The 72,089-nt window shown below is 44.8% G+C and overlaps 1 protein-coding gene and 2 long non-coding RNA genes across 13 annotated transcripts; all 3 read left to right on the top strand.

Moving 5' to 3' along the window:
- Window positions 1-36,581: 36,581 nt before the first annotated feature.
- Window positions 36,582-41,550, top strand: LOC123124430 (uncharacterized). 4 transcript variants are annotated; one of them, XR_006461079.1, is made up of 7 exons: window positions 36,582-37,158; window positions 37,321-37,422; window positions 37,629-37,680; window positions 37,987-38,110; window positions 39,360-39,491; window positions 39,736-39,925; window positions 41,091-41,550. It is a non-coding gene; the product is annotated as an uncharacterized lncRNA (long non-coding RNA). The 4 variants fall into 4 exon arrangements; XR_006461078.1 differs by having other exon boundaries at window positions 37,333-37,422; window positions 41,091-41,549; XR_006461080.1 differs by having other exon boundaries at window positions 36,582-37,422; window positions 39,365-39,491.
- Window positions 41,551-58,278: 16,728 nt separating this feature from the next.
- On the top strand, window positions 58,279-62,639 carry LOC123119679 (uncharacterized). 6 transcript variants are annotated; one of them, XR_006458789.1, is made up of 4 exons: window positions 58,279-59,303; window positions 59,736-59,789; window positions 60,465-60,610; window positions 60,765-62,639. It is a non-coding gene; the product is annotated as an uncharacterized lncRNA (long non-coding RNA). The 6 variants fall into 6 exon arrangements; XR_006458791.1 differs by having other exon boundaries at window positions 58,287-59,789; window positions 60,765-60,865; window positions 60,952-62,639; XR_006458788.1 differs by having other exon boundaries at window positions 58,295-58,673; window positions 59,158-59,789.
- A 781-nt stretch (window positions 62,640-63,420) lies between these two features.
- Window positions 63,421-67,683, top strand: LOC123119678 (uncharacterized). Of its 3 annotated transcripts, XM_044539568.1 has the most exons (5): window positions 63,421-64,142; window positions 64,300-64,387; window positions 64,585-64,677; window positions 65,633-65,709; window positions 66,247-67,683. In XM_044539568.1, the coding sequence occupies exons 1-4, from the start codon at window positions 63,882-63,884 to the stop codon at window positions 65,665-65,667; spliced, it is 477 nt and encodes a 158-aa protein (XP_044395503.1). In that variant the 5' UTR covers window positions 63,421-63,881; the 3' UTR covers window positions 65,668-65,709; window positions 66,247-67,683. The 3 variants fall into 3 exon arrangements, with proteins under 3 accessions (XP_044395503.1, XP_044395502.1, XP_044395501.1); XM_044539567.1 differs by having other exon boundaries at window positions 65,633-67,683; XM_044539566.1 differs by lacking the exons at window positions 65,633-65,709; window positions 66,247-67,683 and adding an exon at window positions 64,781-65,073 and having other exon boundaries at window positions 63,432-64,142.
- Window positions 67,684-72,089: the final 4,406 nt, after the last annotated feature.

The raw sequence follows: 72,089 nt of genomic DNA, 5'->3' as shown, positions 1-72,089 counted from the left end.
ATTCCTATATGATTTAGCAACCTCAGAAGGTGAACATGTATGCTGAAAGATGGTATATATAGTGTTTTTCTTGTATCTGGACAACCAAGAATCCAGACATCATATACGTACATAAACAAAATAATTGTAAGTTGAACCAACAAAGTAATGCGCGCGGTTTGTGAGCATACAAATGGAACAATAATTTCTTATGATCAAAAGAAGTAGTATGCAAGGAAAGCAATTAATTACCAGGAGTGGGTTCTCAATAGGCCGGACAAGAAGTCGAATCCTTGGTCTTCTACGTACCCCGCGATCGCAATAACAGAGTAACTGCCATAGTACACAGAGAGATGACCACCAAAAGCATTACATGTCAGGTTACAAAGTAGTGTAGGCATCTCAGCTTGTACTCCCCTGACAAAGCTATTGGGAAAACTGGTCGCACCTAATCAAATTTGTGTTGCCGAGTACAGTATATACAGTAGAAAGCAGTTTCGTAATGATTTGCATGCATGCACATGTACTACGTTTCTGTTCTATTAATTGGGCCTAAATTTCCAAATAAAAATTAGAATATTTTATTTTGAGATAAAATTTAGTAAATATCATATAAGTACAACCGCTGCACCGCATGCATGGCTAGCTATACGTAAGTGATCATGCTGGTGGAGCAGAAGAAATACATGCAATGTTAGCTAGCACTGCACTAGTGTCTTGCCTTAAACATGTTGGTATAAATTACTCGTAGTAAACAACAGATAAAAAATATTTATTAATTAATTAATTAATGCATGTTTGAGTACTAGTACTACTACAACAAACAGCTTAACATGATCCTCTCGTTCCCTGTTCGCAAATTATCTCAAACCCCACTAATTTGTATTCTCTCTAAATCTAGTAAGATGAATAAGCAACCAACAGCCTAGTAGCTACTACGTACCACGGGATGAATCGATCCAGGAGCACTCAAGTGCATGCATGCCTTATAAACCCCTGTTCACAGTGCTATATGAGCACCACTAATAATACTCAAGTGCCGAACTCGCTATATATTTGCGTCGTCAGGTCATACATATAAGTACTCCTTTTCAGACACAATTTTTCAACACAAATCAAAGGGGTCAGACCAATTACACATTAATTTAACATACATGTTCTCGAAAAAAATAAACATGCAAATACAAAGAGGAGGAGCATGTAGGAAAGGTTTGTCCATTTTATTTTCTTCAAGTCGGTCAGGTTGATGTATAAATATACAACAAATGGTAATAATTACGTTCTGGCAACCTGTTTATGAAGAGCCAGCCGGCCTGCAAAACACCACCGTGTTACTAGCTTAGCTTGGTGCAAGTTTTTGAACCCGCCGTGCGTACAGCCCTGTTCATCAAGAAAAAAAAATCTTAGACGCAGCAAAGGTATAGATCAAGTGTCAAGCAAAAAAAATCCTCAAGAAAAGTGGCAAGCAAAAATCCTGAAAAAAAAGTGGCACGTAAAGCACGTAAAATTAAAATTAGCAAGCCGATTGCCACCATGCATGCTAGCTAGTACTCCTACTGGTTCACAGGTGCGTCATACACACACATGCCTGCTAAACCCACCGACCAGTGTTTCCATTAATATTTGCCATCATTTGTCAAAAAGTAACCTGTATGTGCACAATATATCTGCAACGCACAACGATGCATGTGCATGTATCCTTGAACGAGTGATGGCGATATGCTTGCTACCTGCATGTATGTACGTACGTATACAGTGTCATGCATGGCTAGATAGCTACGTACGTGTACGTACTTAGTGTAGTGATCATGCTGGTGGAAAGAAATACAAAGTTAGCTAGTAGCACTGCACTAGTGCCTCACCTTAAACATGCATGTTGGTCTAAATTACTCGTAGTTCACAACAGATAAAACTAATTAATTAATTCACGTTTGAGTACTACTACTAGTACAACAAACAGCTTAACAGCCTCTCGTTCCCTGTCCGCGAACAATCTCAAACTCCACTGATTTTTATTCTCTCTAAATCTAGTAAGTTCGAAAGCAACCACCAGCTTAGCTAGCTACAGTACTACTCCCTCCGTTCCTAAATACTTGTCTTTCTAGGCATTTCAACAAGTGACTACATACGGAGTAAAATGAGTGAATCTACACTTTAAAATATGTCTACATGCATCCGTATGTGATAGTCATTTGAAATGCCTAGAAAGACAAGTATTTAGGAACGGAGGAAGTACGTACTACGGGATGAGTCGATCCAGGAGCACTCAAGTGCATGCATGCCTTAAACCCCTGTTCACACTGCTACATATGAGCACAACACATATATACTACTCAAGTGTCGAACTCACTATATATATGCGTGGTCATTGATCATACATATAACTCCTTTTTCCGACACAATTTTTCAACACAAATTAAAGGGGTCAGAATTAAAGCACCTACAAGCACGTTAGTCTAACACATACATGTGCTCGAAAAAAATGCAAATATAAAGAGCAGGAGCATGCATATGTAGGAAAGGTTTGTCCATTTTACTTTCTTCAAGTCGGTTAGGTTGATGTGTAAATACACAACAAATGATCATAATGACGTTCTGGCGACCTGTTTGCGATGAGCCGGCCGGCCTGCACTAGCGATACAGTAGCACACCACAAGAGAGCAAGTCGCAAACCAGAGCCCGCTGTACGTACAGCCCTGTTCATCAAGAGAAGATCTTAACGCAGCAAAGGTATAGAGCAAGTGTTTTTTTTTCGAGAGTACGCCTAGGCGTACCTTAACTTTATAGAAGGCAGAATTGTAAGTACAAGAATACTGCCGCTCATTGCGAACAATGAGCATAGCATGAACAAACACACTCCGATAAGACCAATACAACCACCAACAGCTAAACAAAACTACAAAGCAAAAGAGTCTGTCCTAACTGAAAACAACACCGCGTCTCGACCAACGCTTGGCACCTCCGAAGACCACGATCTCTCACTGAACTTCACTTGTCAACGCACCATCCATTCTGTATGCCTAAGAGGAGATGGCAAGTGAATGGCAGAACTTGATCAGCTCCGAGAAAGACACCGTCTTGGACACACCTGTGACGGTCGTACATAGCGCCGGTGGCGGCGGGGACTCTCCTCAGCGCGGCGAGGGGGAGGAGAGGGACGGGGGGAGGCCAGCGGCGGAGTTCTAGGGTTCCCCCTGTGTCGCCTCTAGGAGCGACGCGGGGGTCAGGGTGGGGTGGGGTGCACGGTGCCGGGTGCGAATACGAGAGCGAGAGGATTTGCGTCGGTATAGAGCAAGTGTCAAGTAAAGAAAGATCATCAAGAAAAGTGGCAGGCAAAAATCCTGAAACAAAGAAGTGGCACGTAAAAACGTAGCAAGCTGATCGCCACCATGCATGCATGCAGCATCCGTATGATGGATGCATGTTCCCCCGACCCTCTGCGCGCGCCGGCTGCAGAGAACGAGAACACCAAGAACTGACAAAAAGAAGAAAAGAAAAAACTTCTCCTCAAGCGACCGTATGAACTAGCAGTAGTAGGCCACCGTAAGTGTACTATCTTGGTACAAGCTCGATCTGCTCATCAAGAAAAGTTCATCGATGCAGCAGGGTACAGATCAAAAAGAGTTGGCAAGCAAAATCCTCAAACAAGAAAGTAGCTCGTCAAAACTCCGTATGAACTAGCAGTAGTAGGCCATGCATGCAACCATCCATATGCATGATACTGCCAAAGGAGAGCACACATACGTTCAACTTCCGCAGGGAACGATCGACTGTGAAACTGGGTAGTGATGACTAGCAAAACGAAGAAACTTGCCCGCGGCAGAGTCACAGGAGGCCGAAAGAATATGCAGGGACGAAGAGCAAAACGGAAAAGAACGCAAGTGAGAGGAAGAGGAAAACCAAGAAGGAGAAAAGAGAGACCACCACCTGCCGGCGCTCCCTTCAGCCGCTCGCCGTGCAAGCTCAGCCGGTGATCTCCGGCTCTCTCCCTCTTTCTTTCCTCGACCTTCACCTCACACCCCCTCTTTCTTCTTCACTTTAGGGCCGAGGAGACGAGAGTGAAGGGCGTCTAGTGGTATATATGCTGTTGCTCTCTCTCGCCTCACCTCCCTCTCTCACCAGCAGCGTGTGCTCTTTCCCATAATTCCTGAGCAGGTGCCCTTGTCAGTTGTTCGTACGGTGCATGGCAGGAGCAGAAACCGACTAGCTATGACGGAGGAAGCATCCTTTTTTTCCAAAGATTCCACGTCGTTTTCAGAGGATTAGAGACTGGATGCACAGCTTTTAATTAAGCAGGACGTACGTAGAATGCATGCACAAGTATCGTATATACTGGAGTACGTACTAGTAGCCTATATATAGGTGGGTATACTAATAGTTCGAAGATCGATAGAGAGATACTAGATTTTAGTAGACGTAAGAGTATCTCCAATAGCAGCCCCGAACTGGACACCGTATCCGTCCACAGATCAGTGGGAATCAATCAGGAGCCGGCCATCTAAAGCTAGCCACGAATGTTCGGTCACATTCCGAACGGTATTTAGTGAAAACAAAACTTGATGCAAATTAAACAAACCGGACGATATTAATTCAAACTTGGATAATTTTTACATAAAAATGGATGATTTTCATCTAAACTGTAGCACATCCATTACATTATCGACATAATTCAACTAAAACTTATTCTAGCCTAGTCTAATTGATCGCCGGCGCCCGCTTCCCATGCCATGTCTTTCCCATGCCTAGCAGCAAAGCTCATCGGACAGCCGCGGGCCCTGGAAAGTGAAGCTTCAACGGGAGGAGGAGAGTAGCCTCCGCCTCCACGAAGCGGGCAAGCGGCTAATCGGCCGATGATGATGAGACCGACAAAGCTTAGCTCCAACGGGAGGGGAAGAGTAGTGGCCTTCGTCTCCGCGAAGGGGGCAAGTCACCGACTGTGCGACCCGGCAAGACGCTGGCATGGCCTTCATGGGACCCAAGCATCAGCGGCCTCCCATGTTCTACTCTTCCTCACTATCGGCAACGGCCATGAACATGCCGGCCTCATCGCCATTGCGTTGGGGCGCGGCCAGCGTGGAGCGGGCGAAGTCGCCGATGCCATCGTCAAATTCCTCCGTCGTCGTGTCGATCTCCGCGAATATGGCTTCTTTCTCTGCTTGCAGGACGCGGTAGTACCATCGCTCACAACGGATGTCATGTGTGGCATGGTAGAAAAGGAGCAGCGCCTCCGCCACAATGCCAATGCTGGCGAGTTGCTCCTCCACGAGCACCGTGTCGATGTGTTGCTCCTCCACGATCCGGCTGCCGGCGATTTGCTCTTCGCGATCCGGTGCTCGTCGAGGCGGAGGTTGTACCTCTCATTGGCCTGTGCCTGGCAGAACGTGGCCTCCCCCTCTTCCCACACCATGTCGGTGTAGTGTGTCCACGCCTTGATGTCTACTACACAACCTTCTTCTTGTAGACGTTGTTGGGCCTCCAAGTGCAGAGGTTTGTAGGACAGTAGCAAATTTCCCTCAAGTGGATGACCTAAGGTTTATCAATCCGTGGGAGGCGTAGGATGAAGATGGTCTCTCTCAAGCAACCCTGCAACCAAATAATAAAGAGTCTCTTGTGTCCCCAACACACCCAATACAATGGTAAATTGTATAGGTGCACTAGTTTGGCGAAGAGATGGTGATACAAGTGCAATATGGATGGTAGATAAAGGTTTTTGTAATCTGAAAATATAAAAACAGCAAGGTAACTAATGATAAAAGTAAGCACAAACGGTATTGCAATGCGTTGAAACAAGGCCTAGGGTTCATACTTTCACTAGTGCAAGTTCTCTCAACAATAATAACATAATTGGATCATATAACTATCCCTCAACATGCAACAAAGAGTCACTCCAAAGTCACTAACAGCGGAGAACAAATGAAGAGATTATTGTAGGGTACGAAACCACCTCAAAGTTATCCTTTCTGATCGATCTATTCAAGAGTCCGTAGTAAAATAACAAGAAGTTATTCTTTCCGTTCGATCTATCATAGAGCTCGTACTAGAATAACACCTTAAGACACAAATCAACCAAAACCCTAATGTCACCTAGATACTCCAATGTCACCTCAAGTATCCGTGGGTATGATTATACGATATGCATCACACAATCTCAGATTCATCTATTCAACCAACACAAAGAACTTCAAAGAGTGCCCCAAAGTTTCTACCGGAGAGTCAAGACGAAAACGTGTGCCAACCCCTATGCATAAGTTCACAAGGTCACTGAACCCACAAGTTGATCACCAAAACATACATCAAGTGAATCACGTGATATCCCATTGTCACCACAGATAAGCACATGCAAGACATACATCAAGTGTTCTCAAATCCTTAAAGACTCAATCCGATAAGATAACTTCAAAGGGAAAACTCAATCCATTACAAGAGAGTAGAGGGGGAAAACATCATAAGATCCAACTATAATAGCAAAGCTCGCGATACATCAAGACCGTATCACCTCAAGAACACGAGAGAGGGAGGGGGAGAGAGAGAGAGAGAGAGAGATCAAACACATAGCTACTAGTACATACCCTCAGCCCCGAGGGTGAACTACTCCCTCCTCGTCATGGAGAGCGCCGGGATGATGAAGATGGGCACCGGTGAGGGATCCCCCCTCCGGCAGGGTGCCGGAACAGGGTCTCGATTGGTTTTGGTGGCTACAGAGGCTTGCGGCAGCGGAACTCCCGATCTATTCTGCTCCCCGATGTTTTTAGGGTATATGGATATATATAGGTGAAAGAAGTCGGTCAAGGGAGCCACAAGGGGCCCACGAGGGTGGGGGCGCGCCCAGGGGGGCAGGCGCGCCTCCCTGCCTCGTGGCCACCTCGTTGCTTCCCTGACGTACACTCCAAGTCTCCTGGATTGCTTCCGTTCCAAAAATAACTCTCCCGAAGGTTTCATTCCGTTTGGACTCCGTTTGATATTCCTTTTCTGCGAAACACTGAAACAAGGGAAAAACAGAAACTGGCACTGGGCTCTGGGTTAATAGGTTAGTCCCAAAAGTAATATAAAAGTGTTTAATAAATCCCATAAACATCCAAAACAGATAATATAATAGCATGAATACTTCATAAATTATAGATACGTTGGAGACGTATCAGCATCCCCAAACTTAATTCCTGCTCGTGCTCGAGTAGGTAAATGATAAAAGAAAGAATTTATGAATTGTGAATGCTAGCAGGTGCACAAGTTTGATCAATGATAATTTCAATCACCTTTTCTAGCATCATTATATATCGTAACAGTAGCTCAACTCATAAAGCTTCTCATGATCAAGTAACAAGCTATTCACAAATTAAAGTATAGATCATAAACTTTCTTGAAAACTAACAAACCGTGTTATCAGTCATCAAACAATTACAATTCATCTTATTTTCAGGAAGAGTCTATGTCAGAGTTTGATTTAGCAAACTCCACATACTCAACTATCATTTAGTCTTTCACAATTGCTAACACTCACGCGATATTTATGGGTTCAAAGTTTTAATCAGACACAGAGAAAGATAGGGGCTTATAGATTCGCCTCCCAACATTTTACCTCAAGGGTAATGTCAACAATAATAGCTCATGATGCCTTACATCCAATTGGATATATATATCAGAATCTTTCCAACACAATGTGCTTGCCAAAGGATAAAATGTAAAAAGGAAGTGTGAAGATCATCATGACTCTTGCATAAGGTAAAAGACAAGAATAAAAGATAGGCCATTCGCAGAGGGAAGCAGAGGTTGCCATGCACTTTTATAGTTGGATGCACAAAATCTTAATGCGAGGGAACGTCACTTTATATTGCCACTTGTGATAGGGACCTTTATTATGCAGTTCGTCCCTTTTATTGCTTCCATATCACAAGATCATATTGTTGGGGAACGTAGTAATTTCAAAAAAAATCCTACGCACACGCAAGATCATGGTGATGCATAGCAACGAGAGGGGAGAGTGTTGTCTACGTACCCTCGTAGACCGTAAGCGGAAGCGTTATATCAACGCGGTTGATGTAGTCGTACGTCTTCACGATCCGACTGATCCAAGTACCGAAAGCACGGCACCTCCGAGTTATGCACACGTTCGGCTCGGTGACGTCCTCGCCTTCTCGATCCAGCAAGAGGGGCGAAGTAGTAGATGAGTTCCGGCAGCACGACGGCGTGGTGACGGTGTTGGTGAAGAACAATCTTCGCAGGGCTTCGCCTAAGCACTACGAAAACTATGACGGAGGATAAACTAGAGGAGACGGGGTTGCCGGCACACGGCTTGGTGTTTCTTGATGTGTCTTGGGTGCTAGCCCTACCCCTCTATTTATATGTTGAGCCTTGGGGTCGAAACTTGGAGTAAAAGCCTCCACAAAGTCGGTTTCACCCGAAAGGCAAGAGTCCTTCTCGGACTCCAGGGCCAGACGCCAGGGTTTCCGGCGTCTGGACCCAGACGCCAGGGACCCTGGCGTCTGGCCCCTGGACTCCGCAAAACTTCCTTTTGCGCTTTCCAAAAACCTCGTGGGCTTTCCCCTTTGGCCCAGATAAAGTGTTCTTGTGCCCAAACATTTCGGGAAACATCCGGAACCCCTTCCGATGGATTCCGGAACCTTTCTGGAGATCAAACACTACTATCCACATATCAATCTTTACTTCCGGACCATTCCGAAGTTCCTCGTCATATCCGTGATCTCATCCAAAACTCCGAACAACATTCGGTCACCAACATACATAACTCATAGTACTATATCGTCAACGAACTTTAAGCGTGCGGACCCTACGGGTTCGAGAACTATGTAGACATGACCAAGACACCTCTCTTGTCAATAACCAATAGCGGGGCCTGGATGCCCATATTGGCTCCTACATATTCTACGAAGATCTTTATCGGTCAGACCGCATAACAACATACGTTGTTCCCTTTGTCATCGATATGTTACTTGCCCGAGATTCGATCGTAGGTATCTCAATACCTAGTTCAATCTCGTTACCGGCAAGTCTCTTTACTCGTTCCGTAATACATCATCCCGTAACTAACTCATTAGTTGCAATGCTTGCAAGGCTTATAGTGATGTGCATTACCGAGTGGGCCCAGAGATACCTCTCCGAAAATCGGAGTGACAAATCCTAATCTCGAAATACGCCAACCCAACAAGTACCTTTGGAGACACCTGTAGAGCACCTTTATAATCACCCAGTTACGTTGTGACGTTTGGTAGCACACAAAGTGTTCCTCCGGTAAACGGGAGTTGCATAATCTCATAGTCATAGGAACATGTATAATTCATGAAGAAAGCAATAGCAACATACTAAACGATCAAGTGCTAAGCTAACGGAATGGGTCAAGTCAATCACATCATTCTCCTAATGATGTGATCCCGTTAATCAAATGACAACTCTTTGTCTATGGCTAGGAAACATAACCATCTTTGATCAGCGAGCTAGTCAAGTAGAGGCATACTAGTGACACTTTGTTTGTCTATGTATTCACACATGTATCATGTTTCCGGTTAATACAATTCTAGCATGAATAATAAACATTTATCATGATATAAGGAAATAAATAATAACTTTATTATTGCCTCTAGGGCATATTTCCTTCAATCTCCCACTTGCCTCTTGGCAACGAATTTGCCTTCGAATCTGTGATAGAAGGTGTACCTAATTGTCTCCTTTGGGTATCCTATGAAGACACATTTCTTCGATTTGGGTTTGAGCTTATCAGGATGAAACTTTTTCTTATAAGCATCGCAACCCCAAACTTTAAGAAACGACAACTTTGGTTTCTTGCCAAACCACAGTTCATACGGTGTCGTCTCAAACGGATTTAGATGGTGCCCTTTTTTACGTGAATGCAGCTGTCTCTAATGCATAACCCCAAAACTATAGTGGTAAATCGGATCGCATACATCATAGATTGCACTATATCCCATAAAGTACGGTTATGACGTTCGGACACACCATTATGCTGTGGTGTTCCAGGTGGCACAAATTTGTGAAACTATTCCACATTGTTTTAATTGAAGACCAAACTCGTAACTCAAATATTTGTCTCCGCGGTCAGATCGTAGAAACCTTATTTTCTTGTCACGATGATTTTCCACTTCACTCTGAAATTCTTTGAACTTTTCAAATGTTTCAGACTTATGTTTCATCAAGTAGATATACCCATATCTACTCAAATCATCTGTGAAGGTCAGAAAATAACGATACCCGCGCGAGCCTCAACACTCATCGGATCGCATACATCAGTATGTATTATTTCCAATAAGTCAGTTGCTCGCTTCATTGTTCCGGAGAACGGAGTCTTAGTCATCTTGCCCATAAGGCATGGTTCGCAAGCATCAAGTGATTCATAATCAAGTGATTCCAAAAGCCCATCAGCATGGAGTTTCTTCATGCGCTTTACACCAATATGACCTAAACGTCAGTGCCACAAATAAGTTGCACTATCATAATTAACTTTGCATCTTTTGGTTTCAATATTATGAATATGTGTATCACTACGATCGAGATCCAACGAACCATTTTCATTGGGTGTGCAACCATATAAGGTTTTATTCATGTAAACAGAACAACAATTGTTCTCTAACCTAAATGAATAACCGTATTGCAATAAACATGATCAAATCATATTCATGCTTAACGCAAACACCAAAGATGTCATATTTTAATGAGTGCTCACAATTACAAAAGATGTCAAAGATAGTATATTTATATGTGAAATCTCTCCTCCTTCAATATTCTTTCATGAATTGTTTAAGTGACCAATACAACGTTTGCTAACCTTCAATAAATTTACCACCTCTACTTCTTATATGTAAAGTCATTACTCCCCATGGGATAAGCATATGAAACATATATAATTTCAGATTTATGATATTCAATTCATTCAACTCATAGGATATAAGTGAATCACACGAGTAAATGGCAAACTACTCCAAAAAGATATAAGTGAAGATCAATGAGTAGTTAAATAATTATTTAGCTATGTGAGGACTCTCTCTCATTCAATAATTTCAGATCTTGATATTTTATTCAAACAGCAAGCAAAACAAAATAAAATAAATTGACGCTCCAAGCAAAACACATATCATGTGGTGAATAAAAATATAGCTCCAAGTAAAGTTACCGATGAACAAAGACGAAAGAGGGGATGCCTTCCGGGGCATCCCCAAGCTTAGGCTCTTGGTTATCCTTGAATATTACCTTGGGGTGCCTTGGACATCCCCAATCTTAGGCTCTCGCCACTCCTTATTCCATAGTCCATCGAATCTTTACCCAAAACTTGAAAACTTCACAACACAAAACTCAACAAAAAACTCGTAAGCTCCGTTAGCGAAAGAAAAGAAAACACCACTTAAAGGTACTGTAATGAACTCATTATTTGTTTGTATTGGTGTTAAATCTACTGTATTCCAACTTCTCTATGGTTTATAAACTATTTTACAAGCCATAGATTCATCAAAATAAGCAAACAACACACGAAAAACAGAATCTGTCAAAAACAGAACAGTCTGTAGTAATCTGTAACTAACGCAAACTTCTGGAACTCAAAAAATTCTACCAAAATAGGAAGACCTAGATAATTTGATTATTGATCTGCTGCAATTGGAATCAGTATTTTATCACGTTCTGGTGATTTTAAACAATTTTTTTCATGAACAGAAAGTTTCTGGAATTTTCAGCAAGATCAAATAACTATCATCCAAGAAGATCCTATAGGCCTTACTTGGCACAAACACTAATTAAAGCACAAAACCACGTCTTAAAAGAAGCTAGATGGGTTATTTATTACTAAACAGAACCAAAAAGCAAGAGACTAAAATAAAATTGGGTTGCCTCCCAACAAGCGCTAACGTTTAACGCCCCTAGCTAGGCATGATGATTTCAATGATGCTCACATAAAAGATAAGAATTGAAACATAAAGAGAGCATCATGAAGAATATGACTAGCACATTTAAGTCTAACCCACTTCCTATGCATCGGAATTTTGTGAGAAAACAACTTATGGGAATAATAATCAACTAGCATAGGAAGGCAAAACAAGCATAACTTCAAGATTTTCAACACATAGAGAGGAAACTTGATATTATTGCAACTCCTACAAGCATATGTTCCTCCCTCATAATAATTTTCAGTAGAATCATGAATGAATTCAACAATATAACTATCACATAAAGCATTCTTTTCATGATCCACAAGCATAGAAATTTTATTACTCTCCACATAAGCAAATTTATTCTCATCAATAGTAGTGGGAGCAAACTCAACAAAATAACTATCATGTGAAGCATAATCCAATTGAAAATTAAAATCATGATGACAAGTTTCATGGTTATAATTATTCTTAATAGCATACAAGTCATCACAATAATCATCATAGATAGCAACTTTATTCTCGTAATCAATTGGAACCTCTTCCGAAATAGTGGATCCATCACTAAATAAAGTCATGACCTCTCCAAATCCACTTTCATAATTATCACAATAATATTCAACATCCTCCAAAATAGTGGGATCATTACTTCCTAAAGTTGACACTCTTCCAAACCCACTTTCGTCAATATAATAATCATAAATAGGAGGCATGCTTTCATCATAATAAATTTGCTCATCAAAACTTGAGGGACTAAACATATCATCTTCATCAAACATAGCATCCCCAAGCTTGTGGCTTTGCATATCATTAGCATCATGGGTATTCAAAGAATGCATACTAACAACATTGCAATCATGCTCATCATTCACATATTTTATGCCCAGCATTCTATGTAATTCTTCTTCTAGTACTTGAGCACAATTTTCCTTCCCATTATTTTCACGAAAGACGTTAAAAAGATGAAGCGTATGAGACAAACTCAATTCCTTTTTTTTGTAGTTTTCTTTTATAAATTAAACTAGTGATAAAACAAGAAACTAAAAGATTCGATTGCAAGATCTAAAGATATACCTTCAAGCACTCACCTCCCCGGCAACGGCGCCAGAAAAGAGCTTGATGTCTACTACACAACCTTCTTCTTGTAGACATTGTTGGGCCTCCAAGTGCAGAGGTTTGTAGGACAGTAGCAAATTTCCCTCAAGTGGATGACCTAAGGTTTATCAATCCGTGGGAGGCGTAGGATGAAGATGGTCTCTCTCAAGCAACCCTGCAACCAAATAACAAAGAGTCTCTTGTGTCCCCAACACACCCAATACAATGGTAAATTGTATAGGTGCACTAGTTCGGTGAAGAGATGGTGATACAAGTGCAATATGGATGGTAGATAAAGGTTTTTGTAATCTGAAAATATAAAAACAGCAAGGTAACTAATGATAAAAGTGAGCTCAAACGGTATTGCAATGCGTTGAAACAAGGCCTAGGGTTCATAATTTCACTAGTGCATGTTCTCTCAACAATAATAACATAATTGGATCATATAACTATCCCTCAACATGCAACAAAGAGTCACTCCAAAGTCACTAACAGCGGAGAACAAACGAAGAGATTATTGTAGGGTACGAAACCACCTCAAAGTTTTCCTTTCTGATCGATCTATTTAAGAGTCCGTAGTAAAATAACGAGAAGCTATTCTTTCCGTTCGATCTATCATAGAGTTTGTACTAGAATAACACCTTAAGACACAAATCAACCAAAACCCTAATGTCACCTAGATACTCCAATGTCACCTCAAGTATCCATGGGTATGATTATACGATATGCATCACACAATCTCAGATTCATCTATTCAACCAACACAAAGAACTTCAAAGAGTGCCCCAAAGTTTCTACCGGAGAGTCAAGACGAAAACGTGTGCCAACCCCTATGCATAAGTTCACAAGGTCACTGAACCCGCAAGTTGATCACCAAAACATACATCAAGTGAATCACGTGATATCCCATTGTCACCACAGATAAGCACATGCAAGACATACATCAAGTGTTCTCAAATCCTTAAAGACTCAATCCGATAAGATAACTTCAAAGGGAAAACTCAATCCATTACAAGAGAGTAGAGGGGAGAAACATCATAAGATCCAACTATAATATCAAAGCTCGCGATACATCAAGATCGTATCACCTCAAGAACACGAGAGAGAAAGAGAGAGAGAGAGAGAGAGAGAGAGAGAGAGAGAGAGAGAGAGAGAGAGAGATCAAACACATAGCTACTGGTACATACCCTCAGCCCCGAGGGTGAACTACTCCCTCCTCGTCATGGAGAGCGCCGGGATGATGAAGATGGCCACCGGTGAGGGATCCCCCCTCCGGCAGGGTGCCGGAACAGGGTCCCGATTGGTTTTTGGTGGCTACAGAGGCTTGCGGCGGCGGAACTCCCGATATATTCTGTTCCCCGATGTTTTTAGGGTATATGGATATATATAGGCGAAAGAAGTCGGTCAGGGGAGCCACGAGGGGCCCGTGAGGGTGGGGGCGCGCCTCCCTTCCTCGTGGCCACCTCGTTGCTTCCCTGACGTACACTCCAAGTCTCCTGGATTTCTTCTGTTCCAAAAATAACTCTCCCGAAGGTTTCATTCCGTTTGGACTCCGTTTGATATTCCTTTTCTATGAAACACTGAAACAAGGAAAAAAACAGAAACTGGCACTGGGCTCTGGGTTAATAGGTTAGTCCCAAAAGTAATATAAAGTGTTTAATAAAGCCCATAAACATCCAAAACAGATAATATAATAGCATGAATACTTCATAAATTATAGATACGTTGGAGACGTATCACGCCTCGCCCATGGTGATGCCTGCATGGACATGCGAGAACGGTGGCGTCGGCTCGTCGTCGGCCTGCTCTTCCATTGGCTCCTCCGCAATGCTGGTGATGTCCTTCTTCTGTTCATTTGTCGGCAATCTCAAGGCCATGGTGGGTGTAGTGCAGAGAGGGGATACACTAGTAGAAAACAGGGCTTTCGTTCGGGCCTGGCCAGCCCATTAGTCCCGGTTCCGCACGAACCGGGACCCATGGGGTGCATTAGTCCCGGTTCGTGAGCCCAGGGGGCCGGCCGGGCCACGTGGGCCACTGGTCCTGGTTCGTCTGGACCTTTTGGTCCCGGTTCAACGCACGAACCGGGACCAATGCGCCACGCCCCTGGCCCATGACCATTAGTCCCGGTTTGTGCCACAAACCGGGACTAAAGGGTTGGTCCTCGTTGCGGCCAAAGTTTAGTCCCACCTCGCCAACCGAAGGGCGCTCACACCGGTTTATAAGCCCGTCCCTCTCTGCCTTGTTGAGCTCCTCTCAAAATGAAAATTGATGCCCTTATACAGGGAATTTGACCTAAATTCATAGTGAGTTTCTCTAAAATTCATAGAAATTTATTATGAATTTAGGTTGAATTTTCTCTATAGGCGCATCTATGCTCATTTTTTTATGTTGGGGTTGGCGATCTTTACAAACTTTTTGTGTGTTGAATATGCACCATTCAAAATCAGTCTCTGCTTTGAATGGTTCTATTTTGAACACATAAAAAGTCAGGAGTTCAAATAAGTTTAAAAAATGAAATCCCTTTGTAACAGATGAGTTTTCGTCCGAAACCCTGATACTTCGAAAGAGATTGTCCATTTTGTTCACGAAGTGCATCCACCTTTTGCCGGGACCCTCTCAACTTTCTTGCACATGCTATGTGGATGAAATGATGATACCATGCCAACTTTCAACCTTTTCAGAGTTCATTTGAAATGCTTTTCAATTTTATGGTCTTATAGCTCAAAATAATTAGTAAATGCATGAAAAATAACAAATGAAGTCAGAAAGGATTGAAAAATGATGATGTGGCTTTGAATGGTGCATTTTGAACACACAAAAAGTCAGGAGTTCAAATAAGTTTTAAAAAATGAAATCCCTTTGTAACAGACGAGTTTCCGTATGAAATCCTGATACTTTGAAAGAGATTGTCCGTTTTGTACACGAAGTGCATCCAGTTTTTGCCGTAACCCTCTCAACTTTCTTGCACATGCTATGTGGATGAAATGATGATACCATGCCAACTTTCAACCTTTTCAGAGTTCATTTGAAATGCTTTTCAATTTTAGGGTCTTATAGCTCAAAATAATTAGTAAATGCATGAAAAATAACAAATGAAGTCAGAAAGGATTGAAAAATGATGATGTGGCTTTGAATGGTGCATTTTGAACACACAAAAAGTCAGGAGTTCAAATAAGTTTTAAAAAATGAAATCCCTTTGTAACAGACGAGTTTCCGTATGAAATCCTGATACTTTGAAAGAGATTGTCCGTTTTGTACACGAAGTGCATCCAGTTTTTGCCGGGACCCTCTCAACTTTCTTGCACATGCTATGTGGATGAAATGATGATACCATGCCAACTTTCAACCTTTTCAGAGTTCATTTGAAATGCTTTTCAATTTTAGGGTCTTATAGCTCAAAATAATTAGTAAATGCATGAAAAATAACAAATGAAGTCAGAAAGGATTGAAAAATGATGATGTGGCTTTGAATGGTGCATTTTGAACACACAAAAAGTCAGGAGTTCAAATAAGTTTTAAAAAATGAAATCCCTTTGTAACAGACGAGTTTCCGTATGAAATCCTGATACTTTGAAAGAGATTGTCCGTTTTGTACACGAAGTGCATCTAGTTTTTGCCGGGACCCTCTCAACTTTCTTGCACATGCTATGTGGATGAAATGATGATACCATGCCAACTTTCAACCTTTTCAGAGTTCATTTGAAATGCTTTTCAATTTTAGGGTCTTATAGCTCAAAATAATTAGTAAATGCATGAAAAATAACAAATGAAGTCAGAAAGGATTGAAAAATGATGATGTGGCTTTGAATGGTGCATTTTGAACACACAAAAAGTCAGGAGTTCAAATAAGTTTTAAAAAATGAAATCCCTTTGTAACAGACGAGTTTCCGTATGAAATCCTGATACTTTGAAAGAGATTGTCCGTTTTGTACACGAAGTGCATCCAGTTTTTGCCGTAACCCTCTCAACTTTCTTGCACATGCTATGTGGATGAAATGATGATACCATGCCAACTTTCAACCTTTTCAGAGTTCATTTGAAATGCTTTTCAATTTTAGGGTCTTATAGCTCAAAATAATTAGTAAATGCATGAAAATGGGCATGAAAAATAACAAATAAAATAAATAAGTAATTAGAAACAAAATAATATAAACTTTATTAAAATATATAAGTAGAAACAAAATAAAATAAACTTCAATAAAATTTATGAAACTAAAATTAACAAAGTATTTTCTGTTCAAAACATTATAAGAAACCTCTAGTATTATTGAAACTAAAATCATATAAAATTGATGCAACTAAAATTATCGAAGTATTTTCTGTTCAAAATCATTAAAAGCAAAAAGAATTTTCATAAAGAACTTTTTTTGATAGAAACTTTAATAGCAAAAAGAATTATCATAAAGTAAAATAAATAAGTAATTAGAACAAATAAAATAAATAAATAAGTATTTTGTTGTAAGTAGAAACAAAATAAAATAAATAAAGCAAAAAAGAAAACAAAAAACTGGGAAAAAATTAAAAAAATGCCACCTACTGGGCCACCACGGCCTGAATACGACTAGAAACCCATCCATGGGCCAGGATTCAGGCCCGCAGAAGGCCCAGCAGGCCCATGCATAGCAGTGCAAGATTAGGCCCAGAGGCCTACAGTTCAGAGGAGTTCAATGGAGATGGCGGGGCAGGGCTTATAAACAGGTCCTGCCGCTCCTCGGCTAGCGAGGTGGGACTAAACATCCCACCGCACCGCGGCTTTGGCAGGCGCAGGACATTGGTCCCGGTTGGTGCCACGAACCGGGACCAATGCACACCTTTGGTCCCGGTTCGTGGCACCAACCGGAACCAATGCCCCCCTTTAGTCCCGGTTGGTGCCACCAACCGGGACCAAAGGCCGCCGCTTCCCGCCCTTTGGGCTGCTGAAAAGAGGCCTTTGGGCCTTTGGTCCCGGTTGGTGGTACCAACCGGGACCAAAGAGGGGCATTTGTCCCGGTCCGTGACAAGAACCGGGACTAAAGCTTCATGTATATAAGGCACACTTGTGAAAATTTTGGTTTGCATCTTGCAGTTCGCCCCCGACGACGCGCGCGGAGAGGACGCCGCCAGGCTGCCGGACGCCGTCGCCGTCGCCCCCGCCCCGGAGCCCACGCCGACGCCGTCCGCCGCCGTCGCCCCGCCCGGAGCCCCGCCGACGCCGTCCGCCGCCCACGCCGTCGCCGTCCGCCGCCAACGCCGTCGCCGTCGCCCGTGCCCTGCTCCGCGCGCCCACTCGGATCCTCTGCACGCCGACGCCGTCCGCCGCCCCCACCGTCGCCGTCGTAGACGCCGTCGCCGCCCCCGCCGTCGCCCTAGCGGGCCGGCCCCGCTGTGAGCCGCCGCCGCCCCGAATCCTTTTTTTTCAATTTTTTTGTATATGTATTTTTTCCATGTATATATAGTAGTAAGTGTTTAATAAAATTAGTTAGATTAGTTGAATTACATGTTTTTCCATGTATTTTAGATTAGTTGAATTAGATGTTTTTTTGTCAATTTATGTATATATATGTGCATATTTAGAAAAAAAATGTGTTTAACTAGTTAAATATAATAGAACTAGTTAAACAAGTTTATTTTTAGTAAGTGCTTAGTAGTTGAACTAGTTGATTTAATAAAACTACTTTATTTTACTATAGAAGTAGTTTATTTTAGTAAGTACTACTTTATTTTATTTATAGTAAGTGCTTAATTAGTAGTTGAACTAGTTGATTTAATAAAACTACTTTATTTTACTATATATAGAATTAGTTTATTTTTAGTAAGAACTACTTTATTTTATTTATTTATAGTAAGTGCTTAGTAGTTGAACTAGTTGAACTACTTTATTTTAGCAAGAAAATTAATAGAACTAGTTTATTTTTTTAGTTCAAGCAATTAATCCCGCATCGACGTCGACGATGCCTATCCCGCATCCTCGTCGTCGACTCGGCGGAGGAGGCCGGCTTGATCAGAGGGGCCATGTCCGGGACTGGGCTCCGCCGGGCTGGTTTTGGGAGGTGCTACCTTCCGGTGGGCGTAGGTTGGTGAGGAGCCAGCCCGTCGTTGACCCGATCCTTGTTTGGTGGCGGTCGCGTGGGCCAGTGACGGTGCCGAGGCTTCCGGACACCGCGGAGGTGGTACGTCACCGTGTCAGCGAGGAGGACCAGCACGTCCGTCGCTACATGGTTGCGTTGGAGGGCAGGTTCGACAATACCTGGCAGGTTCTTCAGGGATCTCACTGGAGCTATGATCCTGTGATGGTTCCGTCCCTTTGGGTGTCCACCGCCCGCGCCGATACCCGTCGGGCGCTACTGTTCTAGCTGTACTAGCGATGCTATATGTATGATAGTATTCGAGGTGTATTAGTGATAATATTCGACGATGTACGGACGCATGGAGATGATGTAGTTTTGCTTATAATTGAATGCATCCTAATTTGAATACTACTTTATTTTGTGATTTGATTTTGCTTATTGAATGCTCAAAGTGGAAAACTACTCCTACTTTGAATGCTAAAATTGGAGAGCACTATGCAAGGCGTATGCATATGATTAGTTGATAGCTTATAGGGTTTTTGTTTTCGCAGAAATCTAGGAGCCCCCGGCCCCTCCATCATCCCCGCCGTCGTCCCCGTCACCGCCCCCTCCGACATCGAGGTGAGACTAGCCAAATCCTCTTTTAGAAAGATAATTAAACGATATTTCGGGTTGACTGTAAGTCTGTCGAGTCTCCACCATATATGAGAGGACGAAGAATCCCGACTGTTGTCGTGGGGGTAGCTTCTCCTTCGTTCCCGTGTGCTAGACAATTTGGTGTAATGCACTCGAGAACGAAAGGAGGAGCTACCATACCATCACCGACGGTCGCAAATGTCAGAGAGGAATCAGTGAGGGAGAGTTCCACCATATATATATGAGAGGACGAAGAATCCCGACTGTTGTCGTGGGGGTCGCTTCTCCTTTGTTCCCGTGTGCTAGACATTTTGGTGTAATGCACTCGGGGACAAATGGAGGAGCGACCATCACCAACGGTCGAATGTATACACCACGTGAGCTGAGAGTTTTCAAGAAAAGACTCGACAAACCGATAGTCAACCCGTGATGAATAATAATGATCTAACTTAGGTTTTTTAGTACATATATTTAATTGTAGACGTTTAATATTTGAATTATGAACATAGGAAATGTCGTACTCGGACGACGAAAGTCTCCCGGGAGTGCGACTGGTGCCACGACGACCGAGGTCAGTGCGACAGGCCTCACCTGGACGAAGATCGGCGCTTCAGTATTAAGCTGGAGGAGACCTTCGATGTTGAAACGGTACGCAACGACGACAAGTGTTATTTTTTCGTAATTAAGCACGACTTCAACTATTTCAACGTGTACTTTTCATCTTTTACAATTCGGCTAGCTTATCCCATGCCATGCAAGACGCTACGTCTTGGAGAGGATGGGTTTTGAAGACCATGAAAGTATGGAAACAAAGAAAATTCACCTAAGGACCCATCATGATATAGATTTTGAAGTAAATCTGTATAATTCTGAGAGCGTAACCCATTTTGGTTGCAAAAATTGGGAAGCATTTTGCAAGATGTATGGTTTTGATGAGGGTATGCTTGTCACCATGGATCTTGGTGATCCTGACATCGAGCAAGACAATATGGACATTTGGGTCCTTGTTGATACGCCTCCAATTCTACCGCTATGTGAGTTTCTCAAACATAGTTATTAGCTAATTTATATTGTTCATTTCAAAATAGTTGACAGCTTATTTTCATTGACAGCTTATTTTGATTGTTCAAACAATGTGCGGAACATGGTAGACAGAACCTACTACACCGATGGCTCTGAGTTAACTTATAAGGAGAAAACTCATCTGGTCGGATTTTGTACTGATCTTGAGAATTACAATATCTATTGTAAAACTCCTCCACATTATGGTCAATACGTGCCACTAGTGCACGTGTTGAACTACGGTAACTACTATGGAGATACCCTGGTAAGATTTCTTACTATTACGACATCCGTGCATCTTTTGCATACTTCTAAAACTAGTACATCATTGCTAACTATGAAGTTATTACTATGTTTTTCAACAGATAATCCCAGAGGATTGTGTGCCTCATTTGATGTATCAGAATGGTAGGCTTGATGTTTTGAACATACAACCAGGTCATCCTACGAATCTCAACTGTCCATACCGGATTTCTAAAAGAAGTGGAGACATGCAAATCAAAGAATGGAAAAAATGTATGGACAGTCGCAAGGAGGTTCTTGGAAGCAAAAGGAAGCGAAGCGCAAGAATTGGAGACAGGATGATCTCCATTCTCCATAATGGAGAGTCAGGGTCTATATTGTTTTATGCTATTTTACCTTAAAGAGGGTATTTCGGTCCTACCTAATACTGATGATCATGTGCTAAGAACAATTAAGTAGGGTTGGTTCGATGACTATGAGGATGATGATCGTATGACTGGTTATTAATAACGAGTAGAAGTTGTATGATGATGATTAGTAGGACTTGTTATTATATATGATGATGCATGATGCGCGCATGAAGAGTTATTATATATCAGCGGGTGAAATGAACATGGATTGGATTGAAGTGAAGGCAACATGCATGTGGTGCATGTCAGAAGTAGTACAATCCAAACTTGATCAAGTTAGGATTAGTATTACTTTCGACATGCACCACATGTTGCCTTCACTTCAATATAAGCCATGTTTAGGCATAGCAGTACGTAGTGTTGGTAAACCAAGCACGGAGATATAAGAGAGGACACTTCTCTCTAATAGCTACCTAATAACAACCTAAATTAACCCCCAAAACCCCTAAATCAGCCTCTTTAAAAAAACAAAAACCTCAGCTCCAGCCAGATGCTGACGCGTGGATGCCTATTGGTCTCGGTTGGTGTCACCAACCGGGACCAAAGGCCCCCCGGCCTGGGCTGGCCGCAGCAGCCACGTGGAGGCCCATCTATCCCGGTTCGTGTAAGAACCGGGACTAAAGGGTTAGGGCATTACTAACGACCCTTTAGTCCCGGTTCAAAAACCGGGACAAAAAGCCCTTACCAACCGGGACAATACGCCCTTTTTCTACTAGTGATAGGGAGCGAAGGAGGTTGGATGCGGCTGTTGCCGGGTCTTGCGTTTAAATAGCCGACGGATGCCAGACCAAGTGGCGAGGTGTTTAATGGTGGCCGGCAGATGGATGGATGGGTGGCCTTCCCAAGCAGGCACCTGAGTAGGTTCCTCGTCAACCGCGCATGTCCACTAGTAGAAAACTGGGCTTTGGTCACAGGGCAATATTCACATTAGACCCGGTTCAGTCACGAACCGGGACTAATGTGAGCATTGGTCCCAGTTCGTGCGGCCAGGGGCCTGTCGGGCCTCGTGTGGGCATTGGTCCCGGTTCGTCTGGACCCTTTGGTCCCGGTTGGTGGGACAAACCGGGACCAATGGGCCACGCTCCTGGCCCACCACCCTTTAGTCTCGGTTCATACCACAAACCGGGACTAAAGGGCTGGTCCTAGTTGCGGCCAGTGTTAGTCCCACCTCTCCAACCGAAGGGCGCTCACACCAGTTTATAAGCCCGTCCCTCTCTGCCTTGTTGAGCTCCTCTTAAAGTGAAAATAGATGCTCTTATACAGGGAATTTGACCTAAATTCACAGTAAATTTCATAGAAATTTATTATGAATTTAGGTTGAATTTCCTCTATAAGCGCATCTATGTTCATTTTTTATAGTAAATAAAATAAATAAACCTTAATAAAATAAACTATAGTAACTAAAATAAATAGACCTTAATAAATTAAATAAAAATAGCAGCAGTAAAATAAATAAAAATAGCAGTAGTAAAATAAATAAAAATAAAATAATTAAAGTAAAATACATAAGTAATTAGAAATAAAATAAATAAGTTTTTTGTGGTAAGTAGAAACAAAACAAAACAAATAAAGCAAAAGAGAAAACAAAAAACAGAGAAAAAAATTATGCCACCTACTGGGCCACCACGGCCTGAATACGACTTGAAACCCATCCGTGGGCCAGGATTCAGGCCCGCAGAAGGCCCAGTAGGCCCCACAGGCAAAGAGAACGGTTAGGCCCGAAAGCCTGCAGTTGAGAGGAGCTCGAGAGGGTGGGCGCAGCAGCGCTTATAAACCACTCTCGAGCCCTCTCAACTAGCGAGGTGGGACTAAACTTTTGACGCGGGGCAGCACAAGGCCTTTGGTCCCGGTTGGTGCCACCAACCGGGACTAAAGGGGGCATTGGTCCCGGTTCGTGGCACCAACCGGGACCAAAGGCCTTTAGTCCCGGTTGGTGCCACGAACCGGGACCAAAGAGTTCCCTATATATACCCCATCGCCACAGCAGAGCACTCCAGAGTGCTCTGTTTTTTCTGGCCGGCGAGGGGAGGGCATTTGGGTGCTCTAGCTCACCTCCTATGCACATGAGGTGTTCGATGAAATGTCTGAGCCACACTAGTTAATCTTTCTCCTCTCGAAACTCGACCTCCGAGCTCCATTTTCCCCGAGATTTGTCTAGGTTTAGCGGTCCGTCACGTCCCGTCCCCGTCTTCACCGCCGTCGATCGCCCGCGCCGATCTCGTCGCCAGCACCACCGTGGTGAGCCTCTTGTTCTTATCTTCTTTCTGAAAGGAAAAAAATTCTTACTTTAGATAGTTACTTGTCTAATTTTGTTACTTTTATTATTCCTTCTTATTACATAGTGCGATGGTTTTGGTATCCGCCCCCGTCGGCCCTCGTCCTGTCTATGATTCGGATGTGGTATATATTATCTTTTTATAACTATTTGGTTCATTTATTGTTTATGACAAATATACCGACCAACGTGACATAGATTTTATTTATCTAGGAGGTGGTTGAACCGGAAATTCTAACCGACCCTATTGTCGAGAGGTTAAATTTAGTTGAAGAAGAAAACAATTACTTGAAGGAAAAAATAAAAAAAATTGAGGAGGAGAAGATGATATTGGAGTTGCATGTTGCGGATGTCGTCGATGATCACAAGATCAAGATGGATGCAATGCGCTTGAAGATTAGAAAGATTAGAAAATATGCCATTCATACCGAGGCTTGGTATCATTATGCCGTTGGATCAATTGTTACCTTGGTTGCGATTATGATCGCATTTGTTTTCGCATTGAAATGTTTTACATAGTTTCAATGTATGGTTTAATTAATTAGATGCTCTGGAGAGCTATATATATGTTGTTAGATGAGAACTATGTATGTACTTTGGTTTTAATGTGATGATGAACTTCTATTAATTTGGTCACTTAATTATCTATTCATGATGTTCTGTAATGGTTTTTGACACACTTAATTATATATAATGCACGCAGATGAACCGGCAATGGATGTACGGTGACAGACACACCTCCGAGTACATTAAGGGCGTGCATGATTTTCTCGAAGTGGCTGAGGCAAACAAGCAGAATGGTTTTATGTGTTGTCCATGCCCTATATGTGGGAATACGAAGTCTTACTCTGACCGGAAAATCCTTCACACCCACCTGCTTTACAAGGGTTTCATGCCACACTATAATGTTTGGACGAGGCACGGAGAAATAGGTGTTATGATGGAAGACGGCGAAGAAGAAGAGGACGATGACAACTATGTGCCCCCTGAATACGGTGATGCTGCAACGGGGGAAGCTGCTGAAGATCAAGAGGAACCAGACGATGTGCCCAATGATGCTGCAAGGGGGGAAGCTGCTGAAGATCAAGAGGAACCAGTGCCCGATGATGATGATCTCCGCCGGGTCATTGTCGATGCAAGGACGCAATGCGAAAGTCAAAAGGAGAAGCTGAAGTTCGATCGCATGTTAGAGGATCACAAAAAAGGGTTGTACCCCAATTGCGAAGATGGCAACACAAAGCTCGGTACCGTACTGGAATTGCTGCAGTGGAAGGCAGAGAATGTTGTGCCTGACAAAGGATTTGAGAAGCTATTGAAAATATTGAAGAAGAAGCTTCCAAAGGATAACGAATTGCCCGACAGTACATACGCAGCAAAGAAGGTCGTATGCCCTCTAGGATTGGAGGTGCAGAAGATACATGCATGCCCTAATGACTGCATCCTCTACCGCGGTGCGTACAAGGATCTGAACGCATGCCCGGTATGCGGTGCATTGCGGTATAAGATCAGACGAGATGACCCTGGTGATGTTGACGGCGAGCCCCCCAGGAAGAGGGTTCCTGCGAAGGTGATGTGGTATGCTCCTATAATACCACGGTTGAAACGTCTGTTCAGAAACGAAGAGCATGCCAAGTTGATGCGATGGCACAGTGAGGACCGTAAGAAAGACGGGAAGTTGAGAGCACCCGCTGACGGGTCGCAGTGGAGAAAAATCGAGAGAAAGTACTGGGCTGAGTTTGCAGCTGACCCAAGGAACGTATGGTTTGGTTTAAGCGCGGATGGCATTAATCCTTTCGGGGAGCAGAGCAGCAATCACAGCACCTGGCCCGTGACTCTATGTATGTATAACCTTCCTCCTTGGATGTGCATGAAGCGGAAGTTCATTATGATGCCAGTTCTCATCCAAGGCCCTAAGCAACCCGGCAACGACATTGATGTGTACCTAAGGCCATTAGTTGAAGAACTTTTACAGCTGTGGAATGGAAACGGTGTACGTACGTGGGATGAGCACAAACAGGAGGAATTTAACCTGCACGCGTTGCTGTTTGTAACCATCAACGATTGGCCCGCTCTCAGTAACCTTTCAGGACAGACAAACAAGGGATACCACGCATGCACGCACTGTTTAGATGACACTGAAAGTATATACCTGGACAAATGCAGGAAGAATGTGTACCTGGGCCATCGTCGATTTCTTCCGACCAACCATCAATGTCGAAAGAAAGGCAAGCATTTCAAAGGCGAGGCAGATCACCGGAAGAAGCCCGCCATGCGTACCGGTGATCACGTACTTGCTATGGTCAATGATTTACACGTAATCTTTGGAAAGGGTCCCGGCGGACTAGCTGTTCCGAATGACGCTGAGGGACACGCACCCATGTGGAAGAAGAAATCTATATTTTGGGACCTACCCTACTGGAAAGAGCTAGAGGTCCGCTCTTCAATCGACGTGATGCACGTGACGAAGAACCTTTGCGTGAACCTGCTAGGCTTCTTGGGCGTGTATGGGAAGACAAAAGATACACCTGAGGCACGGGAGGACCTGCAACGTTTGCACGAAAAAGACGGCATGCCTCCGAAGCAGTATGAAGGTCCTGCCAGCTACGCTCTTACGAAAGAAGAGAAAGAAATCTTCTTTGAATGCCTGCTCAGTATGAAGGTCCCGACTGGCTTCTCGTCGAATATAAAGGGAATAATAAATATGCCAGAGAAAAAGTTCCAGAACCTAAAGTCTCATGACTGCCACGTGATTATGACGCAACTGCTTCCGGTTGCATTGAGGGGGCTTCTACCGGAAAACGTCCGATTAGCCATTGTGAAGCTATGTGCATTCCTCAATGCAATCTCTCAGAAGGTGATTGATCCAGAAATCATACCAAGGCTAAGGAGTGATGTGGCGCAATGTCTTGTCAGTTTCGAGCTGGTGTTCCCACCATCCTTCTTCAATATCATGACGCACGTCCTAGTTCATCTAGTCGACGAGATTGTCATTCTGGGGCCCGTATTTCTACACAATATGTTCCCCTTTGAGAGGTTCATGGGAGTCCTAAAGAAATATGTCCGTAACCGCGCTAGGCCAGAAGGAAGCATCTCCATGGGCCATCAAACAGAGGATGTCATTGGGTTTTGTGTTGACTTCATTCCTGGCCTTAAGAAGATAGGTCTCCCTAAATCGCGGTATGAGGGGAGACTGACTGGAAAAGGCACGCTTGGAGGGGACTCAATAATATGCAGGGACGGATATTCTTGGTCTCAAGCACACTACACAGTTCTACAGAACTCTACCTTGGTGACCCCGTATGTCGATGAACACAAGAACAGTCTGCGCTCCAAACACCCGGAGCAGTGTGACGACTGGATTACATGTGAACACATCAGGACTTTCAGCAGTTGGTTGGAAACACGTCTCAGAGGTGACAGCACTGTTTGTGATGAGTTGTACTCGTTGTCCAGGGGACCATCTTCGACTGTATTGACTTACAAAGGATACGAGATAAATGGGAATACATTTTACACGATCGCCCAAGATCAAAAGAGCACCAACCAAAACAGCGGTGTCCGCTTTGATGCAGCAACCGAGAGGGGAAAGGACACATATTATGGTTACATAATGGACATATGGGAACTTGACTACGGACATGATTTTAAGGTCCCTTTGTTTAAGTGCAAATGGGTCAATCTGTCAGGAGGCGGGGTACAGGTAGACCCACAGTACGGAATGACAACAGTGGATCTGAACAATCTTGGGTACACTGACGAACCGTTCGTCCTAGCCAATGATGTGGCACAGGTTATCTATGTGAAGGACATGTCTACCAGACCGAGGAAAAGAAAAGATAAGGAAGCGAATACATCATACGATGAGCCAAAGCGCCACATAGTTCTTTCAGGAAAAAGGGACATTGTGGGAGTGGAGGGCAAGACAGACATGTCTGAAGATTATGAAAAGTTTCATGAAATTCCTCCCTTCAAAGTCAAGGCTGACCCAAGCATCCTGATAAACGATGAAGATTATCCATGGTTACGGCGCAATAAGCAAATGACACAAGCGAAGAAAAAGTGAAGACTTTCTCCCGCAACTATTATGATGATACCATGCCAACTTTGTAACAGACGAGTATGATACCATTGTCCGTTTTGTACAAGAAGTGCATCTAGCTTTTGCCGTAACCCTCTCAACTTTCTTGCACATGCTATGTGGATGAAATGATGATACCATGCCAACTTTCAACTTTTTCAGAGTTCATTTGAAATGCTTTTCAATTTTAGGGTCTTATAGCTCAAAATAATTAGTAAATGCATGAAAAATAACAGGCCAAAAATTAAAAATTATGCCACCTACTGGGCCACCACGGCCTGAATACGATTAGAAACCCATCCATGGGCCAGGATTCAGGCCCGCAGAAGGCCCAGTAGGCCCACAGGCATGTACAGAGAGGTTAGGTCCGTAAGCCTGCTTTAGAGAGGAGCTCGACAGCTCAGGCGCACCGCACCTTATAAACAGGTGCGGCTCTCTCTCAGCTAGCGAGGTGGGACTAAACTCACCACCACGCCGCTGTGCAAGGCCATTGGTCTCGGTTGGTGGCACGAACCGGGACCAATTCCACTCTTTGGTCCCTGTTGGTGCCACGAACCGGTACTAATGAGGCTGTGGCCCCACGAGCACCTTTAGTACCGGTTCGTGGCACGAACCGGTACTAGAGTTTCTTACTAAGAAGTTTTTTAGTCCCACCTCGCTAGCTGAGAGGCACTGGGAGCGGTTTATAAGCCCTGAGTGCAGAGATGATGAAGAAGAGGCACAATGCTCACGTTGCTTAGCTTCAAGCCTTGAGGAATAAGGTAGACTGCATGGAGCTATGTGCAGTGCAGTCTACACTATTCCGAAAGGCTTGAAGCAAATCAACGAGCATTGCCCCTCTTTTTTATTTTTAATAACTTATTACAACTCCGGACTTCTTGTGTTCCGACAAAATAAAATAAACTTTAATGAAATTTATGAAACTAAAATTAACAAAGTATTTTCTGTTCAAAACATTATAAGAAACCTCTATTATTATTGAAACTAAAATCATATAAAATTGATGCAACTAAAATTATCGAAGTATTTTCTGTTCAAAATCATTAAAAGCAAAAAGATTTTTCATAAAGAACTTTTTTTGATAGAAACTTTAATAGCAAAAGGAATTATCATAAAGTAAAATAAATAAGTAATTAGCAACAAAATAAAATAAAATAAATAAGTTTTTTGTTGTAAGTAGAAACAAAACAAAATAAATAAAGCAAAAAAGAAAACAAAAAACTAAATACAGCAAAAAGAATTTTCATAAAGAACTTTTTTTGATAGAAACTTTAATAGCAAAAAGAATTATCATAAAGTAAAATAAATAAGTAATTAGAAACAAAATAAAATAAAATAAAATAAATAAGTTTTTTGTTGTAAGTAGAAACAAAACAAAATAAATAAAGCAAAAAAGAAAACAAAAAGACAGGCAAAAAATAAAAATTATGCCACCTACTGGGCCACCACGGCCTGAATACGACTAGAAACCCATCCATGGGCCAGGATTCAGGCCCGCAGAAGGCCCAGTAGGCCCACAGGCATGTACAGAGAGGTTAGGCCCGTAAGCCTGCTTTAGAGAGGAGCTCGATAGCTCAGGCGCACCGCACCTTATAAACAGGTGCGGCTCTCTCTCAGCTAGCGAGGTGGGACTAAACTCCCACCACCACGCTGCTGTGCAAGGCCATTGGTCCCGGTTGGTGCCACCAACCGGGACTAAAGGGTGGCATTGGTCCCGGTTGGTGCCACCAACCGGGACCAAAGGCCGCCGCTTCCCGCCCTTTGCGCTGCTGAAAAGAGGCCTTTGGTCCCGGTTGGTGGCACCAACCGGGACTAATGCCTACCTTTAGTCCCGGTTGGTGCCACGAACCGGGACTAAAGGCTTTGCTATATAAGCAAACACTTAGGAAATTTTTCAGAGTTCATCTGCAGTTTGCCCCGACGACGCCGACGCCGCCAGGCTGCCCCGACGCCGCCCGCCGCCCCCGCCGTCGCCCACGCCCTCGCCGTCAGCCGCGCGCCGTCCCGGCCCGTCCCCGTCGTCGCCGTCGCCCTGCCCCGCCCTTCGCCGCCGTCGCCCCCTACCCCGAGCGCGCGCCCATTGCCCCGTCGCCATCCTCGCCGCCGACCCCGCGGTCCTCCTCACCTTGGTCCGGCCGGCGCCCTTTTTTTCATATATATGCTTGTTTTTTCATATATATGATGATATGTTCATGTATGAGTATATGTATGTATATATGTTCTCTGTGTATATATATATGTTCATGTATATATGCAAAAGATAGATTTTTAGAAAAGTTAGGATTTTTTTCTGTTCATAGATTTTTTTGGTGATATTAATTATTGTAGAATATGCAAATGTTTGTATATTCATATGAACAATGCATTAGGCAAAACCTTTACTTTTTTCGAAATTTTCTATTTGAACATTTTTTTATGAATGAGAGGAAAAAGGAAAATAAGAAGAGGAAGAAAGGAGAAGAAGAGGAGAGGAAGAAGAGGAGAAATTAATAAGAAGAGGAAAAAGGAAGAAAAAGAAGAGGAGAAGAAGAAAGGAATAGAAGAGAAGAAGAAAAAATAGAAAAAATCTCCTCTATTCCTTTCTTCTTCTCCTTTTTTTTTCTTCTTTTTTTTCTTCGATCTTCTCCTCTATTCCTTTTCTTCTTCTCCTCTTTTTATTTCTTCTTCGTTTTCTTATGTTTTATCGGGTCTGTCGTCGTCGATATACCCCTCTCCCGATAACTTCAACACGAGGGGGGGTCGATATACCCCCTCCCCGATAATATTATTTTCCCATGTACGTATGTCGTCGTTGTCGATATAACCCCCTCCCGATAACTTCAACACGTGGGGGGGTCGATATACCCCCTCCCCGATAACATTATTTTCCCATGTATGTATGTCGTCGTTGTCGATATATATAACTCCCTCCCAGATAACTTCGACATGATGGACGGTCGATATTTATACCCCCTCTCGACCGTGATAACTTATACCACGGGAGCACCCAAACCCTAGAAAAAAATGATGTCGGTCTCCTACCCCCTCCCGCCGCGCCCCTACCCTTGAAGCGTTGCCGAGGCCACCCCAAACCCGGAATAAGCTAGGTCTACGTTTGCACTAATATATCCACCTGCTGTCATGTTTGTGTAATAATTGCCATGTTGTAATATTTGCAGAAACAATGGAGCACGGACGAGACGAGCAAGCAGAAGAGGTGTTGGGGGACATAATCTTAGCCGGAGGTGATATCTTGTCGTATCTTAACGACAATGATGGTCTGGAAGAACAGGGTGAAGAAGCAGGCTACGGTGATCGAAGAGTGGAGGAGGAAAGACATGATTATGATGGCTCCGGTGACCCAATGCTGGTGCAATAAGGAGCCCGTGGTGACGGCTCCGGTGACCGAACAGAGTCCGACCAGGTAAATATATTAGTTAAGCCTGTGCTGACTAGCTAATTGATGCATTCATTGTTTTGGTATGTACACATATTAATTAACACTCGTCTTTCTTCTTTTTTCTAGCCCTCCGGATCGAGCACAACTGCGGTAAAGAGACGAGGCCCGAAGAGAAAGTTGCGCTCGGATGAAAGGTTTGAGATCACAGCAATCGCGCGCGACGGCCAACCGATTGAACCCATCCGGACAAAGGATGCATTTGCTGCTCAGTGCGGGGTTCTAGTTAGGGACAAGATCCCGATCAGCATCCACCAATGGTATAAGCCTAAGAAGGAAGACCCTGAGGTGTCTTATGTCAATGATATGCAGAAAGATGATCTTTGGACTGAGCTGAAGGCAAATTTCACCCTACCGCCAGAGGAGGATCCGGAGAAGCCAGTTAAAGAGCAATTAATCAAGTCTCATGCTCTTAAGAAGATGGCAGACATATTCAGGAGGTGGAAGAATGAGCTGAAAACGTTTGTCGACAAAGAAGAGACACCAGAATTCATCGGCCGGTATGAGAAGATCAGAGATCACTGGCCCGCATTTGTGGCCCACAAGACATCGGAAAAGAGTAAGAAGATGTCAGCGACAAACAAGAAGAATGCTGCGAAGAAGAAGCTTCACCATCGCACGGGGTCAGGTGGCTACCTCAAAGCCCGACCTAAGTGGGCCAGGGTTGAGAATGATCTGCTTGAAAAAGGGATCGAACCACAGACAATGAACTGGACAGACCGTTGCCGGACTTGGTTCTTCGGGGCTGGCGGAACCTTGGACCCTGTATCAGGGAGGTGCATTTGGACAAATGAGCTTTTGAGAATATCAGTCAAGAAGATTCAGCAATATATCGATGCAGCGCAGGAAGGGACGTTCGTTCCAGACAGAGAGAATGACGAGCTCACAATGGCCCTCGGGAATCCTGAGCACCCTTGACGGACATGAGGCACGCCAGGCTCCGTTCCGTGGAAGGATGGTTTTCCGGACGCGGGCGGTTACAAAAGCCAGGAGAGGAGGAAAAAAGTGGAGCAGATCCAAATTCAGAAGCTGCACGAAAGGGTTCAAGCGCTAGAGGAACGAGACGGCAATCGACATGCCGAAACTGGCCCCGAAGCTACACCGCCATCTCAGCAGAGAAGCAGCGTGACTTCCACCGAGCTGCTTCAGCTGGAGCATGCGGCTCTTGCTAGCTACCCCGTGGATGCTATCACGGAGTCTCAACATTGCCACCTTATGGCGGAATGGCAGAACTTCAAAGTCAAGGCGGCTGTTGGCTCTGTTTTACCTCCTGAACCCGGCGCAACCTACCACTGCCGGCCGATTCCAGAAGGATATGCTAGGGTGATGGTGGATGAAATAACGGAGGGATTTGAGGAGCTCCAGCTTGACCACCCTACCGGTGAAGGGGAGACTCGGCTGGGTTCTGCTCTGAAGACTCCATGCCTATGGCGGAAGGAGCTCATAAAGCTTCCGAACTGGACGGCTCCGGCGAGTAAGGGCACTCCGCCTCCTCCTCCGCCTCCTCCTCCGGCGAGTGATCAGGGCACTCAGCCTCCTTCTCCGGCGCGTGGCGGCACTCCGCCTCCTCCTCCGCCTCCTCCTCCGGCGAGTGATCAGGGCACTCAGCCTCCTTCTCCGGCGCGTGGCGGCACTCCGCCTCCTTCTCCGCCTGCGCCGGCGCGCCAGAGCAGCCAGCCTCCTCCTTCTCCGCCTCGTCAGCAAGGGCGGAAGAGACCCGCCGCCGCTGCGGCTGCTCCGGCGCGTCGTAGTCCTTCTCCTCCGCCTCGTAAGCAAGGAAAGAAGACAGCCGCAGCCGCTCCGTCTGCTCTGCCGGCGTCTAGCAGTACAGCTGCCAGAGGCGGGAGGCAATACAGATTCGGTCCTTCTTTGAAGACTCCAGAGAAGTTACCATACGAGAGGACCGAGGAGGAAACCAGGAAGATCGTGCGAGCCGAAGTGACAAACTTCTTTGAAGGGGTGAAAGCAAAGAAACATCCACCTCCGGAGGAGAAGGTAGATCCGGTGAAAGCAAAGCGCACTCGGCTGCCCTGACAAAACCACCAAAGTCTCCGCCGAGAGGCTACTATGAGCGCATTCTTGCAAAGACATATGCCGAAGCGGAGCGGTCGGGAAGTACTGTCAGTGATCAAAGGTTAAAAGAACGACGAGCTGGGAAAAAAATTGCCCAGCTCGGCGAACAAGCGAACCAATCATGCCCCCCGCTCAAGGTGTCAAAAGACATTGTCGCTAATGATCCGAGGATGGTGCCCGGTTATAGCAATCTTGGAGATTACCTGCCCGACGATGTACATTATGAAATCATGGAGGTGGACGAACACAAATACCATTATGGGAAGCCTCTCGTCAAAGATGAAAGATCTCTAACAACGATGATGCGAAGATTACATGATTGGTACATGAAAACCTGCAGAGAGTCTGATGGGACGAGTACTTTGATGCTGAGAGTTAAATCGGAGCATGACCTCGTTGGAATTGAACTGCTGAATGTTCCATTTGAGGATTTCTTCCAGTTTTACAATCAAAAGGCCCTCGATAAAACAACGATCACTTGCTACTATCTGTAAGTAGTACTACTTCTGTCATTAAGTCTCTCTATATAGGTCAACTCTTTCATTGCATGTATTTATAATTATCCTCACTATATTATGCAGATTGAAGATCGCCGAATTGAAGAAAAGACAAATCGGTCTCATAGATGCATATATGGTTGAAAAACATCCGAAAGAAGCCGAGGCCAACTTGCTACAATCGTTGGTATTAAATCAAAACAAAGATATAATACTCTTTCCTTACAACTTCAAGTGAGTGTTACTGTCTTGTGCATATTCGGTTTCCCTTATTAGTCCAGGTTATGGTAATGTAATTGATGACTTATGCATGCATGCGCAGCTTCCACTATATTCTCCTAGAGATTAAGCTTGAGCATGGAGTAGTAACCGTCTTAGACTCGAGACGAAAAGATCCCCAGGACTATGCGAACATGACTCAAATGCTCGAGAAGTAAGTTAAATCGATCATTATCCACCATATCAGCAACTTTGTTCATTTCCTGATATCAAGTAATTGTTTTCTTTGTCTGGCAGGGTTTGGAGAAAATTCACCACAAAAGCTCCGGGACTGCCGAAGAAGCTGCAATTTAAACACCCGAAAGTAAGTACTATAGTAGTATGTTCCGCGCATCTCCTAGTGATTCAAGCGCTAGTTTCATCAATACCATTTAGCATGCTTGCTTATCAGTTTGATTGACCTCTATTTCTTGTAAAGTGGTTGTGGCAGGAACCCGGGAATAATTACTGTGGATACTACGTTTGCGAGTCCATCCGCCACACGACCTGTGAGCGGGGCTACACTGAAGAACAATATGAAGTGCGTAAGCAATAATATTCACAATTTTATTTTATTACCATCATTTGTGTTGAGTTTCATGTATTCATATATATATGTATTGACCCCCTTCTTCAAATTAGATGTTTCGGAAGCGGGATGAACTCCTAGCACCAGATCGTATGCGAGGAATTCAAGAGGAATTGGCGGCATTCTTCCTTGACCACGTGATTGCTGAAAACGGAGAATACTATGTGGACCCTGTGTTCTTACAATTTAATTAGGAGATTGTATTGTAAGAGATAATTATTGTATATATGTAGCCGGTAGTGTCGGATAGATATACGAGAACTTGTTGTTCGACCAATCTCTCGGAGAAGGAGAGGTGGTCGATATCACTTCTCTCTGTATGCATATGTTCATGACGATCTTCTGTTTCCTTCATTTGATTACTAGCTAGCATGTCTAGTCCTCTCCATACGTATATAGTACGTAGCGTCGACCAAGCACGGAGATAAGAGAGGACACTTCTCTCTATTAATTAGCTAGCTAACACAATATATGAAACACCTAAATTAACCCCCCAACCCCCCTTTCAAAAAAACAAAAACTCCAGCCCCTGAAATGCTGACGCGTGGATGCCTATTGGTCCCGGTTGGTGACACCAACCGGGACAAAAGGCCCTGCCTATTGGTCCCGGTTGGTGGCACCAACCGGGACCAAAGACCCCCTGCCTGGGCTGGCAGCAGCGGCCACGTGGAGGACCTTCTGTCCCGGTTCGTGTAAGAACCGGGACTAAAGGGTTAGGGCTTTAGTAACGACCCTTTAGTCCCGATTCGAAAACCGGGACAAAAGGCCCTTACAAACCGGGGTAAAAGCCCCTTTTCCTACTAGTGGTCTAATGCAGGGAGGCAGATGGACGGGTGTTGTTCGAATGCGGAGAGAAGTCGTGTGCACCGGGAAATGACACGGTTGGCATTCTCGGTCGATGCGCCGCTTCAATGCCAGTTTCAGTGAAAGGTTGCGTCCACTCTGGACCAACATGAACGCGACGCTCACGCTCTAAAGCGGCGCTGACAGTTTTGGGCAGGAAAAGAAGATAGCGTGGGAGAGGGTTCATGTAAATGAATGTGTAACTCAGTGTAGCTTGTGCCTACTACTCCATGGCGGCCTGCCCGGCTCGGGTCGATCTATCAACGCGCTCTTAGTCGTAGTGCGTGTAGCACTGTAGTCTAATTCTCCATCGCGATAAGCTAGTGGTGCAAGAGAGGGTCGGTTCGACTTGGAGTAGTACACCCGAAACAAAGCACCAAATATCCTATAGCTAAATTTGGTAACTGAGCACTGGTCCGACTCTGGCAGGGCTATCTAGACGCGTAGGACGTCATGCAGCGTGCATGCCCCTGTTGACTAAAAAGCAAAGATAGATATTTAGGGATCCTAACTAGTATTAGTAGATACTAGCATGGTGATCAAATAATCTAGCTTGTCTCTACCATGTATACATGTGTGAAAACTCGGCACCACCGTACGTGTTAAAAAAAAAGTTTCCTTTTCGTTTTTTTGCAGGAACAGAAGAACCTACAATCTTTTTCCTGTGTGATTTTCGTACCTTCTCTTTTTCTATTGGGTTCTTCTGTTCCGTGACAGGGGAGAGCGAGCAGGGAAAGAAAAAGTGCTTCTGTATTTGTAGAGAGCGAGAGAAAGAGATAGATAGAGAGAGAGAGGAGAGTTGCATTGCACACTAGCTAGCTAGTACTGGTTCACAGAGGTGCGTCACACACATGCACGCTAAACCCACCGACCACTGTGCTTCTGTATATGTGCACAATCTTCCTACTATGTTAGTTGGGAGCCCCTGAGGCTTCTCAGAGTTTAGATCATTCTGGCCGTTCGATCGTTTACTTGATGCGTTCTCGGCTGTCGGATCTCGCCCTCGGATGGTCCTGGCCGTCGGATGAGGACCGGACACTGCTACAATGAATAGTCTCTCTCGTTCGTGCCACCGCCTGTAATTAAACTGCCCCGCCAAGGGCATTTCCGTCATTTCATCTTCTGGCGTATAAAACGGAGCGGCTCCACCCAGCGGCCGCCTCGTGTCGCTCCTCTCCTCTTCCTCTCCCTTTCCTCTCGCCTCACCTCTCTCTCTCTCCCTCCAAACCCTAACCCGCGCCCGCCTCCCTTCCCCGCCGCTGGCCGCCGCCACCGACACTCGCCCGGGCACCCATCCTCGACCTCACGCCACCCATCTAGAGAGAAGAAGATGGGGGTTGCGAGCGACGAGGTCGACGTGCCGTCGTCCCGTCTTTTCTGAGGTCGACGAGAGCCAATCCCACGCCGCCGCCATCTCCTTCACCTAGCTGGCCGCCGCCTTGGCCTCCTCCTTCTCTTCCGTAGCGACCTCTCCTCCTCCGCGGTGCTCGGCGGAGGCAGCACGAGCAGACGCCGCACTACGCGAGAGCGTCCTCCTAGGCCGCATCTGAGAGGAACCAGGACCTCGTGGTGAGGTGAGCCACGGCGGCGGTGCCCACGCGCCTATGCCATCCCCCGCGGCTGCCCCGTCCTCGACCATCGCCCACCCCTCCGGGAGGGAGAGGCGTGGTGGCGTTAAGGAGAGCTCTGCCGCCGTGGTGTCGCTCCTTCCTCCGGTGCCACCGCTGCCCTCCGGACCGGCATCCTCGTGTTCGTGCTCTCTCTCTCTCTCTCTAATCCTCATCATAATTTTCTTACTGCTGATCCGGTTTTATGTATGCCCACAAGGTGTTTGACAAAAATCCAAGTAGTCTGCACAGAAGATTAGCCATCACATGTAATACATTACATAGATTAAATACATGTATTTAGAAATATGTGCAGGTCTGGATTTGGCCCAAGGTTGTGCCCTTGCTCTCTGGAAATGAAGTTTTGTTCTCATCCAAGTGCTATAGGAGACGAGCCGGTGGCAAGGTAGTAGGATAAACCTTTCTACATATGCATTTCAATATAAGATTTCTCAAGATTGTTGGTCTGCTTCTTTTGGGCTTACACTGAGTATATGTTTGGCCCGGTCAACTTGGAACAACTTTTCTGTGCCTCTCAGAATCCTACAGCACAAATAATGCCCTTTCCAAGCATTAGTTGTTAGTCTTAATCAATTTGTATAATTTTGGCAGCAACCGCGGGTGGCCTCCTCCGTCGTTCCCTGTTCGATCTGGCGCTTGCAAGGTATTTTGAAGAACTCTTTTAATGGGGCATTGTATGATGTGCTATGGAAGTAAATGATTTTGTTTTAGGCCTCCCTTATATCTAGGGAAAAAATCATTGTTATGCATTATTCTTAGTGGCCATGCTTCTGCATATCAACTTATTCTAGATGCTGGTGTTGTGATGGTGGTTCACCCGTTACATGTTGGATAATTCTATATTTTCTAGAAATAATAAAATGATTTTATGGATCTGTTTAGGTACTATAAATTAATCTTGAGTTTGATGAGGTACTCTCTTAATCTATTTATTGTCTTGCTGGTCTAGAGGAAGCTGCCAAGCCAGGCACAAGCAGAGAGCACCGTATCACCGCTCCATATGAAGCTGGTAATGGAAAATCTCAGTGGTGCACCATTTGAGGCATTATTGACCAACACACATGTCTAACATTGTACGTATCCCCTTTTCTGTAATAAGAAATGGTCTTTCCTTCTGAGAGAGAAACGTGTGCCCATATGTACTTTATCTCTGGTTCTTGGTTTGGTCACCAGGAGAGAGGGTGATCACTCTTTTTGTTTGCTCTGCCATGTGTTTCAGAGAAGCCAATTCTGTAGTAAGATTGTTTATGTATATTTTTTTACCATTGCCCAGAAACAATAAAATTTGGGAAGAACTCTCTTCAAATGTAGTTCCTCTACCTATATTCCATCTTCTGATCTTGCTATATTCGTTAAGTTTCTTATTATGGTTCAGAGATGTCAGCTATGTAATCACATATATCTTTATTTCAGTTGAATAACTTAGAGAAATGTTGAACCGGTTAATGCTGCAAGTTTTGATTTTATTTCCATGGTTTTGCATTGGAGTTTTTTCCTTATTTTCTCGATTACGGTTGTCTATATATTCTTTGGTGTAGTAGAAAGAACCCAATCTTATGCTCTTAACCATTCTTGCATACTAACCTATTTGTTGATTATTATTGGGTGCCCAAGCCATTAGAAAAGAGTGATGCCTCAGTCAAGGTAGACCTGAGGATAGAACCCAGGGTATATTGTACCCTTCTAACGATACATATGTACTTATTAGTGCCTACCAACAAATGCAAGTTCCATATTAGAACATGATTAGTCGTGCTGAAATAAATGGCATGATTAAGGTCAAGTACAGTGGTTCTGCAGTTTTAAAATAAAATGAATATTTTTTATGTTAACTCTTTCCACATTTGAAAGCTTCAACTGGACAGTTTCGGAGAAGTATGAGCAAACAAACAAAATAACACGTATGGTATGTACAATGGCTGCGTTGTCAAAAAGACAGTCGACTAATCCCACGCATAATGATCAGAATAACAAAATAGATTCTTATCCCCTTTCCCAGGACAGAATAAAATTACAATTATCAATATTATCTAGAAGGGGTTAATTGGGGAGTGACGCAACAATATAAATAAAAAGCCCATGCTCATATTGTTGTGGCAATGAATACTAACAAACTGTGGTTCTGTGCTTTTAAATGCGATGTTGGTCTTTCGGACATTGTGAGGCTTCTCAGAGCTTAGCGGCTCTTGGATGTTGGATCATCCTTTTGATGCGTTCCTGGCCATTCGATCACGGGATGGAAAGACCTTGACCATTGGATCAAAAGCTGACCCATTGCGCAGAGCATAAATGTGCACTTACTTAGATCTTCTTTTATTGCAGTGTAGACTGCTAGCGAGCTACATTCCGTAGCAAGAATTGATATGGTGTGCTGATAAGTTCACAATCAAGAAGGATCATCCCTATTCTAAGGTCAATATATGCTTCCTTGGAAATGATCAATCATCTTCTTAGGTTTGTCTTTTTCCTTCTCATGGTAGATGTCTATTTTGCTAGCATATATTCTAAACTAAATTTGGTAGCTAGCTGCACTTTATAGCGCTCTTATCTCGTGTTCTTGCTTATAATATCTTAAAAAAATTATATGACCTAAGATTGCTCTGTTCATCAATGTTTCTCCATATTTATGAAGAAAAGATTTGGGTTCAGAGAACCTTTCTGTGTTGTTTATTTGATTTTGGTGATTTCTGATGTTCAGGTCAAGGAAGACTCGAAGGACTACATGTGGCCACCTTTGTATGGCCAATTGTTTTGTAGACTTTCAGTATCCTTCATCCGCCGTTGGGTTCGTTCCGCCTCAGCCAGGATCTTCTCGGCCCTGCTCTGATGTTGTGAAAACTCATGCATTCCGACAGCCGCCTCCATGCTCCAACTGCTGCAGCCTGCAGGTAGCCTCTCCGTTCTTTTTTCTCTACATTTCTACTTGCACTGCTAAAGTGTTACGTGTGTGCTTGGCTGCTTGCTACTTGCACTGAAATTCTATGAATGTCAGCAAGATTTAGCAACAGCCAACATTAGGCTGGCTTAATCCCAGCAGCAAATCTCCCGATCTTGACAAATAGTAATACTGATATATAACCATGCTGATATGTATAGATAAACCTTTTCCTGTTTGCAAATTCCTAATTTTCTATGTAAACCAAAATGATACTCACGGCTCTACTCACCTCCTCCTGTTTGCAAATTTATGGTTGTACAGTTTTTATAGAGCTGAATGATACAAAAATTGTATCTTCTCTTATAGCAAATTTATATCTTTCATTTTGGATGCAAGATCTTAATGACCTTATTGATTGTGAGGGAAGTGACTACAAAACTTCAGGGCTAACATAGGATTTCCAAATTTGGTACAGCTAAAGATAAAGGATGTTTTCACTTGCCGAGTTGTTCCAATAAGTTACATGATAGATTTCTAAATTTCGTACAACTAAAGATAAAAGGATTACTAAATTGGGTGCATCTAAAGCCAATGCAGCCGTACTACTTGCTTTGTGAGGAAATAATGATATATGTGCAAACATCTATCACATACATGATGGCAATCCTCTTTCTGTTTTGTACTGATTAATCATTAATTAGTTTAAGCATAGTTTGTTTGGAATGAGTTTTCCCATTTACCGATCATGTGATTAGCAAATGGTCCAAGAGACCTGAGTTTTATTTTTGTCGGCAAACTGTTTAGCTGTGAAGCAAGTTCATTTACCAAGCTATTCTCATCTGATGGAAACGAAGGTCTATGTAAACTGTATATGCATCAGTGCAAATCTACAAACTCTTCTTCAACTTTAGTGCCTCATGTTGCTCTGTCTGGATATGTCTGATATTTCCTATACCGATTCATCTGGGAGGTTTAGCATTAGCTCTGTGACTGTTCTCTTATTGATAGATGCAACGCTGCCCCTACCATCTGCGTTGTTTGATGCACGCAGATAAGCTCAGTAACTATGATGCCAGATTTTATGTTTGGAACTAGCTGAAAATTTATAGTTTTAATCTTTATACATGACATAGTAATATGAGCCAGTTTTACTGATTTTATTATTTGCTTCACAGGTACCCAGAGCTATGGCCTCTTGTGTGCACCGATCATGAGAAGAAATTTATTTGACAACAGAATAACTAGGAGAACAAATAATCCTGATTTTACTGGCTGAATACCACTGTGCCAGAATGCTGAGTCGGTTATTCATATAAAGAGAGAAATGAATGAGTGTTGCTGCATTTGTTTGGTCATGCTTGCACCAGAGAAGAACTGCATTTGTTTGGTCATCGTGGCATGACGGCAATATCAAACTCTTTGTTTGGGCATCACACATGTATGTGCCTCCATCTTCACAACACATGCATATTGCCATTGAGAGATGATCTTGATTTATTGTTAGTTTATCACATGGTTCAAGCTGTACTCTTGATTTTGTTCATAAAAGTTGGTTTATTGTTAGTTCATCAAATGGTTTATTCTTTCCCCTGAACCAAAAAATCGGTTGTTGACGTTTTACATGTGGTAAACTTGCTTCCTACTGGTGCATCATGCAGTTTGATCTTTCATCGCTTGGCTATATTGGTTGGACCGGCACCCTCGCGCCAAGGCGCGTTGCCGATCTAGTTTAAAACAACAATGAGGCTGGCCAACTCGCATGGAGAAGGCTCCCCCGATTTCAGCCTTCGTTGGCCGTTTGATCAGGGTCAACGCGGTCTTTTTTTTGCTGCTGTCCGTCGGATCTGGCTGGAAAACGTCTGTTGTTGTTTTGACCGCGCGGTGAAACGTGGACGGGGAATGACCTGTGGGCTCGGGCGATTTCCGATTGGCTGGGTGCCCTTTTTGGGGTGCGCGAGCGGCCTCTTCTGCCGCGCCGCGTGCGCGCGTCGTGGACGCTGCGTTGTTTCTGCTTCCCGCTAGCCCCTCCGTTTCGCCTGTTGTGCGGCTGCAAGTGGGCCTGCCTGTTATTTGGTCTCACAAGTCGGTCTCACTTCTGTGACTTTCTCATGTGAGCATTGCCTCCTGCGTCGCGTCGCGGGTCAAACGCGCGTGGGGGACCGCTCCTCGCACTGCCCGCTGCGTGCGTTATGGGGAGCAGTTGCGCAGGGATAGGACGATGTGTGTGTACCCGGCTTATGCACCCGCGTCTGTCCTATAATGATGACGGGTGGGCTGGTGCTGCTCCTGGTCCCTTTCGTCAGTGGCACTGGCTGCACGTCGCGTTGCAGTCGGGATTCGCCGATCCCAGGCAAATTTGACAATTTTGACCTGGAAACGAAATAAATTCACAGAATGAACTGGGTGCGAAACTATTTCACACCCCTGACCCTTTTGTGTAGCGCCCGCCACGCCGGCGCCACACCCTACGGTGCAGCGCCTAGCTCCGGGGCGTTGCACCTCTGTCCACCGTGGTAGCCCATGGCCCGCACCCAGCAGTGCAACGCCTCCGAGCTAGGCGTCGCACATGTAATGTGCAGCGCCTAGCCGCTAGGCGCTACACGTGTAATGTGCAGCGCCTAGCGGCTAGGCGCTGCACTGTGACTTATCCAGCCACTTGGCTGGGCCCCCCTCCCCCACCCCCCCACCACACACTCTCTCACTCTCTCCCCGAGCTTTGCCCCCTCTCCCACTCTCCCCCCTCTCAAATCTTCTTCCAAATCTTGCAAATTTGAAGAATTTGTCCGTGGATTTCGAAGTCAAACCCTCCCTCAAGGTAATAATCTCCGATCCCCTTTTTTTGATCGAAGTAAAGTTCTCCCATTGCTCATTTGTTGGTAGTTTGGGGAAACCCTAGTTTTGTTTGGATCTAGAGATTTGCATGGAGATGTGAGATGTTTGTTTGCCAATTTCTATGATTAGGCTTTGTTAGTATGCTAGGGTTATTCTCATGGGTGTTCTTATGTTGGTGCTAGGGTTAGGTTTAGGGCTAGGGTTATGGTTAGGGTTATGGTTATGGTTAGGGTTAGGGTTATGGTTAGGGTTAGGGTTGTTGTTTCATATATATATATTAGGGTTTGTATTCGGTGTTAATCCATGGATTAGTACTCATGGAAGCAATGTTACCTTGTGTTCATTGCTTATAGGGATGGGAAGAACATGTGTGTTTGTTCATCATGGGGACAAAGACGCCTTTTTGAAAGGCAATAAAGAACCGGACCCGGATGAGTTTGACATGGTGTTTGATAGTAGTCCTAGCTATGCGGAGCTCTTGCAACAAGTTAGGAAAGATTTGAATTGGATGGACCCTAGTGATATCATTGAGTTGGAGGGAAGGCATAATGTTGGTTTTGGAATGCACATCCGTTGGAAGACAATGCCACTACTAGAAAAAGGCCTACTAATGGCGCACCTAATCTGGCCATTAATGGCGCATCAGTGGTGCGCCATTAGTAGCACGCCATTAGTATATTTTACTAATGGCGCACAGTATCTGGTATACTAATGGCGCACCCCAGATGCGCCATTAGTATATACTACAGTGCGCCATTAGTATGCCTCCCAGGGGGCCATGTATACCAGGTGCTTTGGCATACTAATGGCGCACTGCAGATGGATGCGCCATTAGTAACTTCGGCATACTAATGGCGCACTGTTTATTGATGCGTCATTAGTATCCTTTGGCATACTAATGGCGCACTGTGATGTGATGCGCCATTAGTATGAATATTAGGTTTTTTTTATTTTTTATTTTTCTGTTTTTTGCACAGGTTACAAAATGTATAATTGGACAAAATATAGGCAGCACACATCAACAACAGATTCATCGAATACAATAAAAGATTAGTCTCTGAATACAATTCATCATGTTAGTCTCCGAATACAATTCATCATATTAGTCTCCGAATTGAAAAGACCGAACAAAATGTATAAGTATGAATCATTATATTACAAGTCTCGAGACCGCGAGTTTGTCTTCACATTACAAGTCGATATTGATCATCCAAACTACCATCACATAGAAGAGAGCTGCGGTCATCACGATGAGCATCATCACGATGAAACTCGTCTTCATCCGGTTCCTCCAACGCTCCCTCCCCTCTCCCGCTAGATAGCGGGCGTATCTAGATTCGGCCTCGGCCCTAGTGGCGTACCCTTTGTAACTGTTACCGCTGAATCGGTGAACCTGTCTCCGACACTCCTCCCAGTCGTCGTAGACTCCGGGAACCTTACCCTTGTACACGACATACCACGGCATCGCTATGTAGTAGCCAAACGAAACGTTAGTACCAATTCACAGACAATACATAAGCAATATATAAGTATGCAACAGAACGATCGGAAGAGAAAAGCAAGACATTAATAGCATCGATTACATCTAAGTTGAAGGACTCTCGAAACCAAAGAGACATACTACAAGTTCATTAAAGTTTAATTACAACATGAGCCAATCGATGTTTCAGAACTAGACACAGCATCACTGCTTTCGACTGGACTCAAGGGACCGGAGCGTGGATGAAGCCGCCGTCTATCGTGGGAGTCATGAAACCACGGGCGTTGTCAGCCTGCATTTGTAGGATTGTGTCAATGTCATTGTTGGACGGTTGATTTCTGAGGTAGAACTGCCCCGAGGTACGAAGGACATCTTGATGGATGATTTCCGCAAACTCCGACTGGATGCGAAAGAATTCTTGTCTGATGTCCGCGTCCTGGATTGCCGACACGCTCGCGGCCCAATCTTTGAGTCTACTCGGTAGCAGTAGTTGACGATGGTCCCGTACGATCGCCCGCATGTGATGGATGGCGTAGTAGGCACCCTTCTGACCGCCAGGCGGCTGCTTGACGCAGCAGAACGTCGTGTTGTGGGAGAACACGTGCTTGCCGTACTTACGAATAGGCCTGGTGAAGTTGCCTCCAGATTTGACATAGCCGGGGAGAACATCATCAAGAACCTTCTTGACATTTGTGTAGTCTACGTTCGACTGACGGTCCGGGTCGAAATACGTGGCCATGGAATATTTGGGGCTTAGGAGGATGAGCGTGCAATGTGTGTCACTGCAGAAAACACGGAATGTTAAAAGAAAAACGATCAAAATCTAAGAATTCATATGTTACGGGGCGGTTGAGGGGAGGACTTACTCGGGAAAGTAAGGCACGAGGAAGTTGTCCTTATCTTGGTTTGCCAGAATGACGCCTTCGAGGTAAGAACTCGCGACTTGCCGGTCCCCAGCGCTGCCCAAGATCTTGGCACGCATGTAGAAGGGGTCGACTATCACGATGTTCAGGGTCTTGTCGCGAATGATCCGCATCTCCATACTCAGCGAAAATAGCCGAACGAGGTGTAGTGCAGCGGATGAAGGTTCAACATAGCGTGGATGTCATCAAACCGCAGGACGATCGTACCCCCGATGGAGTTATCCACAAAGCCCTTGCCCTCTGGCACCTTGGCCGCGAAAACCGGGTATGCCACATCCTTCTCTCGGAGACGCCGCTTCTCCAAAGAAAGCACACTGTCATGCAGACTCCGCATAGCACCGGTTGCAGCATCGAGCATATTTCTCGGTAGCATCGGCCTACCCGCCACATGCACCCTCCTCGAGATATCCGCACTTGAAGGTGGCCCGTCCTGAGCACGGATCGTACTCGGTGCCGGCTGGCCCGCACCCTTGTTAGTCTTTCTTTTGCGTGCCTTCTTCTTGATCTCCTGTAATGGAACCGAGTTCTGCTCACAGACCGCCTTCTTGAGTGTGTTGGGGCTGATCATATTTCGCACCTCGCCTATATGAGGCTCGGTGAAGTCGGCAGCTGGAGGCGTCTCCTGAGAGCTGAACTGCAGACGACGCCTGTTGCAACTTGGCTTCTCCGCGGTACCAGCTAGATCGCACACGTCTTTTGTTGGGTTGGGTTCTTGAGAAGGAGGCCCCATGAAGTCGCCACCATCCCCATGATCGGCAAAGTACTGATCGACGTTGGCAAATGTATCGTCGTCGTTCTGATCCTGTGCCATATGCATGTTTGGATCCAGTGGCATAGGGATGTCCGGCACCGTTGCGGCGGTCTTGCCATGGGGCCGACTTGGCGCCGGCACGACTGGCGGTGTTGTCTTTGGGGTGGTGTCCCCCGCCCCCAAACGAATCTGGCTCTTCGGCCAAAGCAGGGGCCAGCTCAGGCAGGCGCTGAGGTTCATCACGTCATCATCGTCGGCCCCCATTGGTCGAATCGGAGGTAACACCTCGTCGCAGCCTGACAGCACCCGAACCAGTTGAACCCTAAACAAGTTGGGTGGCATCTGGGTACCGTGGAACAAGGGGTTGCCCGGTTGAACGATTTTGCCCTTGGCGACATCGACTAACTCGTTGTTCACGAAGTGCAGGAGAGTGCACGGAACGTCGGCGGCGCCCTGCGAAAACATGTAGGGCGTTAGGGATGCCCAGTCAAAGGCAAGGAGATGAAGTCCTCGGCCGAGAGAGGCTTAATTAGTTACCGTGATGATGGCGTCGAGCTCGGCTAATGTCGAGGCACCGCCAACGGCGGGCGTGCAGTTGACGGAGGGGCGGCTTGCTGCAGAGGTGCCGGCCGGCGTACACCCGGGTGCATTAAGCTCCCGTGCCGGCGTCGGAGACACCAATGCCGGCTCCGCCGGAGACACCAAAGGCCCCGCCATCGCGTTCTGCGAGTTGCTGGCCGTGAAGCTAGGAATCGGGGGCGGCCCCTGTTGGCCGCCCGCAATCCACGCACTAATCCCCTGGATCAAGGTAGGCACAATGGCGGTGATCGTCGCTCCGAGTTGTTGTTGCACTTGCTCTTGGACAATCTCCGGAATCCGCGCCACCTGTGCCCTGAGTTCTTGAACCTCGCGCGCCTGGCTTTCCGAGCTGGTCTTTTTCTCCTTTCGCCCAGCAGTGTCATAGTATGACGACCATTTTGTCGACAAGCCTTTGCCGGCCACACGACCAGCTGACGTCGGCTTACTGAGCTTATCCTTGTTCTTCATTACATTCAACGCCCTATTTAGAGTGGTGTCCCAAGGGTTGCTCTTAGTCGACCCCGCGCTACTGCTTTCAGTCGCCTGCGGAAGGAATGTGAACCATTTAGAAATTTGGCTTCATTAATTAGAATGCAACCATATGGAGCTAATTACGAGGGGGTGTATTCCTTACCAGAACAAGCTCAAGCGCCCTGGTCTTCGGATCCGTGGTAAGCTCCTTTGTTTTTGGGTCCTTCTTGTACCGGGCCCTGACAAAGTTCCTGGTCTGCTTGTCACCGTATTTATCGAAGAGGGGCGGTAGGCCTTGCTCGGCACGGTCCGCCTCCTCCTTGTCCCATATAGGCTCCGCCACTCTGTAACCGCCGGGACCGAGTGTGTGTTCCCCTAAGTTCAGCTCCCGCATTTCTTTCCCCCACTTACTTGATTCGGAGTTTGCGGTGCTCGAGCAATTGATCTTGAAGTCATTGTAGTCATCTTCGGTGATCGTAGGATTTTTCTCCTTGATCTTCTCATAACTCTCACCTTTCTCGACCATTCTCTTCACATTGCTTTTCCAAGTAGACAGGGCCTTGCTCATCTTCGTGAGGGCATCATTGTTCACTTTATTCCCTTTGAGGCTTGTGTTTTCAAATTCAGCGGGGAACTTGTATCGTTCGTGCAGCTTCGTGAAGAGGAGGTTGCGCAAATTCCCTCGGTCAGGATGCCTCAGGTTCTCGGTGTTGATCGAGACGGTGCTCCGGAGAATGCACCCGAGCTGAAGCGAGTACCCCTTGACTATTCGTTCGGGCGCCGTTGGATTCCCGTCGGAGTCCACTTCAGTAACTTCCTCCTTGAGGGTGCGGAGCACGGTCGGGCGCCGGTCCTTCCGTTGCCTCTTCGGTTGGCTGCCATCTGTGCGTGCGCCCCCATCATCAGTGGTGGCATCCTCGGCGGCACCATCAGTGGTGGCATCCTCGGCGGCACCATCAGTGGTGGCATCAGTGGGGTCATCCTCGGCGGTACCATCAGTGGTCTCAGGATCGGTGGGGAAGGCGGCGTCCTCATACAAGTGAGGTTGTTCCTCCATCTCCTGGGACAGCATCCAGAATGGCTTGACGCTCGAACCCCCGGCCTCATCGTTGTTGGCCATGTTTCTCTCTAAATAGGAACAAAGTTTGGTCAAAAAGTTGGTTATTGTCAAGGAACAAGATCATGGTCTCATCATTTAGGGTTTGTCGACACCGAGGCATCCTAAAAGCTAAGCTTTTATCATTGAGGGTTTTTCGACGCCGAGGCACCCTAAAAGCCTAAGCTTTCATCATTTCGGTTTTTATCGACACCGAGGCACCCTAAAAGCCATGCATTAGTCACAAGTACGCCGGGGCACTTGATCCTACTTAATTAACTACTAAGATACCCCGGCCCATGCATTAGTCACAAGTACCCCATATGTCCTATTTTTAGCAAAGTCATGCTAAAATTCACGGAAAATTTCAGCATGACCTTTGCTGAAAATAGGACATATGGAGTACCCGAATTTGCCGGAACGGAAGTTAATCGACATTCCGGCAAACTCAAGGGCCTCTTGGGTGGACAAGGCAAAAAAGGCCTCCATCACAACATGGAAAATACACCAAGCAGTATCATCTCCAAGCAGTATCATATTTGTAATGACTGAAAATATTTACTTCAGGAAATATTTACTACTGTAGTTTCTGTTACAAACAAAAAAAAGACTGAAGTTTGTCCTAGCTAATATGTTCAGAGAACAGGAGCATGAGAAAAAATAACAGAAACTATATGATTTAACTGGTTTCAAAACATGAAGTCCTAAAAGCTCTTGTTTTTGATTTTTTAATTTTCTGTTTTTTGCACAGGTCACTAGCTTCAGATTTTTTCCTCAGGTATAGGTTGATGCTTTTCTTCATATTTGCCATATGAAAAACTTAGATGACAATGTATATACTTTATCACATTATATAGGTGTTGCAACAATGTATATACTTTATCACATTATAAGTCCTCACACCATCAACTATGACAAAATCTGAGAGTATAAGTCTGTTTACATTCACCCAAGTCCAAACATAAAATTCTGTCCAACATAGTACAACACACTTTGATAATTTCATAGGATTATATACCGAACGAAACCTTACATGGATGTTACAAAAACACCGGAAATCCAAGTTCAGTACATGAAACACTCACTAGGTACTAGTTTGAGCTCACGTAACAAGCCAAGGGTTGAGTTTAGCTCCTATTGACTTAGCTTCCCACTTCTCTCATGTATAAGTAAAAGGCTAGTGAATTAAAAATACAACTAGCTGCAGATTATTAACCCAATACGAATCACAGATAAATAAATTCTGGAGTTATGCTCACAACAGAAATATATGCGCAGGTATGCAATGATATCCCTTCACTCGGGGTACAGCAATATATCTTCTAGCCATGAAACCGTACCCTGATTCTCCTTTCTTCCTCTTGCCGAAGAGAAGTTGGCTGCAGAGGATGGTCCAACTCAGATCAGCCTGCAGAAGTTCATTGTATAATTCTGTTTAGTTCCAAGCATATACGAATACTCTTCAGAGTGGGCACAAAGATGGAAGCAAACTAATAGCACAAAGTGAATAGCAAATTGGCTACTGAAACTATACTGAAACCATACTGAAACTACTCCTTGCAAGCAAACTGAAACTACTCCTTGGAAGCAAATTGTCTTGGAAGCAGTATTGTGTGCACAAATCTACTCCAGCTAGTTTATAAAAAAAATGAAATCACAGTCTTTTCCTAACAATACATCAAAACTAGCTACAGAAAGATAAAAAGTAGAATTAGGATATAACCACTTTCCAGAGTATATATAGAAAGGAAAGGCACACGCTTTGTTCCACTCTGAATACAGCTAGTGACCACAAAGGTGTTGCTTTCAAAATATTAATACTAATGGCATTTTCCCCCTTTTGACTCTGTATTGTTGGACTGATTTGGTTGATGCCAGGCAGGTAATATATTATATATGTCAAAGAAGAAGTAGCAGTGTTGGTTATTTTTGCTAAAGAAGAATGTGATGGTTGATTACAGGACTAAGTTTGTAAATATGCTCGCAGCTGTGTTTTTCAGCACTGGACTCGACTGGTAGTTTAGTATAGTCATTGCTGGTTTTAAAATGCAAGGAATCACATGCATAAATGTGGGGAAACATAAGTAGATTTCTGAGCCTGTGAGGAAGGAAACCTAGTGAAGTGGATAGTAGGTTAGGTTGGTACAGAAAGAAAAGTGGAGGCAGCCTAACATAACAGATTGTAAAGGAAAGTTTTTTTTTGGGTTTGTGGTGCCTTTGTTAATAGGTGTCATCCATGCTTATGGTTTAGTATATGATTAGCACCCGCTCAATAGCGCCTTTTCGATAAGGCAAAATGGACTGAATGTGGGAGTCCCAGCTTGCTACTGAAGTGTAGATTTTAGAAGAAGAAAAAGAAGCTCTGTTTCTGAACGGAGAAACTCTGCTGTGAGGAGTTCAGGTTACTTGAGCTACCGGCACCGGACGTTCTTGATGACCCGAGAGCAGTACAACAAGCAAGATTGCTAAAATGTTTCCTCTTTGTTCGTGTTATACATTTACCATGTTTCCTCTCTGGCTCTAAAACAACAAGCAAGATTACTAAAATGACAAGCAGCAGTAACATTTTGGCATTAAAAAGCACATATCATCGCACAAGGAGATCAAATCCTACAGGCAACCTTGAAGAAAAATGAGAAGTGTGAGCTAGATGATGCCACAAGTTTCAGTACTGAACTGCAATTCAGTTCTTGGAAGCAGTATTGTGTGCACGGGGAGGGGGGGCCGACGGGGGCGACGGGTGCATGGGACAGAGGGGGGAACGAGGGGGGGTGGAGGAGGCTCACCACGGGGAGGGTCGGAGGACAGCTCGACGAGGCCGGGGACGGGCAAGAGCAGCGGTTGGGGCGACGAGATGTGGGCGGCCCAACGAAGAAGGCGGCGACGGCGGCGGCTATGCGAGACACCGGCGTCGGGGCGGAGACGAGGAGACGAGGACGACGGGGCGTCGGGGCGTCGGGGCGGAGACGAGGACGACGGGGCGACGTCGAGGCGGCGGGGCAGCGGCGTCGGGAGAGGAGAGGGGAAGGGGATCGAGGGCGAGGGCGAGGGAGAGAGAGGGGATAGGTTTGGGCCGGGGATAGGCGAGGGCGAGGGCACAATACTAATGGCGCACCACCCCTCGGTGCGCCATAAGTACATCCACACTAATGGCGCACCTCACCCTGGTGCGCCATTAGTATCTTTTTTTTCTGCTCGAGCCAACAGGTTATCTTCCACCTTACCTGATCCACACCAAGTCCCCTCTACTAGCTCGACTGGTCAGCAGTCAGTTCTCACACCAGGAGGTCCTGGGTTTGATTCCCAGGCTCCACAATTTTTTTATAATACAGTAATAATTTTTTATAAGACAGTAATAATTTTTTATAAGACAGTAATAATTTTTTTATAAGACAGTAATAATTTTTTATAAGACAGTAATAATTTTTTTATAAGACAATAATAATTTTTTTAAAAATATCATCAAACAGTAATGCCGGTGGAGCGGGGGAGGGTGCGCGGGGTGCGGGGGGGCGGTGGACCGGGGGGTGCTCGGCGGCGAGAGGGACCGGATCTGGCGAGGTGGGATAGCTAGCGATCGAGATGGAGGGGGATCGAGATCGAGTGTCCATGAAATTTAAAAATATTCATGATAGTTCAAAAAGTGCCCATGAAATACAATCGAGAAATGAAGGCTACGATTTAAATACAATCGATCTTAGCTAGCTATCTGTTCACAATCTTCTTGCCCTTCTTTTTCACAAATGGAGTTCTTCTGTGGAACGGACGTCCTTTAGGTAGGGTGGTCCTGCTTCTTCTTGTGGTGTATGCTGCTACTTCATCATCGTTGTCATGTTCGATTCTCGGGTCGCCGTACTTGTCGAAGTCTTGCTCATTGGCTACTCCATCCATTCCGATGATCTTCCTTTTGCCTCTCCTCACGACAACACGACTGGGCTTTGACGGGTCGGTAATGAAGAAGCATTGGTCCACTTGGGAAGCCAGTACCCATGGCTCATTTTTCGCGGTGACGTTTGCGCCTGCGGTCTTGGATTTGGCTTCGGGTATAACCATGGTGGTGAAATACCGGTCTTCTTTTAGGACGCTCTTGGCCCATCTGACACGGAACATCGGGACCTTCTCTCCAGCGTAGCTCAGCTCCCAGATCTCCTCGATCCTTCCGTAGTATCTGTCCTTGTCGTTACCGGTGTAGGATTCCATCGTTACCCCGGAGTTCTGATAACCATCGCTCTTCATGTCCTTGGCCTCGGTGTAGAATGTGTAGCCGTTGATATCGTACGCCTCATAGGTCATCAGGTTGTGCTCGGCGCCCTGTGACAAGGCGAATATGAGTTGTTCTTCCGCGGAAGAATCCTCATGTAAAGGGTACGACAGAAGCTTCTGCTTGAACCAACGCGTGAAACATGAGTTGTGCTCTTTGAGTATATCTCCGTCCGTCCTCTGTTGGCCTCGGTCATTGTACGTCTTCTTAATAAAGGTTTTGTGCTCTACCACCCAAGGATCGACCACGTCTATGTGTTGTAGCGCGACTAGGTTTGCTCTTTCAAAGTCGGCGAGTCGACCCTCGAAGTCGACATGCATTTCGCGGCGACCCTCACGGTGACCCCATCCAGCGAGCCTGCCGAGGTGCCTGTTGACGGGCAGACCAACGGGGTTCTCGATGCCTAGATAATTCGTGCAGTAGGAGATGCACTCTTCGGTCAGAAAGCCCCTGGCTATGCTTCCCTCTGGACGTGACATGTTGCGAACGTATCCTTTGATGACACCATTCATCCTTTCGAACGGCATCATGCTGTGCAGGAACGTCGGCCCGAGTTGGATGATATCGTCCACGATATGGACCAGCAGATGCACCATAACGTCGAAGAATGCGGGCGGGAAGTACATCTCAAGCTCGCATAGTATCACCACGATCTCTTCCTGTAGCCTTCTGAGTTGCCTCACGCCAACAGACTTCCGAGAGATGACGTCGAAAAAGTTGCATAGGCCAAATAGCGTTTCACGGACGTGCGCGTCCATGATCCCACGGATTGCAACTGGAAGTATCTGCGTCATCAGCACGTGACAGTCGTGAGACTTCATCCCGCTGAACTTCAGCTTCGCTAGGTCTAGGTATCTGCTTATCTTCCCCGCGTAACCGTAAGGAAGTTTTACTCCTACGAGGCAGGTGAAAAACTGCTCGATCTCCTCCTGACTTAGAGTGAAGCACGCGGGAGGGTAGTCATTTCCGGTCTTCTTGGCCTTTTTGCCTTTGCGACGACTTTCCGTGTCCTGCTTCGCCTCATCATCATCATCATCATCATCATATATAGCGTGAAGCTCCTGCCTGATGCCCATTGATTTCAAGTCTGCCCTTGCTTTCGGCCCATCTTTGGTCCTCTCTGGCATGTTGAGCAGGGTACCAAGCAGACTCTCGCACACGTTCTTCGTGATATGCATGACATCAAGGCTGTGAGGCACACGGTGGATCTTCCAGTACGGCAAGTCCCAGAAAACAGACCTCGTTTTCCATACCTTCAGCAGCGGCTCTGGCGCCTTTCGCTTCTTTCCCGGCTCTGGCGCCTTTTGCTTCTTTCCCGGCAGTGGGCAGTCTTTCCAATTTTTCAACAGCTCGTCTATTTCCTCGCCGCTCCTCGTACGCGGGCGTCCTCGGGGTTCGGTTTCACCATCGAATAGATCCTTGCGTTTTCTCCACGGGTCATCGTCGCGAAGCCACCTTCGATGTCCCATGAACACGGTTTTCGAAGACCCGGGATCTCTATCTAGCTGGCGATACGTTGTGTCATCCATGCACCTGACGCATCCAGAAAATCCGTGGACCACCTGCCCTGCGAGATATCCGTAACCGAGATAGTCGTGCACCGTCGTGAGCAGCGCGGCTCTCATAGGGAAATATTCTTTCTCTGCGGCGTCCCACGTATTGGCTGGCGTTTTCCACAGCGTGTCTAGCTCCTCTTTCAGCAGCCCCAGATATAGATTGATGTCGTTCCCTGGTTGTTTCGGTCCTTCGATTAGCATACTCATGTGAATGTACTTCCTCTTCATGCACAACCAGGGGGGAAGGTTGTACATCCACACAAACACAGGCCAGGTGCTATGTGTGCTTCTCTGGCTGCCAAACGGATTGACTCCATCGGTGCTCGCGCCCAGCACGATGTTCCTTGGATCGTTCCCAAATTCTAGGTCTTCGAAGTTCAACGCTTGCCACTGGCTCGCATCCTTAGGGTGACTCAGCATCTTGTCTTTTTATCTATCTCCGGATCATTTGCGTCATCTTCTCGCTTCTTCTCCTCCCTATCCGCGTGCCAACGCAGGAGCTTTGCTACCTTAGGGTCCGCGAAATACCGCTGCAGACAAGGAGTGATCGGAAAGTACCACACCACTTTTCGAGGAGCTTTCTTCCTCTTCTTGTATCGAGTGACGCCGCACACCGGACATATGGTAGACTCCGCGTGCTCGTCCCGATAAATGATGCAATTGTTCATGCACACATGGTATTTCACGTGCGGTAAATCCAGAGGACACACGATTTTCTTCGCCTCCTCCAAACTGGTCGGGCACTTGTTCCCCTTGGGAAGACGTTCGTGCCAGAATGACATGTTCTCGTCGAAGCATGCGTCGGTCATTTTGTGTTTTACCTTCATCTCCAGAGCCATGAGCGTTACTTTCAGGCGGGTATCCTCGGGCCTGCATCCTTCATACAATGGAGTAACCGCGTCTAACTCAAGTTGATCCATCTTGGCTTTCTCTCGGGCGGCAGCTCTTGCGTTATCCGTCTGCTTGAGAAGCAGCTCTTGAATATGAGGGTCCTGCACCCAGCCCATCGATGGTCCAGCGTCGTCTGCTCCGCCGGCATCATCATCTTCATGATCATGCCCGTCGTCTGCTCCGGCATCTTCCTCATCATCATGTCCCGCATCTTCTACATGATGACTGTGTACAGCATCACCGTCGTGATCATCTCCTGGGGATTCTTCGTCTTCTCGCCCGCCCGAGCCGCGGTGGTTGTCTTGCTGCCCTTCCTCATCATTTCTTGCCCGGCCCCCATGGACGACTTCGTAGTCATCTTCATCACCTTGCCACCGATAGCCATCCATGAAACCACGCAAGAGCAGGTGGTCCCGCACCTGCCAGGATTCCGGGTCCGCAATAAGGCTCTTCAGCTTGCATCTTCGACACGGACATCTTATCTCCGTCTCGTTCTTTTGAAGCATCTCGGCCTTCGCGGACCTCAAAAACCTATTCACGATGCCTTCGGTCATCATGCGGACCATGGTCGCCTGCGGGGTAGAGCAAAACGATATTTTAGAACCAAGAAAAAATTTGGCATGACTTTCCCTAAAAATAGGACCAAAAAGAATGCTTAATGCCAAAATTCTCGCCGAAACGGAAATGAATCAACATTCCGGCAAAATATTGGCAACTATCGCATTTCAAATACCGGTACACCTCCAAACACAAACACATATGCAACACCACAAACATATGCAACACCACGAACATACATAGATCTAGCTAGGCCATAAAAAGTGCATGTGCACATTGTTGTAGGGAGAACAACATAAATATAGCTTCCCCCCTTACTTACCTATCAAAACAAGGTAATTTAACCACTTAAATTGAATGAATCTATGGTGGAAATGAGGTGAAAAAGAGGAGGCACCCGAGACAAGGAGGAGGTGGAGAGAATGAAGTGGGGAGAAAGTGAGTGTGGGTAGGAGAGGCTGTCCAAAATATCTTGTTGCTGCCCACTTACTAATGGCGCACCAACTCTAGATGCGCCATTAGTAATCCAGGTTACTAATGGCGCACCTCCTGGTGGTGCGCCATTAGTATGTTTGGACAGGCGCACTAGTTAAAAAAAACTTTTTATACTAATGGCGCACCCTGGGCCTGGTGCGCCATTACTAGTTACAACTAGTAATGGCGCACCGTGTGCAGGATGCGCCATTAGTATGTTTGGACAGGCGCACTAGTTAAATTTTTTTTTTCATACTAATGGCGCACCCTGGTCCACGTGCGCCATTAGTAGTTTCAACTACTAATGGCGCACTGTCTCTGGATGCGTCATTAGTATGTTTGGACAGGCGCACTAGTTATTTTTTTTTTGATACTAATGGCGCACCCTGGCCCTGGTGCGCCATTAGTAGTTTCAACTACTAATGGCGCACGGTGTCTGGATGAGCCATTAGTATGTTTGGACAGGCGCACTAGTTAAATTTTTTTTTGATACTAATGGCGCACCCTGGGCCAGGTACGTCATTAGTAGTTTCATCTCTAATGGCGTATCAGAAGGTGGTGCGCCATTAGTATATGTCTGGTGCGCCATTAGTGTCAATCCCATCTATAGCCCTTTTTCTAGTAGTGTGCGTGTAAACTCGGAGCAACGTTGGGTTGCATACAAGGAGACGGTGGCCGAATCACTAGACAAGGCTCTTGAGTTATTTGCAACGAAGAAGGTTGATTCAAGTTTGCATTTGGACTTGAACCGGAACCCCTCCCGTTTGGTTGCTAATAGCCCCCCATCCTTGAAGCGAGATGAAATTGTTGAACCTCTTTTGACCCAAGAAGTGAGGCCAACATTGAGCCCTTATAGAAACAACCAAGATGAATCTTTGCAAGAGGACAATGATGAGTATGCGGACGATGACAATGAAGTTGATCTCCATGACAACAATGTGGGTGATCTCGACAAATATCATTTGCAAGAGACAATGGACCATTCCATCCATTTTTCCCGTGCATATGCATCGGACTCGGATGACGATGGTCCCGATGAACAAGTTGATGCGGAGGGGTTCACGGTGAAGGAGGCCGAAGCTTTCGAGAAGGTATTTGGTCGGGATCATCGGACTACATTGTTCAAGGATGTTAGTCTCGCGGATGAAGCCGTGGTAGATGGTGGCCAATGTGTACCTCTTGGGGTTAGGCCAAGCTCTCACCGTGATTTGGCAGACGACAAGAACCGGGTTGCTAAAGGTTCTAAGTTCGACAGCTTCCCGGTCCGAGGATGGAAAGTGTGTGTCTCCGGCCTCCAATGATCAATAAGCGCGGTGAGTGCTGCAGCATTGTTGGGTGGCGTCGACCGGCGGACCAACTCAATGAAAGGGAGAAGTCCTGCCTCCCTAACATAAGGTGTGTACCGCTTATCATAGCGCATCCCTCCAAGGCTGATCCCGTGAGACCGAAGCTTCAGAGGTGCAAGCTCCTACAAACAAACAAATCATAACATTACATATGGGGCATTTGTGTTTGAAAAAACATACGAAATTCATAACACCGGCCACTTTCAGTATTACCCGCTGCTGCACCGACATAGCGTACGACCGGTGTTGTTTGTCCTAATGATCATCGAGAAGCCAAACCATCCTAACAATTTCAACAAAGCATTCTTGTCAACACGATTATCTTTTCAATTCAAAAAACTAAAGTAGGCCTACTACATGCAAGATTCAAAGCATATGTATCCAAAGCATTTTTCTCAATACGAGTATAATTTTAGTACAAATAAACTAAACTAGGCCTACTTCATACCATGTCAATCTATATATCCAAACTATATAAATAACATGTTAACCTATCTATCCAAACCACATTCTAATCTAACAAGGGTTCCCCAAATCTAATATATGCAAGATTCAAACAAAAGTTGCCCAAATCTAATACATGCAAGATTCAAACAAGGGTTCCCCAAATCTTCAAAATATAATATTTTTTATGGATAGAAAGAATGAGATCGGAGGAGAGTACCTTCTACGATGGATTGGTGAAGAAATGCACGGACCAAATCGTCGGATCGGAAGGATTTGGGAGAGGGGATTGAGAGGGGGAGTGCAGATGACCGCCGCCCTATTTTTCTGTAACTGCCAATGGGGAGGGTGGGGGAGGAGAGAGCTGGCGCGTTTGCAGATAAGTCACAGTGCAGCGCCTAGCCGCTAGGCGCTGCACATTACACGTGTAGCGCCTAGCTGCACATTACAGGTGCAGCGCCTAGCTCGAAGGCGTTGCACTGCTGGGTGCAGGCCCATGGGCTGCCACGGTGGATAGAGGTACAACGCCCCGGAGCCAGGCGCTGCACCGTAGGGTGTGGCGCCGGCGTGGCGAGCGCTACACAAAAGGGTTAGGGGTGTGAAATAGTTTCGCACCCAGTTCATTCTGTGAATTTATTTCGTTTTCAGGTTAAAATTGTCAAATTTGCCCCGATCCCACTGCCCGATCGCCGCGCTCGTCCTGTGGAACGTGCAAAAGGGTCAAAACCCTAGCCGCCGCGCCAACCCTTCTCGTCAGGCCCGCGCCCCCTCCGCCTCGTCTCCTCCCTGCTCCCTCCTCTCCCACGTCACCGCCCTCGAGCCCCCTCCACCTCGTCTCCTCCCTGCTCCCTCCTCTCCAACGCCGCTGCCCTCGATGCGACGTCAGGGATGCCATCAGCCCGAGCCTAGGAGAAGACCACTCCTAATCTTACTCGCCGCCGCTGATTGGATCGAGAGCGCCCACATGGCCTCGCCACCGCTGCCGCCTGGATTTGCTAGCCGCCGCATGGAGTCACCCTGGCCGCCGCGTGGAGTCGCCCTGGCCGCCGCCGAGAGTCAGCTCCACCATTGCCCCCAGGAATCCAGTCCCGGCAAGGTAACTTCCTCCGAATCCCTGCTCTCCCTGGTCCTCCTGCCCTGCTTGCTGCATGTGTGTTGTGTGCGTTTGGCCACTCCTCCAGCAAGCTCAAGTCCGTCGACTTTTACAGGTACCATCTGCCTCCCTTCCGATCTTCAGATCTCCATATTTGGTGACTGCGGTGTTTTGATTTCGTTGGATTACTATCTGTATTTGGGGATTAGCTATGAATTGATGTTTTTACTTCGAGCATGGATAGTCGGCAGTACTGATTTAGGTCTTTTTGTAGAACAGAATGATTAGCTCGTCTATTTCTGGAGAACTGCACTATAGATGATATATTTATGAACGATCTTAACAATGAAAATGCAAAATTTACGCTATGGTCTAATGATTGTCGGTGGGGTGTGAATTTTTCGCTGGCATTGTCCAGTGCAGTTTTTGGATTTCTACTGAGGTGTACAGTGTTTTGAGATTTGTTTTTGTGTTATGCTATCTGCAGGAAAATTCCCAGGGATTTAATTGACGGAGGCATCACTATTTGACGTTGGATTATCCATTTTTGCAGCACTAGCAATGTTGTTTTTGTTTGGAATGACCAGTTCTCAATTTCTATTCTGTTATCAACGATACTGTACTTCTTGTCAGGTTACATTATCTTACTTGGTTTCAGTCTATATGTAGCACAAAAATAGGTAACATAGTTGTTGTCATGCTCGATTTGGTTTGTAGGTTACACTAAGGAACACCATCATAAGGAAAAGGGCATTGCACTGCATTGTTTATAATTGGCCTGTTACTATTCGGTCTGCTGTAGTACTTAATTGCTACACCATTTCAAGTTATGTAGTCTAAAATAACCCTTTCAAATGAACTTTTTTAATTGATATTCAGAGCATCGACATGGTGGACTAGATTATGAAATCAACTATGATCATGAGAACTTGAAGCTATTTGTTGACTAAATTGTCAATTGTTTTGCGTGAATTGAAACTGGCAGTGTGATGACATTACTGTAGATGCTTTGCTATATACATTTGCCTAATCCTCCCTCTCTCTAATATGTTCTCTTTTGTGAAGATCCTTTGCAGATCAATTGGTGAGGCAGAATGCTAAGCATCGTTTCACATTCAGGTAAGGCTCTTTGTTTGCAACCACTGCTGCGCCCACTACACATGGGGTTTGATCTAAATGTATCAGTATGTGCCAAATGGGGCCTCTCTTTTCCAAATAGCTTTCCAAGATTGTACCCAAATGGGGCCTCTCTTTGTACATAATTGAATATGGGATTGAACCCATGGTCACATCATATTGTGAGACATGTCTGAAACGTCTAAGCTGGGAAATCAGGTCGATTTATCTGACTACTGAAAATGAGCTTCAGAATAACTAGAGAACTTATCCACTTCCAGCCAAATATCAATTATGATAAATCCACCATGTACCATGATCATTTGAATAGTCTTGCTTAAGTTTATGTTAGCTACATATTCCAAATGAATGTTCACTTGTGTTCAAATTTCAAGGAAGTGTGCTTCATGCTTCTGTTTCTGCAATATGTTTTAGAGTATATGATTTCATTTTCCTACTTTCCCAGTTATAAATATATTGGCATCAAAGTAGAGCTTCAGGTTTATGGTTCAATATATAATTGCAAAGTAGTTTATGGCTCAATATATCACTGCAGGTTCCTTACACCGTCAAATTACAATGTTTTTGTATTTTTGTTGATTGAAGCATGTTCTTCGACTATAAAATAGCAGAGATTTATTTTCTTATCAATTCTAATCCCTTTTTGATGCATTGCAGGTTTGCTATCAAACTCTCAAAAAGGAAAAACAACTTTACTCTGTTTTTTGGAGAACCTTCCTGTAGAGTACCTCGACAGAGACAAATATGCGATCAAGGATATATTCGATGGATTTTCACGCAAAATTTCGAGGATATTTTTGCAGGTTCGTTGCTTGCTTTATTGTTCTCTTACTTTCCGTTCTTCAAGACAATATCTTCCTAGCATTGCTCTATAAATTTAAATCCATATTTTTGTTCTTTGGATCATCATGGCGTACTCGTCCTGTCTAATCCAAGAAAGGGCCTTCATGTTTGCAGATAGTTTGGTGCTCTCATGGTTATTTTGTAGTGATTTTCCTTCTGTTCATTACTTGGTAACCATCTACGGCAGCTCAGCTATTGTCCAGCTGCTGACCTTGGTGAGTGATTGATGGTGCATGTTTTTCTATTAGTTTCTCTCTATGCCAATGTCTGAATTTTATCTTGCCGTTTTGCATTTCTCCAGGCCTTTCAATCTCACTGTGATTCCCCGAGATGCGCTATTAGTAGGCATCCACTTCGTAATAAAAATTTGGCAGTCAACTTGAAACGAGTCATTTATCTAGCTACAGCAACCTTCCTTGCTTTTGCAAATAATACTGTATGGTTGACACTATAGTCTATACCTGCCAAATATTTACACGTTAGTATAGCCAGAAAGTCAGATGATCGTTCCATGTTGGTTAGCTGTGATAAATCAAATTTCTAGAGTAGCAGATGATTCGTGTCAGGTTTCTTTTAGAGATTGAAATATGTCTTGACTCTGAAATTAGTAGTACAGCGTCCAGTTTTCCATAGGTGAAAGCATACTATGCAAAACTGGACGGCCTTCTAAAGCTCTGAAACTACTATTTGTTGTGTAATCTGTATCCCCTTTTCATACTTTGTATATGCTTTCTACTTACTAGGAAAAAATGCGTGAGAACGATGGCCTAGAGGATGTGAATTGCACTCAAATATATGCAGGTTTCTTGCCAAACTAACTGCCACTATTGTATTTCAGGTGCTTCTTCTGTAACTTAGTGTATTTTGCTGGCTCGTCTCATTTCCTGGCGAACTTTTTAGTATGTACAGTTGAATCATTGGAAGTTGTTTTCTACTATCTATAGAGGTTTTATCCAAACTATTAGCTGCCTGACTTGCTTTTTTGAAATACACCAACCTGATAGACCAAGTGGACCAACACATTTCCATGGGATTTTAGAAAAATATATATTCGAATTTGCATACATTTTCTAAATTTCTATCTTTTCTTATCCATGCTTCCCCATAGATATATAGCAGGCTCAACAAAAATATATGTCCGCTTATGTTCAAATTTCAAGGAAGTGTGCTTCACACTTCTCTTTCTGCAATATGTTTCAGAGTATATGATTTAATTTTCCTACTTTTCCAGTTAAAATACTGTGTACTTCATTCTTAGCTTTGCTTTAGGAAAAATAGGTATGCAGGTTATCGAAAGCTCCATTTTTCACCATTATATAGATTATATAGCTTTGTGGTCGAAGGTAGGTTGTCACATATGGGATGTTGCTTGTGAAAGTTATATACAGCCATGAGTCCCTGACAAAATAATCGCAGCTCATATTATTAGGATCAGGGAACCTCGACCATTTTTCTGAAACATGTCGCAGCTCATGTTCCTACTTTCCCAGCTACAGTATGTACTTCATTCTTACCTTTGCTTTTGGAAGTTACATTGCTTTCTTTTCCCTCATAAACTTGCTAAAGATATTGGCGAAGTAATCCCCACTTCAGATTTCCCATTGAATGAATAACTAATTTAGTTTGTTCAAAAATTGTAGGTCAAGAGCCATGAATAGGAGCAAGGCATCACACTCCAGCTCTGAGAAGAAAAGGATATGAAGACAAAGATATCAGTGTTCTGCTCCGAGGCAAAAACATTTTGCGTGTAATAATGAACTGTAATTTACCACAATCTCTAAAACAGGCCTACCTACTTGCTTTTGTATTAGGAAGTACTCCCTCCGTTCAGAATTACTTGTCGCACAAATGGATGTATCTAGATGTATTTTAGTTCTAGATACATCTATTTTCGAGACAAGTAATTCGGAACGGAGGGAGTATGACTCAGTTATATATGCATGAAAATACATTTTTAAATGAGCTTGAAAATTCTTATGTGCATTGAAATTGTATCTAGCACTTTGTAAAGAACGAATGAAACACATTTCAAATAACTCTTTAGTCTAAATTGACACCTTGTTCCATTAGACATCATAATCATAAATGGTTGCTAAAGAGTTTGAATTTGTAAAGTGGTTGCATCTGCTGTTTCAAGTCTGGACTGTTCCTCCGTGCTAAAACTTAATTTAATTTTCAAAACAATCCGTGTTTGTTGTTTGGTGTAACGGTCCATTTATGTAACCATGTATGCAGAGAAATCCTTAATAATAGGAAAAGAGATGCAAGCCCGACTCCGGATGGGCCACACAAACAAGTCTAAATATTATACAAACAAGTTTTTTTTTTCAAACTCAGATTTCTCATGGTGATAACGATATTTTTAACTTAAAAAAAATACTTCCTTAGTTGGTCTATGCATGTTATAGAAATATGATTTTTTTTCAAACTCAGATTTCTCAGCGTGATAAACATATTTTCAATATAGCATGACTTAACGCATGGGCTTTCTATTACCAATATCAAATATGTTCTTGTAAAATGAAACTATTTTCATTGGCAACATGGCTTTAGCGGGTTGGCGCAACGGATGAACTAGTTTAAACCTATAAGGATGCTCTCCGATTGGGGCCTCGCTGGCCGTCCGATCTACCTCTCCAACTCAGTTGAACCGTTGGATTTTCACTTGCAGTTAAATCAATTTTCACCTCGCGGTCATTTTACTTCCCAATGACAAGTGGGCTCGTCTCACGCTTGCATTGGCTGGGTAATCTTCGGCTGGGTGAACCTTTCCTCGCGCGCCGCACGTCGCGCATCCCCTGGCTTGCCTGCGGCTGGAGAGAGGAGCCCATCCAACCCTAGCTCCCGATCCACATCTGACGCACTCCTCCCTCCTTCTCCCTCTCACGACCGTCGCACCCATTCCTCTCTTCCGCCTCCCTCTTCCTTCACAGATCCCTACCACCGCCACACCCACTCGTCTCCTCCTCTCTCTTCTAGCTTCCTCCCCCTTCCTGATCTCTGCGTCGGCCGTCGCGCGAGAGGAGCAGCGGTGGCGGAGACGCTCAGGTGGCGGCGTCGAGCTGCGAAGCGGCGGCGCTCGGGCGCGAGACGACAGAAGCGGGAGCGGCTACTCCAGGCCCCGATCTGGGGGTTCGGTTCCAGGGCGCTGACAGCTTCTCCCTCTACGACGCCGGGGGCGAGCTGGGGTTCGTCGTCACCACGGCCGACCACCTCCCGTCGCTAGGGTGCATGACGGCGGTCGGGTCGGGCCGGGACAGAACCGCAGGAGGCCATGAAGGGCACGACGGCTGCTGGCAGAAGCAGCAGGGTTTGAAGGAGTGGCAGATGTGGGCGGGGTCGGCGGTTGGGGCAGGCTCGCCGTCTGGGCAACAGCGAGCGCCGGTGAGCGCAACGAAAGGAAGCCAATCGTCGGCGTACGTCAATGATTCGGGCGCCTGCGGCATGTATCTTGGTGAATGTACAGAGCTAATGTTCAATTCATTTTCTCAGGCATGAATTTACAGATTCAAGATTTTCTTACACACTTGCTATTTTTCTTCATCCTTTCCTCAACTTCCATGGTAACATGTAATATTTTCTTATAGTTTTTAGAGGGTGTTTCGGACTCAAGATTGATCTGGTAATGCACGTGGTGTGGTGTGACCAGGAATATCTGATCTGCGCCATGACAATATGGCCTTGCTGCAGCCATGCGGTTCTTCGGAGTATGGTGCTTCGATTTGGTTCCTGTGGTGGTATGGTCCCTCCCTTCTCCCTCCTTTTATTTCTTATACTTACGCTTTGATGCTTTGGTATGTTGTATTGGCTTAAATTATGTACTTAGTTGAGTCCTACTTGCTTATTTAGATGAACCGTTTACAAAGCTATAGTATTAGGGTCAGAATTTGAAATGACACCGTTACCTTAAGAATTTGAGATGATTTATTTTCAGAGCGTATCTGGAGAGGTCGCAAGCAGCAGGGGTCAGCGGAGCGGCTGCTGCGGTCGACAGAGCAGCAGGAGCAAGGAGCTCGAGACGGTTCAGGTTTGCCTCCACTTCCTCTCTTGTTCGTTGGTATAAAGCTAGGTTGTTATATAAAGTTGTTTGTTGTTAGACAGCTAAGTTTTTGCGGCATTTTCTATTGTAGGAAGAGTGCCTACAACGATCACTGAACTGGATAGAGGTGCCTTATGAAGTTATGATAGTATAGCTAAAGAACATCAGGCATGAGTAGATGGCACTGCCACCTATGTGTTTGATTTTTTGTTGTTGTGATATTTCAGGCCCCCAAATTATTGTGATGTAAAATGAACACACGGTATTCCTGTTAAAATGTAGAGACAGACCTTGTTCTCTGATTATAAGGCTGTCCAGTGCTGGTTGACATTGTATATGTGTGATACCTAACAAATTGACTGTGTTCCCATGTTTGCTTTATTAGAACATAATAATCTGATGTTCATAGGGTATCAGGAGATGCTGGACCTTTGTAACTCAATTCATCAGTTTAGTTGCAGTCCATGCTAGCCACCTGTAGTGTAGGCCTACATTCTGGTGAGATGTATATTTGCCTTCTCTCATTAGGCGGTGGCTTCTGGTGATCTGTTCCTTTTCCTTGTTTTTAGTTTTTCCCTTCTGGTGATCACCCATCCCAAATTGCTACCTCCTCAGCCATTGGTTTATCTCCCAGATTGGTTCTTTGGATGGTGAGGTTCTTCTACAAATTTGTCCCAATGCAATTAGCAGGCTAGCAAATTCGAAAAATGAAATTTTGAGTGAGTGTGTGGATGCATACAGATAGTAGATGAGCAATTAAACATCCTCTATTTTTTGTAAGTATATGTGGATGCGCATAAAGTGTTCTCTGTTTTTTTAGCGAGTATATATATATGCATATAAGATGTATATTGTGGTTTCCATTCTGGTTTACATGGGTAGTACGTGGAGCTTATTTAATCTTCAACTATTATGGCTTTATCTGTACTTCTTGACATATCAGGAGCTGGTGTTATGTTCTACCTGATCGATTTTTAGCAGACTTGGTGAGCTTGCTCCCTCTTTGTTCTCTTCGTCAAGGTTTGTCTCTTCCCTTTACTCACTGATTACTGTATCTTTGGTGTTTCTCCTGTCTCCTATCATAGCGCTTCGCTTATTGTTCTCTTTGTTCAGCAGTTCTCTGGCCTCCAGCCAGGCTTTGGCCTCAGCAGCTTTTCAAAAAACCCCGAAAGAAACTACTCTTTTTTACAGATATATGATATGCAGCAGTTCAGGGCCTTATTTATAAATCTGAAATTACTCCCAAGAGAAAATTACTGAGGATTAGATCATCTTTCTGTATATCCATATAGCATCTTTCCTGCTTGATTACCAAGTAAAGATTTGGAAGTTTACAATGATCCAACCTTGACAACACTACACGGACATGACTCGGAAGCATCAATTGACTGGAAGAAACATTGTCTGCAAGTGCCGTCATTCACATAGATTACAGGAACATGGCTGATGTTTTGTGTACAAAATTTAATTTGAACTGTACTGTTATGAGTCCAGCTGGTTACCCATGGGGTTGATACAGTCTTTTCTTGTTGTTTACTAGCACTAGCTTTTTCACAGGTCAGTTATTGGAAGGGAAAATTGCAGGCCAAGATCCATAAATAGGAGAAAGAAATCACACCCAAGCTGATAAGAAAGCTTATGAAGACAATGGGAGAAATCACTTCACTCTATTCTGCTCCAAAGCAAAAACAAATTTGGGGGATCCATGTTGCAGTGTGTTGTAATTTACTGCCATTTCAGAGACAGGCCAGTGCTGTTACCAGCCCAGCGTTTGCTTTTATATTATTGAATCGTGACTCAGTCATATATGTTTATATTCATGTTGTGAAAGCCATCTTGAAAATAGGCAAGATTCTATTGCCAACAAGTTGCTTCCTTATATATTACCGGAATATGAATACATCATGTATATTTATATTCATGTTGTCAAGCTGTGGTTTAACAAAAGGGAGAAATTCCCACAAAGTTATTTCTTTGCACTACTAATAAAAATAACAATGTATCTTTTTGTGTAAAACAAAAAAAACATCCTTATGTATAGTGAAATCTTATATAATGCTTATATGTATGAAACCAGTGAAGTCTGCATTAAAAAAAAATTAGTGCGTTGAATTGTATGCCTCATTAGTTTCCACCTAACATAGCACTACATATCAAAGCTACATTTCCTTAAAATTTAATTACTAAAAGACCCTCAGTATTGCTAAATTGACAAGCATTTTCAAATAATTCTTTGTTTGAAATGGGACCTTGCGCCATTTGGCGCAATAGGTAAATTTGTTATCAAGAAGCCTCCATTCTTTTTATTATATTATTATTAAAAACGTGTATGTACAACTTATTGTAGGCAACAGGACTCCATTCTTTTTTTATTGAGAGGGGGGTGGGTAAATTTATTATCATATGTGCTTGCCCACAAGGCCACAACTAAACCAACTAATACATGTTTTTTTTCAATGCACACATGAATTCAACGGGTCTCTGTGCTTAGCGGTCGTTAGATCTTGGTCAATCCAGTCTTGTGTATTTTTCGTATGGGGCGTTGGATGTTCGCTGTTCATTTTGCTGCTCGATTTTGATCGCATGGTAATTTGTATGGCCAATGACCGGTGCGCTCTTGCAGCATGAATGTTAGCTGGGTCAACTGATTCTAGGTGCGGGCGCGCCCTCTCCCTGGGCGTCGCGTGCACATCGCGCTGTCTGCAGGAGCGTGCGGCAGGCCAGGTCGGCCCGGGGTAGAACCGCAGGAGGCCATGAAGGGCACGACGGCTGCGAGCGGAAAAAATAGGGTTTGAAGGCGCCAACTGGATAAAGAATGTACCTTTCACTTTCTTATAGTCTGTTGGTGGCGCTGCCAGTTTGATTTTTTGTTTAGAACGACAAACAAGACAGAAGACGTGCGTGGCTTCTTTAGCTGTACATGTTGCTGTATTTGCATCTTTAGCACCATCTCTTTCCATAAATATTGGGATGGTTCAGGGTTGAAAGATTATTTCAATTTTGATTTCCATCTTTATACAGAATTATACCAGCGGCTGTCCATTACTATCCCGCTTAGGATTACCTACGTCTCTTGTCGGCTCTTACGGTCTTATGTTCTATGGTCTTTTTTCCTGAAGCACCTTTTGTCTCTCCTACATGACAAGGAGTTTGGAGAGTCTTATGCCAGCAGGGCTAGGACAATTAATCAACCACACAGGAACTTGGATTGATGCTATATAGTATAGTACGGTTACTTTCAGCTTGACCTACCATGTTTTATGTGTGTACTTTCAATTTGGCTGCAATGGGAATCCGTACTACCAAATTAAAATGTGTATGTACTCATTGTAGACAACAAGCCACCATTTTTATATTAAAGGGGGTTAAATTTGTTGCCATGTGTGTTTGCCCACGACAAAACCAACTAAACCATTGATGTTTTTAATTTCAAAAAAAAAAACCATTGATGTTTTTTTTCAATGTGTACATGGATTCAGCGGGCCTCTGCGCCATTTGGCGCAATGGCTCACACACACCATTGTTCATGGGCTGGGCTTGGTAGCATATGGGCTTTTCAAATACCTATGCCTTCATATGCACAACACTATGAGGTTTTTCTTTTTGTGCACATGGAAAATAAAAGTTTGGTGCAAACACTGTTAAAAAATACATCCTTAACCTATCTATACATCTTATACAAATATGTTTTTTTTTCAAACTCAGATTTCTCATCGTGATAACCATATTTTCAACTAAAACAATGCTTCCTTAACTGGTCTGTACATGTTATACAAATGTTTTTCTCTCAAACTAGGATTTCGTAGCGTGATATTTATATTTTCAATATAACATGGTTTCGCACATGGGCTTTCTACTACCAATATCAAATATGTCCTTGAAAAATAAAACTATTTTCATCGACAACATGGCTATAGCAGGTCTCTGCGCCATTTGGCGCAACGAGTCAACTAGTATCTATAACACACAACGATGCATGTGCATGCATCCTTGAACGAGTGATGGCGATATGCTTGCTACCTGCTGCATGTATATATACCCCCCATGCATGGCTAGCTAGCCACGTACGTACGTGGTGTAGTGGAAGAAAGAAATACAAAGTTATAGCTAGCACTATACTAGTGTCTCAGCTTAGACATGCATGTTGGTATAAATTACTCGTGGTTCAGAAAAGATAAAAAAAACACCAATGCACGTTTGAGTACTACTACTACTACAAGCAGCCTCTCATTCCCTGTTCACAAACAATCTCAAACCTCACGAATTTTTATTCTCTCTAAAGCCAGTAAGCTAGATAAAAAGCAACTACCAGCCTACTACACGGAATGGATCCAGGAGCACTCAAGCGCATGCATGCCTCTTAACCCCTGTTCACACTGCTATGAGCACCATTGTATATATGCGTCATTGATCATACATATAAGTACCCCTTTTCTGACAAAAAATTTCAACACAAAGGGATCAGACCAATAAAAGCACCGGTGCCTTGTTCGTACCGTGAATAGCATTTTCGAAGGGAGAGGACCATCTGTTTTCTCCATGTCGTTTTCAGAGGTGGCATCTGTTTTCTCCATGTCGTTTTCAGAGGACCCTGCTAGAAACTGCATGCATGCGATTCTATCATTCTATTTCTATGTGGTGCCTTCAAGCAGGACGCAAACTGCATGCATGAGTACGTACTCTACGTACGGACTGGAGTAGAGCTAATTAACTAGTGGTATATATAGTGCAGCTACGTAGACAGGCGATATGCATGCAAACTTTGAAATAATATTTAGAAGGGTGTAAATGAATATATGTAACTCATTCTTGCCAAGGTTGATTTGTCTGCACACGGGCTTTTTGTAGAGATATAGATGTGTAGCACGTACTGTGTGGTCTAGCTAGTCTCGACCATGGTAAGCCAAGCGGTACAAGAAAGGTTCGTTTTATAGCACACACCAGAAATGAAGCACCAGATACTACATATCCCAGCTAAACTTGGTAACTGCGCACCGGTCTGATCCCTGCCGCCCGGCGTGATCTCCTTTGGCAGGGGCAGGGCTAGCTAGACGCGTACGACGTCATGCAGCGTGCATGCTCCTCTTGACTAACGAGCAAAGGTGTCTAGGGATCCTAGCTACTTCCGGTAGCTAGATGCTTGCTGATCAATCTACCTTGAGTAAAAAATATTGGCACAACCATACGATGTTTGCAAAAACTAGAAGAATAAACACAATCTTTTGTTCTATAAACATATCTATTTCACCTAACCGGCCGTGTGCAATTAACATAATATGCCGCAAAATTACATTTTGACTTCACCAAGAGGATGTGCTTCCATGTCATTGGATAAGAATGCCCTATAGCTAATCACATTGAAGATTTGCATGCACTGTTGACGTATAATGTGCTGTCTAGTCTCTTCCATTAAATCGGTTTTTTGGTTGCATTGACTAAAGCATGCACTTCTACATGGTATCAGAGCCAAGGGGTCTTGAGGTCAAGACCCGGCTGACGCAATTAAAATTGCAGCCCACTTTCGGTCCACGTTTAGGCCCAAGGGAGCCACACGTGAGGAGGAGTGTTGACGTATAATGTGCTATCTAGTCTCTTCCATTAGATCGGTCTTTTGGTTGCATTGGTTAGAGCATGCACTTCTACATGCACAAGGTGTTAAATGTGACTCGAGGCCTATCTTGCATGTGGTCAGGATATTTAGACCATACATATACCGCTCCTCTTTCTTGTGCGAATAAGAGTTACTACTTACGTGCATATGAGCTCGTCCGGATCGGTTTAGTGCACCATATTTCATGTTACACACAAGAATCTCGCAATGGGGTTAGCTAGGGCGGTTTGTTAAACTAATGTCTAGGACCCATTCGTCTGGCGGGCACAAAATGCATAGTAATGCAACATATTGTCCCAAATATGGGTGGTCAAGCATGTACCTGCGTGGAATATACAAAAAAAAAAAGGTTTGGCCACGAAACTTAGTTGCTAGAACAGTGACATCTCTTGTTCATGTTGCGCGCATTCATACATGCAACCAGCAACCGATCCGCAAACGTGCAGGTGCCAAAGGTAAAATAAGTAATTTGAGCACCCGCTTCCCTATGGTGGCTGCTGAGCGCCGTAGATGGGAAAGAAACCTGGACAGCGTTTGTAACATAGGCATTGAAAAGAAACAATGCACCGGGCCGGGCACCAGCTTTTCCTGGACGTGCGATGTGGCATGGTAGACGGTACCACTCTTACGAGCTTTGCACTGTGACTCGCCTCAAACTAACTTTTGGTACAGGAGTAGTGCAGTCCTCGAAAGCAATTGGTAATCCTTCTGCTTTGTACTACAACGGTACGACTTGGGACGTTGTTGCCGGTGCAAGCTGAATGCATGACCGAAACAGATGGGATCATGGGAGCTTGTTGGTGGGATTTGTGGGGTCCGAAGACGTGGTCGGCTCTCGCACGATCAAGGGAGTGAGCCAGGCTATGAAGCTACGTGGAAGCCTCCGGAGGACTTGCTTTTGGAGGGAAAATTATCATCAAAGAGATCTAAGTATGGCCCTTATTTGTGTCGAGAAAGACTTTCTTACCGCTTTATATAGATAAAGCACCGATCAAGCCATATATATGACATTACAACCAAAAAAACAAAGAAAAAATGAGAAAGCTACAAGAAGCTAAATCACAAATAACAGGATCCGAATGCACAAAGAACAAGCTGAACATCGAAGCCCTTAGCGAACCCTAGATTTTGCCATTGATGTAACGAAGCCAAGGAAGCAAACCGCCGCCGTAGTAAGGCCACGCCCCGTCAATTCTCATGTGGAAAACACTACTGACCGACGATCCTCTTCTGCCTCCGAAGAGGGCCACCCTTCCCTCTCCTCCCGGATCGAGAGACATTACACCATCGGCAGGTAGGGCGCCTCAACCCTGGGCACGCGTGGGAAGGACCAGCGGGTTGCCTGAGATATGACGACAAGCATGGTGACCTCATTGTGAATTTAAACCTTGACATTCTCACCACTTCCGACAAAGAACGTGACACCCACTGCAAGCCGCTAAGCAGGAACACCACTGAATATACACTCGCGACTAAGAAACCAAGAACCCACGCCGAAACCTTGACCATCACCTCCACCGTCCCATAGCGGCGCCTTGAGGAAGAAAAGCGACGCCGGAGTGCCATCACTGGCCAATCCTAATATTTTGGGCTTTCATCCAGGACACGGAGGTGGAGGCACATGATGGATCTCGATGCCACCTACAGGAAGGGGAACGATGCCCGGGGAGTTACCGACATCGTGCCCACCGAAGCAAGACAAGGTATTCCCCCGATGTAGAGCCCCTAGCCCCCAACTGCCCCAACTAGCCGCCAGATTCGACCGACGGAGGTCGTCGGGATTTCGAGC

Source organism: Triticum aestivum, chromosome 5D (genome assembly GCF_018294505.1).
Source record: "Triticum aestivum cultivar Chinese Spring chromosome 5D, IWGSC CS RefSeq v2.1, whole genome shotgun sequence".
In the NCBI taxonomy this organism is placed as follows: domain Eukaryota; kingdom Viridiplantae; phylum Streptophyta; class Magnoliopsida; order Poales; family Poaceae; genus Triticum; species Triticum aestivum.
Note: the sequence above shows the minus strand (reverse complement) of the source record. Positions and strands in the feature narration are given on the sequence as shown.

Coding starts and splice junctions, on each gene's coding strand:
- LOC123119678 (XM_044539566.1), top strand. CDS start 63,882: ATGACGGCGGTCGGGTCGGGCCGGGACAGAACCGCAGGAGGCCATGAA. Junction 64,143..64,299: donor TGTTCAATTCATTTTCTCAG/GCATGAATTTAC, acceptor TGGTGTGACCAG/GAATATCTGATCTGCGCCAT. Junction 64,678..64,780: donor AGGAGCTCGAGACGGTTCAG/GTTTGCCTCCAC, acceptor TTTCTATTGTAG/GAAGAGTGCCTACAACGATC.